Here is a 59398-nt window from a genome sequence, read left to right on the forward strand (position 1 = left end):
TGTTATAATGTTTGATGAAATCGTGTTTAACTACCGTATTTGCTTAAGAAGGGGCACAATACAGATAAAGCAGACAGATTGACTACATGTGGTACATGTATATACATATTAATATAGGGAAGTAACAATTTGATTTTTTTTTCACTTTCGCTGGGATCACTGAATGGGGCTTTGCAACGTGATATATTCAAAACTTGTATTCACCTACTGTTATAGCATTAATCCGATTATTACACAACCTCACCAGCGTATTCAAGATATCCAATGCAAATAATCACCTAGATTATGACGTATCATACCGTAAATATGGCGGAGTACTCAAATTCATTCAACAAAAGCATGATTACAAGCTATTGCAATCTACCGCGACAGTTCGTCTCACACACATAACAAATGCACAAATACGATCAAATAGGTTGACGACAACGTTTGATTGAATGCACTGCATTGTGCTATGATTACGGTGAAGGACACCGGTTCAATTCCTTTGTATGGAGCCAATCAATAATTTCACGCACATTCTCTATTATTGCCCAATTATTGCCCGGGATGATTGCACACTGTAAAAGAACTATTGTTATAATGTTTGATGAAATCGTGTTTAACTACCGTATTTGCTTAAGAAGGGGCACAATACAGATAAAGCAGACAGATTGACTACATGTGGTACATGTATATACATATTAATATAGGGAATGTGTGTGAGTCGAGTAATACCTAATTATAATAGGGGCGTATCCAAAAATGAACTAACGCCCCTTTCAAATGTCGAGCCAAAGTGCAGGCCCTATGTGTGGTTATTGAGTAACCCTATAAAACAACCCTTTCAAATGGGTCATTTCATTTGACCCCGAAATGAGGTCATTAAGTAACCCAATAAGGCAACCCTTTTGAAGGGGTCAGTTCATTTGACCCCGAAATGTGGTAATATTTTGACCCCAATGGGGTTACTATTTGACCCAAATACGTAGTCATTGCAATGACCCCGACCAATGGGGTCAAAATGACCCCGTTAGTGGTATGGTGTTTAGTTGATAACTATGCTGGGGTCAAAAATGACCCCGTTTGGGTCATTTTTTGACCCCGTAGTTTTAAGTGTGTAGGAGAAAAATTAACAAAATGCCGTTCACGCGATAAAGCGTTCAAAAAATCCAAAAGGAAAGTTTAATTTTAAGATGCGGTCCGCTTTTACAAAAAAAAAATGTGCATGAGGGCAATTTCTTTTTTAAATGGTTCAAGTTTTTGAAACTTCCCGCAGACCCACCAAGTTATAATTATGGTACCGGCCTGGGACTGGGAGGATCATACTTAATTCTTCAAGAAAGTGAGAATATTCGCGGGAATATTCGTTTATAACAAATTTTTATTCTGTGTGACTGCTGACTTTTTGATTTATAAGGGACATTTCGAGCCTCATCCCCTTACTTTTCTCAAAAATAAGCAGAGGCTCCGGAAGACTTTTGTACTCAAGTTCTTAAAATGTCTATTTGCTAAATATTAAAGTTAAATCTGGATCATGCGAATGATGAAAAAAGCTGAAGGACCACCCCCCCCCCCATTTTCAGGGTAGAAATAGCCCAAGAAATAGCGGGGAAATGTTCTAGCAGGTCAAATTGTTCATGTTGACTGTAACAGTCTGATAAAATAGCTCCCAAAGACAATTTTAAGGGGGGGGGGGCAGGGGGGTCGCACTCATATAGGTCCACATTTTGGAAAATCATGATGGCAGTGCTGTGATAGCTTGTGATGGCACCAAGGATTGGTTTTATGGGGACCGCGGGCCATATACATTTGGCATTTTTTGGCCTTGCTGGTTGAATTTTAAACAAATTTCGACTAAAGCCATGAAAATGGTTCTTTTTTAGACATTTGTAGAACCTTAAGCTGAAGAACAGAACATAGTTACTGTCCATTTTCCTATACAATACACAGTACTCTCACCATTGACGCGTGACCTCTACAACTTGAACAGCTTTGAACAATACATGTTATGTTATATGGGCATTGCCTAGTTTAAAGCCTTACCGTAATGTACGATTTCCGTGAATTTTGATTTTCTTATTCTTTATTCAAAATGTTGAAATAATATTAGTATTAACTGACTGTAAGGGAAGGGTTGCTGTCCATTTTAGGTTGAAATAACAAGGTTAAGTGAAAGAAACCCCAGTCCAGGGGCGTAGCAAGCGGGAGGACAGGGTGGACGAAGTCCATGGGCCCCGAGGGTTCAGGGGCCCCTAGCACAAAAGCGAAAATTAAATAAGGGCTGATATGGAGAGCAGGGCCGGATCATGATCCAGATGGGCCCGGGTCAGGGGCTATTTTAACGTGCCTCACTGTCACGTACGTGACGAGATAAAATATTTGTGCAGTGACAATTAACCATCCGTGTAGATATGCTTTAATAGTAGACAATGGTAGAGCCTTTCTTACGGTCACATTCAGGTAAAAATGTCAATTTTTTTATTTTTGAAACGCACTCTACTTCATCAACACTTTTATCTCATTGCACTAACGTGACGGTGAGGCACGTTAAAATAGCCCCTGGCCCGGGTCCAGGGCCCCAAAATTGCCCTAGCATCTTTTAACCCCAATAACAGCATGTTTTTTGGCCAAAATAGGGCAAAATTGTAAAAAAATTCGCGCTTCGCGCACATTCAAATAACTAAGTTCATGTTGATCTGGGGCTAAAATAGTCTGAAATTGAACGTTTTCGCGTGCTTTGCACACAAATGTCCTGGTAACATCGGAACAAAATTTGTTACACGTAAACCAAAACGTGAGTTCGGGGCTGGCCAAATTTTGGCCTGGCCCAGGGCCCCCATAAGGTAAATCCCGCCCTGGTTAAAAGGGCCCGTATAGCTCCTTGTCCATGGGCCCCTGATGCTCTTGCTACGCCCCTGAACCCCACTGGTTATTTTGGCCATTTAACACACATGGGAGGACATATATTATCATAATTTTTAAATTATGATATATGTCGAACTTTGCTCTGTTGACCTACAAAGACAACACATTTGGCTGATTCCGTTTAGGTGCAAGTTGGGACATGTGTAAACATTACAAATATGCAAAAAAATCAGGTTTGAAAAAAAAAAACCAATTTCATATTATAAGATCGTACATTATGGCTTTAACGTCACTGTGTGAAAAATAACCGGCCAATATTTAAAGTTCTCTCTGAAATTCTAGAAAATATAGGCCTAGTTTTGTAATAAACACCTCAAAAGAAATAAGTCCCCCTCTGAACATGTCGTCATAACATCGTAAGGTTTCATTTTGTACCAACAAAACTAACTTTGAAATAATTATATGACTGTTTACTAAGTGCTGTGTGAAAATGAGAGATTTCCATGACTTCAGGGCTGAATGAGCCTAAATTGAAGGCAAAAACTGCCCTTTTCAAAAGTCACAAAGTAGGCCTATGCTTGTCACAAAAGTTGATTCATGGCTTGTTACTAATGGAAAACCCCATGTGTTTGAGTGCAGTATAAAATCCTCACCAAGTGAACATTTACTGTAATGTGTATCGATTCTTGATCATTCAGCCATGCAAATCCCCTTGGTGCAGAGTTCAGCACAGTGAGTTGTAAGATGGTCAGTTCCATTCCTTGTCCCAATACGCCTTGCCGTTAACAAGCATAGGCCTACTTTGTGACTTTTGGAAAGGGCACTTTTTGTCTTCAATTTAGGCTCATTCAGCCCTGAAGTCATGGAAATCTCTCATTTTCACACAGCACTTTAGTAAACAATAAAACAGTCATATAATTATTTCAAAGTTAGTTTTGTTGGTACAAAACGAAACCTTACGATGTTATGACGACATGTTCAGAGGGGGACTTATTTCTTTTGAGGTGTTTATGTCCTAAACTGACCAATGACCAAATGTATTCTCACCCAATGACCCGTCCCGTTACCCCCACTTTTGAGTTTTGACCAGTCACTGAAGATCTCCACCAAAACACCCCTATCACTTTTACAGTTTTGATATTTTCTGGTATTCATGGTATTAGCGTATTATAGGGAATCATCTTGCTGAAACTTCACTGGTGGTGTGCAACGAGGAAGTAAATGTCACCGAACATGCGCACTGGTGTGATGAAGTCGTGAAAAACATTTTCTGGGGTTGCCGATATCCCAGAAATGAGCCGTGGTGTAAGCTTATCTATTGTAATTTGGAATTCCTGACATTCGTCTTGTTATTTAACCGGAACGTATTTAGAGGTATGATTTTATAGTCCATATAAAAGAGAAATGTTTAGAGCATAAATTTTAACAAATCTGAAATTCTGAATGGATTTGTTCCAGATACTGAGTCTGAGATAGTAAAATCAATTCAGTGACAGTGAATTTCGCTTGCACTGAACTGCCAGTCATTGCCAGTGGCATGACTGGCACTGCATGCAGTGTATCATGGTAATATTCTGTTAATATTCAGATTTCCTTTTATAAATTAAGCGTACTGCTAGCCGTCCAGCGCGTATGCTTTTAATTCCCGTCTGTGCGTCATTGCGTCCAGACGTGTACGGTATAATATTATTACAAATTTGGATGCCAGCCTAGTACAAGGAACTTATACGATGTCCTCATTCACAAACTGATACTATCTGTCCATCGTATAAGCCTCTTACCGTCACGATAATGTGGTGAAGGAATATTACACAGTCAAGAATAGGCTCCATCATCTTTTGGTTCTGAACCCTCACAGTCTCCCAAAACATCAAAACATCAAAATCATTGTACATTTACTTACTTAAGGGCAGTGTAATGGGAGCGAACATGGACCTTTTCGAGCATCATTATTTCTGAATTGTATGTCCAAAGTATATAAAACTATATATTTTTGGAAAGGAAATGAGTCAAGGAATCCCATGGTGACGTCAGATTTTTTTCAAAAATCTCGAGTTTTTGAAAAAATCACAAAAAATCACTCTTTTACCCCCATTTTTTTGTGACAACTTAAAAAAAAATCCGTTCGGAGTCAAAAAATGTCAGTTAGCTTTTTATGAAGAAGAGACATGAACTTAGGGAAGGTTTTTTTATTTTTTTGAAATTTGTCTCTTTTTTAAAAAAAATGAAAAAAACATGTGAAAAAGGCAATTTTGTCACTTTATTCAGCTAAAATTGCACATAATGGTGTATATTTTTGTTTAAAACAAATATTTTGAAAAAATTAGGAAACCTTCCTAGACTTTGATGTACTCTAAACGATAGTGCAAAAAGTTTACCTTTTGCTTGCATATTTTTCGAGTTATCTTGTCACAAAAATCGTGCAATATTGTCAAAAGTGAACTATGAGAAATCGACGTTTTAGTAAAAAAACGTCAAAATTATGCACAAAATTTCCTTATATTTTAAAACGGCAAGACTTTCACGCTTGTAAAAGCAGTATATGGTACATGGTCTAAATATGCATCTTTTTGCACCAATGAATTTATAATGTCTGCTTTTATTGCGCCAAAATTCAAAATAATTAAAAAATCTTGGCATTTTGACTGCAAATTTTTGTTTTGTTTATACCGCATTTGCCGGCGTTAACAACATACCGAATGCGACTTGACTGCGTTGGACCTACGCGCAAAGTTGCGCCGTGTCACACGACGCGAATCGCGCGCGTAATCACAATATTTCGCATTCGCAAGATTTCTGACTCATTATTTCCGCCAATTTACTAAGCTGTCTTGAGCCATGTGACTTTTTAGAGTTGAAAAGAGTGAAATAAATCAAGCAAAAATACGTGTAAATATTAACCAATTGTATTTAATCAGTTTCAAGTGAAATAATACATCTTAGTGTTGATAAATATCAAAAAATCTCAAATTCGGGCGTGGACGAATGTGTCTTCCATTACTCTGGCCTTAAGACTGTCCTTTTTCATATAGCGCAGACAAAGTAGGGCCAAGCTAAATGGAAATGGTCAAATTTTGGCAAAATATCTCTCTGTGTAATCCTATGTAAGTCCCATATCACATCGTTATCGGCGATCAAGGTTTTTTTTTTTTCTGAAGTTTGGTTGGTACCCACCAGCGTCATGCATGTGACGTGACACAGCGAAAATAAGCGACCGGGAATCAGGGATCGTTAAAACGTCAACAAATTTCAAAACACAGAAAGCAGTAAACTTATTGGCGAGCGGTCCGAATTTTGAGCCATAAGTTTACGTGGTGAACTAATGCCAGCCCAAGAAGTTTCAGATGGCCGGTCGTATTTTGCGTCCATGTCACATGAATGTGGACGCAGACAAAACTTCGAAATTTAATGATTAATTGATGATAAAAAATAAGAAATTTCCATTCTTTTATATTTTTAAAATATAATAAAAGCCCCAAAATTTAACCAACCTGCTAAGAATTGAAGTAAATTCTGCAATATGCAACATCAGGAAATCTTGCACTTTTTGCATGCTGTCCGTTGCTCGAGAAGTCTAGCCAAGAATTTGCTCATCGATAGCTTCACATTCTAGGCTAGAGACCATTGCATTCAAAATCTAGTCGGATTCGCTGAAGCATGACACCGTGTAAAGCAATGGAAGTTCAGAAGTAAACACAGCCGATCACGACAGGCGATTGCATAAAAAATGTTGCTAAAATTACACTTCAGCAAAGTTTTAGACTGCAAAAAGTTGCACCGCTGTCCGACCGAAAAATGATAGCAACGCACTCTAGCATCGAATGCGTAACTATATATCGTGTGTAAATTCAAAGCTAGAGTTCTTGAGTAAGCTTTCCGTAAAGATGGTTTGATGGGAAAATCCCACTTGATGAAATTCACTTTGTTTACTGGTGTCGGACTGACGACATGCGGTTAATGTTTATTTAATTCTCGCTATTCGCAATAAGGGCACCGCCAGCGGTTTGCGATGTAATCGTGATGTATCATGGGAAAATCGTGATGTATCCAGCGTTCGAAATAGGGCCGGTCAGCCGACCATTGGCCTGTAACTTTTTGGCCTGGCCGGTAACTTTTCTGACTGGCATCTAGTTGCTGGCCCGGCTGGCCGGTAACTTTTTAAGGTCAAACCCGGCTGGCCTGTAACTTTTTGAGGCATATTTCGGACACTGGATGTATCATGGGAAAAATTCGACATCAAGTCCGCGCAATCTGAATATTACCATGCTATTACATAGGAACACGTGACAATATTTTTTAGTTTGTCAATATAACGGTATTACACGCAAATCGATAGAGAAAAAATTAATTGTGCACATTTCAAATCACATTATTAAGTATTATTGAGTATCGATTCGCGTGTAACACCTTTATTTTGACAAACTAAAAATATTGTCACATGTTCCTATGTAATAGCATGGTAATATTCAGATTATGGACTTGGATGTCGACCTTTTCCCATGATACATCACGATTACATCGCAAACCGCTGGCGGCGCCTTATTGCGTAATAGCGAGAATTATTTATCACAACCTGACAATATTCAGTACGGTAATTTAATGTTTTAAGTTTATTTTCTCATAAATAATCTACGTTTCCTTTATTAATATTTATTCTTAAATGATGAATAAAAGCAATTTTAAAGACAAAATCAAAATGATAATTTTTTTTATTATTATTGTGGCAGCACGTGATTTAGAAGTTTTAGCATCAACAACACTTTAATTTAAGAAGTGCAGAACTACAAAAATGTGTTAAAAATTGGCAGAGTTTGTGCATGTTTTTGCATCTATTTTTGACCACGTTTTGAACCAAAACTGACACAGAAATGAGAAAATTTATCATAGCGACTGGAGATGGAATAATCATGGAAAATGCATTTTTATTTTATTTGAACAAACGACATTTGATGAGGTGTAGATCTCGGTGGCTGGGGTACGTGTAAAAAAGGGACGGATTTAAGCGGTGGCCCTGCGCCAGTCGATTTTGCCTCGGGCCAGTAAACTTCCAACAATGCTGGCCCGGCGGGCCACTTGATTTTTTTGAGCCTGATAACTCGTGAGACAAGATAATCAGTGATGGACATAATGGACACAGTTTCTGCTCCATTTTTCGTTTATTCTTATCCTTGCATTGCAAACAAATTTGAAATATATGACCGCTTTTTACGGCGATAGGAGGCCTATATGTACTACTTCAAAGCTCTTTCGTGCTCAATCTGATGATGGTATAGAGATATCACAAATACCGCATACTTGAACTGTTGTGAACAACTATATCAGGCATGAGAATTTTCAGTTTAAAAACTGAATTCAGTTTTTTTTATAGTCAAAATTTCCGCAACTTTATTTAATTTCAGCCTGTTTTTAGTACTTTTTGCCAAATTTCACGCGCATTTTCAGTTTTTTCAGTTTTTTTTAGGAAAGTGCAGTCTCATGCCTGCTATATACAGTAAGCCAAACAATTAAAGTACCAGTTATGTTCACCCCTTGCATATCCTAAACAAAGACAGATATGTCGTAATTGGAAGTAGCAGCCAATAGCTGCATCTTTTAGCTCGAATTTAAGACCTCATTTGTTGAAATTGTTCAAGAAATAAAGATATGACGATCCAAAAACCCAAGGAAGATGCCAATGTAAAAGTTGCAGTTTGCTACATGTACATTACGTTTCCTATTGATTTGCACACAATGCGTTCACGAACAAGAGAACCAGCGCCGTGCTTCCATTGATTAACACGTTAAAATTTGCGTCGTGCTTTCATTGATTAGAACACAAAAGTGCAACTTTTGATTTCGTTTCTTTATTAGGTTTTAGACCACCGTTTCTTTAATTCTCAACCAATTTCAGCAAATGAGGTGTTAAATCAGGTACAGGGTACAGGTATTGGCTGCTTGTTTTAATTTTGACACAGGGGTGAACACAACTGGTACCTTAATTTTTTGGCTTACTGTAGATAAAGCATGGAGGTATATAAATAAATTTTTATACCGCCATGGATAAAGGAAGGACTACTGACTGAATTTGTGTTAGTGACTACACTCTAGCTACATTGAGTACACTCAGTACAAAACCATTAAAATCATAAGATTTGCTCAACTTAAATTGGGACAGAATCTCAGAATAAATGTTATAACACACAAGTAACACATGTTAAGTTTGGTAATTGGTATTCTCTAACTTCAAAAGTCTCATTGCAACATGCTTATTTATTTTGCACTTTTTGCAGTAGAAAATACTGAAAAAAGCTGGGCCAGTAAATTTATTGCAGGGCCAGTAGATTTGCCATTTCACTGGCCCGGAGGGCCAGTAGAAAATTGAAAGCTAAGTCTGTCCCTGGTGTAGCAACAAGGGATTGCCAGCCGTTTTGATCATGGCATGCCACAGCGTTTCCCGGTATGATTGATCATGATTTTCAGATGGACGCACAAATATCCATCTGGACGCAAGTTTTTGCAACCTTGTCGTCAAACTTGCGTCCATATGGACGCTCATTTTTTAAGCCCTCTAAGTGACATTCCAACCATCGGATCCAGAATGTATATTTGGTTACGGTTAGGGTTAGGGAATTATTCTTGATCCGATAGTTGGAATACATCGCTTACCGTAATATCAGCAGGCCAGCCCAGTGAAAGATGAAAGAAAAAAGTGCCCCTCTGACCAAAGGGCAAAGGAAAAGAAAAAGGGCAATGGAGCCCCTTTTCCATCAAAATTCACCCCGATCATGGGCCAAAATAGTGTAAAATACAAACTTTTTGCACGCTGCACGCGCACATTGTCACAATAGAAGACATGTACAGTCTCTCTAAAAACAAAAATTGCATGTTGCAACTGCAATTTTTTTCAGCTGTGCCCCTGAAATTTTATTTTGCTCCCACCCCCTCGACCAAGAAAGCTGGCTACGCCCTTGCATTCCCCATGGTGGTTATCTTGGATTTTTACATTGTGTTTTCATGCTATGAATAAAACTAAAAGCTATGCAGAACAATTTTGAAAGTTTGGGGGCAGTGGTGGATGTAGAAAACATAAATAATGGCTGTGAAATCATGTTGCACTTGCGCGACATAGGGGGTGTCTGAGGGGGACGTACCCCCTGAGAAGTGAGAAACTTTTGCAAAATGAAGGCCCAATTGAAGCCATTTGGTGGACCATTTTGGTACTTGTACGTGATGTGCCCTGAGTAATTTAATTTGATGATTTATCTTTGTTTACAAAGTTACATGAGTGATGACATTTTAGGGGAATTCCCCTCTCAAATTGAGCAAAACAAGTTGAATCATATCTAATTTGGAATATTTGGAAACCCCTTCAGATTGTAAAGAGATGACATCATATATGGGATTCCCCTCAGGAAGTGATGTAATGGGATTTCCCTCAGGAAGTGATGTCATGTGAAAGGTTAATGTTATAATTAAGACTTTGGAATTCCCCAGATTGAGCATAATGTGAAGGCAGTAAATGGCCCAGAATAGAATGGGGTTTTTCCCAAGCTTGGTATATAATAAGAAAATGTAAACAATGATTCACAGTTGATAGTGTTGATCTGGGCTATGCTTACAGTCCAATTCCTTCAAAGAAAGGAAATTGCAAGCCAGAAATATTTTATGTAGTCAAAGTACTACTATTTACCAGTGTTGTCGGAGAAGATCTAGAATACGTCAAAGAACGTTATTCTTCCAAGAAAGGAAATATATTCTTCTGTCGACTTGCTGAAGGCTGGTATTTTGATTCAACGCAACTGTCAAAATAAGTGGGGACAACTGCATCGCAGTCCTGCTTCCTGAAGATATTGTGTGAAAGGAGGAAATAGCACCAAATTTGGAGAAAGCAGCGCAAGGAGTTAAATTTGGAGAACTGCGCAAGGAGTTTAGCATAGGAGAACTGCGCAAGGAGTTTAGCATAGGAGAACGGCGCAAGGAGTTTAGCATAGGAGGGGCAGCAAGGAGTTTAGTATAGGATAATTGCAAAGGAGTTGTAAACGTGTTTGGAGAACACCATTTTAGTGTAAGGATTTTATACGCAAGGAGTTATCAATGCAAGTGTACAAAGGACTTCGCTGATTGTCGCAGGACAAGTGAATAGGGATATATTACATCCGTCGTCCAGAACATTACAAGAACTTTATGATCACCAAGAAGAAGAATGCTGGCTAAGTACAAAATAGATAAAGAGTGATTATATTTGATTAATGTATATGTGCATTTGTAGTCATTATATTGTACCAAACGAAACTTGCTTTCAATTAAAGACTTAGATTTTGTTAGCTTAAACGAACAGTGTATTTGTGTTGTGCATTCGTGTGAGTTTGGGTAAAAGGTGATTTTGGCCTTGAGTCAAGTACGACTCGTAACAAAATTGGGGGCTCGTCGTCCGGGATATACACTGTAAAAAAGTTGACATTATTATACTGAGTCTTGAAAGTGAAAGTACAGTATGACAGAGTTCAAAGCAGAAGAGTTTCTTGAAACTATAGATTGGGAGAAGTTTGATAAGTTGAAGAAACCTGATTTAGTAGCATTTGCAAAATACTATGAATTGGATGTAAAGCAAGCCAACAGAAAACAAATAATCAAAAATGCCTTAATTGATGTTTTGGTTGATGAAGAGTATTTTGAGGAATCCATTTTGGACAGGAGAAAAGAGGTCAAAACTGAAATCGGGGATGCAGTTAAGTTGAAAGAACTAGAAGTTCAGGTGGAAATGGAAAAAATGAAAATGCAATTGCAGTTGGACATGCAAAAGCTAGATATGCAAAATAAAGAAAAACAAGAAAGATTAGACATGGAAAACAAGAAATTAGAAATGGAAGAAAAAGCACGCTTAAGAAAAGATGGCGCTTGAGCACCACAAATTAGAAACAGAAGAAAAGGAAAAGGTAGCAAAATTGGAACTTGAAAAACAAAAGTTGGAAATGGAAGAAAATTTGAAACAAAAAGAAATTGAAGAAAAGTACAAGTTTGAACAAGAGAAGTTGGCAAAGCTAGGTGACAAATACTCATCAAGTTTCTCCTCAAAGTCAGGGTTTGATGTTACAAAGTATGTCAAGCTGGTGCCTAAATTCAAAGAAAAAGATGTTGACGAGTATTTCCAACATTTTGAAAAGGTAGCTACAAATTTGAAATGGCCTCCAGAGCATTGGACCCTACTGTTACAAAGTAGTTTTGTGGGGAAGGCCAGGGAAACTTACTCAGCTCTACCAATAGAGAAGTGTAAGAATTATGAAGAAGTCAAACAGGCAGTCCTTAAGGCCTATGAACTGGTGCCTGAAGCATACAGACAAAAGTTCAGAGATTCAAGAAAGCAAGCAGATCAAACCCATGTAGAATTTGCTAGAGTAAAAGAACACATGTTTGACAGGTGGCTTGGTTCAAAAGAAGTCAAAGATGATTTCGCCAACTTAAGCAATTGGTTCTTATAGAAGAGTTCAAGAAATGTGTCCACGTTGACATTAAAACCCATTTGGATGAAAGTGCTAGCAAAATTAAAACGCTAAGTGACGCGGCGACGATGGCTGACGATTATGGCTTAACGCACAAGTTGAATGCGAGTAGATTTAGTCATAACAGAAGTTATTCAAACAGGTTCAGCCAAAACCAACCTAGAGCAAATCAGGGTGGTACACAAGAAGGAGATCTCAGTCTAATCACAGATCCTGGTCTAATTCACAGCATAGTGCTGGTGGTAGAGGGACCCCATGGAGTTCAGGTACCAGACCAACAGGTGGGACTGAATTTAAATCCCAATTAGTTTGCAATTTCTGTAAGAAACCAGGACATACAGTGACCATGTGTCGGAGCTTAAAAGCCAAACAAGATGCACAAAAACAGCAGCAAACTGCTAGTAATACTGTAGGATGTGCAGTGTCACTTGAGTCAAAGAAACAAGTCAGTCAAATCAAAAACAAGAATTCCCACAAAAGGGAGGTGAAACAGACAAGGTGTGTGAAGAATTTGAACCATTTGTGTTAGAGGGAGTAGTATCACTTGGTGATAATGGTAGTCCAAAGCCCATTAAGATTGTGCGAGATACGTGTTGTGCACGGTCTATGATTCTGGAAGGAACTTTGCCCTTTAATGAGGATAGTTCAGCTGGTAATGCTTTGATCCAGGGTATTGGGATGGAAATACTTAATGTACCTCTCCACAAAATTAACTTGACATCTGACTTGGTTTCTGGTCCTGTAACCATAGGAGTTAGACATGAATTGCCAGTCAAGGGAGTGTCCATGTTGCTAGGAAATGATTTGGCAGGGGGGAAGGTTTTTCCTGACCCAATAGTCACAGATAAGCCCTGTTTACAGGATGATCTATCTATCTATCTTGCGGACGCATCCGAGAAAGAGTTTACAATTCTTTTCCAGGAATCTCTATCAGCCATCAGATTTGGGAGGTCATTAATTTCTTGATTGACGTCCCTTGCCACACAGTCGATGTAGTTGAATGGTCTTCTTCCTCTACATGTTCGTGGAAGCCTCATACAGATGACATCTGAAATTATTTGGTCTTTTGCACGGTAGCAGTGGCCTGCAAATCTGGCTCGCCGTTGAGCAACGATGGAGGACACCTGTGGAACACCATCATAGATCTCTGCTTTGGTTTTATGTTCACGCCAGGATATATTTGAACCCTCATCAACAGCCGGGTGTAGGTACCATCAAGACGGTCCTGAAGATCTTTCTTCATTGTCCAGGTCTCACTTCCATATAAGAGGATACTCTCTATGCAGGCTCTAAAGAAGGCAAGCTTGGTATTTCTTGATATGTTGGACTGCCAGATGGTGTGCAGTTTGTTGCAAGCTTTCCATGCTTGAGCTTTGCGAGTCAGAAAGTCTTTCTTGCTGTCGGCAACAAATGAACCAAGATATTTAAAGTCCGACACCTCCTTGAGTTGTGTGCCATCCCGAGAAAGGATTGGAGTTGGGTTCTTATCTCCATTAATACACATATATTCTGTCTTCTTGGAATTGAGAAAGAGGCCAACTTTGGCGGAAGCATCTTCTAAAGATGACAGAAGATCTTGGGCATCTTGTGATAACGTAGCTGTTAAAGCGATGTCGTCTCGTAGTCAAGATCGGTTAAATACTTGTTCTTCTCTCTGCTCGTCTTATTGGGCATGATGTCAATCCCTTTGGACTTGTCAGTGTCTATCGACTGTCTGAGGAGATAGTCTACCACTATCACAAAAAGGTAAAGGGCCAAGGTGTCACCCTGCAGGATTCCAGCAGTAGAGAGAAACTCTTCAGTTGGTCCATCACCTGTTTGTACAAAACTTGAAGGATTATCATACATTATTGCAATAGCATTCACAATCTCCTGAGGGATCCCATAATTACGAAGAATATGCAGCATGGCCTTCCGGTTAACACTGTCGAAAGCTTTTGAGAAGTCAACAAACACAATATATGCCTGCTTCTTTGAGATTTTAAGCTCTTCTATTATCCTTCTAAGGGCTAGAATCTGTGGTGTGGTTGATCTACCCTTGCGAAAACCATTTTGGTTACGTCTGAGAATAGGATCTAGATGAGGAGAAATCCTGTTGAGCAGCATAGTGTTATACAGCTTGGCAGCAAGTGCTGACAGTGTGATACCTCTATAATTTGATGGTTGTGAAAGATCCCTTTCTTCGGGAGAGGTATAATTGTGGATCTTGACAAGGCTTTTGGCTTATTTCCTTCATGGTTTCATTACAGAAATCAAGCAGTTGCTGAGGGAAGAGTGGGTTTGTCCAAACAATGGCTAGTATGTTGTCAGGACCAGGTGTTTTTGACTTGTTGAGCTTGCTCAGACCTTTTGCAGTTCCTCCATAGTAAATGGACCAGTGTGTATTGGGAGATCGTCAGAGACATTGCTGTTAAAGAACGTATCTTCAAGGTTTACGTCTTGCTCTGGTTTCCCTAGTAAGTTGGAAAAGTGTAGAAACCAGTTGTCACGACGCTCTTCAGATGTATTGCCTTTCACTCTAACCACAGGAGCAGATTTGGTGTCAGTTATCTCCCGGAGGAGTTCCCAAGAAGCTGCATGTTTATATTCATGATGGAGGGTGTCAAGTTCCTCTGTCTTCTTTTGAATAGAGGACTCCAGAGTTTCTGTGTAGGCTTTATCAAGAGTAACTTTGGCCGATTCGAGGAGCTTTTGTGAGGCTCGGGTGGATCTAGCATTGTGTTTCATAGATGCACTCTTTAAGACATCTCTTGCCTCAGTGACTTTGTCTGATGCAGCAATGTTGTAGGACTGCTTTGATTTTTTAGGCAGCATCTCCAGTGCAACTTCCTCATTAGCCGCAACTAAGGTATCATAAGTGGTGCTAATATTGGGTTCTTGTAGCTCATCGTGTAGAGAACTGAAGCGGTTATAGACTGCTACCACAAACTGCTCACCCAGGATGGTGTCTCTGGTAACCTTCTTCCAGTCAATACGTTTCATTGGGTCTTTCATGGAAGTTCTGCATTTCCGGTAGCTGATTTGACATTTGCATGAAACAATCCTATGGTCCGAGTTCACACCCTCGAAGGAGCTGTATGCACGTGAATTCTTGATTGAGTTGATCCACTTCTTTCTTACCAGGACAAAGTCTAGTTGAACTAGTTGGCCATTAGGGACGCCTATGTGTCCATAATCTGTTGATGCGGTTTTGAAACCTTGTGTTTGTGGCTATGAGGTTATGTTCCTGCAGGAAGTCTTTCATGTGGTTGCCATTTCTATTGGTTTCTTTAGCAGGTGTGAAGAGAGCATCCAATGGCCCAAGCTGAGCATTAAAGTCTCCTCCAATTATAAGTAAGTTATGAGCTGGGATGGCATTAACTGTAGAAGAGAGTTCTTGGTAGAAGGAGATAACAGCTTCTTCAGGTTGTTCGTTATGTGGACTGTAGCAGCAGAGAACTGTGGATGTTGGATTGCCCAGCAGAGAAATTTCCATAATCCGTTCATTATGACTAATAATGGACATGCAGGAATTGATGGCTCTTGGTGAGATTAAGAAGCCTACTCCACCAGTGGCAGCATTCCTTTGGTTCTTCCATGCTGAAGAGGTGACTAATCTGTATCCATTCAGATCTTCCTGCAAGAGGGAGTCATTGTGACAAATCCGGTGTTCCTGCAGACATATGATGTCAATGCCATAATGTGCGGCTTCATGAGCAAGTTCTTCTTTTTGGCTAGTGAGTTGAGAGTTCTGATGTTGAAAGTGCTGATGGTAAATGGTTTTTTCCTTTGTACAAATTTGTCTTGACCATCCTTATCTGCATCAGGTTTGGTCCGTCCAGGGATGGTATCAACTGGCTTTGAGATCAAACCGTCATTGATGTTAGCATAGTCTAACGGTGACTTAGATGGTCCAGACTTCATAGCAGGGCTTTAACCCTGGTGCTTAAATGTAAACTCATATTTCTTGTCAATGGCTGAATAAGACAGAGGTCGCCACTCCTTCTGTCATAGAGGATATAAAGGAAAGGTTTCAGCATTTAGTCCAGTTGCCACCCATACTAAATCATATGGGGATACACCTGGTCGCCTGCCGAGGAGATCTGTGTGAGTGTACACCTCGGCGGCATCGGTGAAGTCTCGAATATTCCCAGACTCAGGTGTCTCTACCCTACAGAAGTACCTGAAACAGGTATTCTGTCCTACCATGCAAACGAAGCTGAAGACTAAAACTAAATACAGGATGATAGTAGTGAGGAAAAGGAGATATTTCCTGCATGTGCAGTGACACGGGCAATGAGTAAGAGGGCCTCTGTAGAAATAATTGAGGACAACCAAATTGATGACTTAGGCTACAGTTTGGAAGACACATTTGTGTCAAAGTTGAATGAGAAAGAAGATAAACTTCCTTCTCCAGGGATAAAAAGACCCTCAAAAAAATGACACAGCCTCTGAGCATGAACAAATTGGGGAAACATTGAGAGACCCATTAAGTCATGACAAGCTAATTCTGGAGCAACAAAATGACCCAGAACTCAAAGAGATCAATCAAAGGGCATTGACCCTAGAAGAAGCAGAACAAAATTCTGTCTGTTTTTACAAACAAGATGATGTGCTATTGAGAAAGTGGCGCCCGCCTGATGCACCTGCCGATGAAGAGTGGAAGGTAGTGCACCAAATTGTGGTACCAAAAGTCTACCACACTGAAGTTATTAACATAGCACATGATAGTCCCATGGCAGGGCATTTGGGTGTTAAGAAAACTCATGAAAGAATTCTGAGACATTTTGGTGGCCCACTCTCAGAAAAGATGTTTCTGAATATTGCAAAACATGTCACATATGCCAAGTAGTAGGGAAGCCAAATCAGAAAATACCTCCTGCTCCATTGAAGCCAATTCCAGCCTTTGATGAACCATTTAGTAGGGTTATTATTGATTGTGTAGGCCCCCTACCAAAGACTAAGTCAGGTAATCAGTACCTTCTGACAATTATGTGCGCGTCAACACGCTTTCCTGAAGCCATACCCTTGAGAAATATTAAAGCAGTGACTATAGTGAAAGCTTTAACTAAGTTCTTTACATTTGTGGGGCTCCCCAAGTCCATACAGTCAGACCAAGGATCAAACTTTACTTCTGGAGTATTTCAGCAGGTCATGTATCAATTAGGTATAGAACAGTATACCTCAAGTGCTTACCATCCAGAATCACAAGGTGCACTAGAAAGGTTCCACCAAACATTGAAAAACATGATCAGGACATATTGTTTGGAATTTCAGAGGGACTGGGATGAGGGAGTACACTTGTTGTTGTTTGCTGCAAGGAAGCTGTTCAGGAAACTTTAGGATTTAGTCCTTTTGAGTTAGTGTTTGGACACACAGTGCGCGGGCCCTTAAAGTTGTTGAAAGAAAAGTGGCTCAATGAGAAATCAGATATCAATTTATTGGATTATGTCTCCAATTTTAAGCATAGGCTTAACAGAGCAACTGATATCGCCAAAGAAAACTTGAAACAGGGTCAGGCCAAAATGAAACAATGGTATGATCAACATGCCAAAGAGAGAGTGTTCAAACTAGGTGACAAAGTTCTAGTACTGTTTCCAATTCCAGGACACCCATTACAAGCCAGATACCATGGCCCATGTGAGGTAGAGTCAAAAGTGGGTGAAGTAGATTATATTATCAAGACTCCTGGTAGACGCAAGAGCAGGCAGTTATGCCACATAAATATGCTCAAAGAGTATGTTGAAAGAAGTGACAGTGGCATTCCAAAACCTGTGTGTACAGTAAAACATACTGATAATGTAGACAAACATGCCGATGTATACAAAATCGCCAATGTAGACAAGAGTAAAGATGACAATTCTGATGTCACATTTGACCAGGATAAAGAGCTGGAGCACAAAGAGTATAATGTAAAATTGAACAATTCTGATGTGCTCACTAATTTGGACTCAAAGTTAGGTCATCTTTCTCAAGATCAACAAAGTCAAATTGCAAATTTGATTCACAAATTTGACAATATATTTCCTGATACGCCAAGCAGAACAAATGCTGCATTTCATGATGTAGATGTTGGTGATACAAAACCAATCAAGCAGCATCCTTACAGAGTCAATCCATTGAAAATGGAACATCTCAAAAATGAGATTAATTATATGCTAGACAATGATATCATAGAACCAAGTAGTAGTGAATGGAGTTCACCATGTATTCTTGTTCCCAAGCCTGATGGTTCATACCGATTGGTCGCAGACATGAGAGCTGCAAATGTTCATTCAAAGACAGACTCGTACCCAATTCCAAGAATTGATGATTGCATTGACAAAATTGGGAATGCAAAATTTGTTAGCAAATTTGATCTATTGAAAGGGTACTGGCAGGTTCCACTCACAGACCGTGCCAAAGAGATTTCTGCTTTTGGTACACCATTTGGTCTTTACCAATACAAAGTTATGCCATTCGGGTTGAAAAAGCGCCAGCGACATTTCAGAGAATGGTGAACCAAATTGTGGCAGGCATAGAGGGATGTGAAGCGTATGTAGATGATTTGATTGTTTACAGTCAAACTTGGGAACAACACATGGAACAACTCCATCAATTGTTTGAGAAGCTGTCAGAAGTACAATTGACAGTCAACCTGGTAAAAAGTGAGTTTTGCCATGCCACAGTCACATACTTGGGATATGTTGTAGGTCAAGGTCAGGTGAAACCTATCAAAGCCAAAGTTGAAGCAATTGAGCAATACCCCACACCTGTAAACAAGAAGGCACTCATGAGATTTCTAGGAATGGTTGGCTATTATAGAAAGTTCTGTCCAAACTTTTCAGAGATAGCAAGTCCTTTGACTGATTTGTTGAAGAAGGATGCAAAATTCATTTGGTCAGAACAGTGTGAAAATGCTTTTCACAAAGTCAAATCAATACTCATGAGTTCACCAGTACTTACTGCACCTGATTTTCAGAAGCAGTTCAAGTTGACTGTTGATGCCAGTGACATAGGCTGTGGAGGTGTTGTGATGCAAGAGGGTGAAGATCAAATTGACCACCCTATATGTTACTTTTCAAGGAAATTCAACAAGCACCAGAGAAATTACTCCACAATTGAGAAGGAGTGTCTAGCATTGCTATTAGCATTGCTACATTTTGATGTGTATTTGGGTACCACAGTATACCCTGTGCTTGTTTTCACAGATCACAATCCCTCACCTTCATCAACAGGATGAAGAACAAAACCAAAGACTGGTGAGGTGGAGTTTGACCTTGCAAGAGTACAATCTGGACATCAAACATATTAAGGGAAAAGACAATGTAATGGCTGATGCCTTGTCCAGAATTGCATAAAAACTGACAAACAAAAATTCCTTTTAAAAAGGAACTTGTGTGACAAGTAGTCACTGTGTATGTTGAGTTAAGCACTCAAAGTTAATAGTATGTTGAAGTTGATGTAAAAGAAGAAAACAATTAAGAAAGTTTTCATTACATTCAAACTTTCTTCTTTTAAGGGGAGGTGTGATGTGCCCTGAGTAATTTAATTTGATGATTTATCTTTGTTTACAAAGTTACATGAGTGATGACATTTTAGGGAATTCCCTCTCAAATTGAGCAAAACAAGTTGAATCATATCTAATTTGGAATATTTGGAAACCCCCTTCAGATTGTAAAGAGATGACATCATATATGGGATTCCCCTCAGGAAGTGATGTAATGGGATTTCCCTCAGGAAGTGATGTCATGTGAAAGGTTAATGTTATAATTAAGACTTTGGAATTCCCCAGATTGAGCATAATGTGAAGGCAGTAAATGGCCCAGAATAGAATGGGGTTTTTCCCAAGCTTGGTATATAATAAGAAAATGTAAACAATGATTCACAGTTGATAGTGTTGATCTGGGCTATGCTTACAGTCCAATTCCTTCAAAGAAAGGAAATTGCAAGCCAGAAATATTTTATGTAGTCAAAGTACTACTATTTACCAGTGTTGTCGGAGAAGATCTAGAATACGTCAAAGAACGTTATTCTTCCAAGAAAGGAAATATATTCTTCTGTCGACTTGCTGAAGGCTGGTATTTTGATTCAACGCAACTGTCAAAATAAGTGGGGACAGCTGCATCGCAGTCCTGCTTCCTGAAGATATTGTGTGAAAGGAGGAAATAGCACCAAATTTGGAGAAAGCAGCGCAAGGAGTTAAATTTGGAGAACTGCGCAAGGAGTTTAGCATAGGAGAACTGCGCAAGGAGTTTAGCATAGGAGAACGGCGCAAGGAGTTTAGCATAGGAGGACGGCGCAAGGAGTTTAGTATAGGATAATTGCGCAAGGAGTTGTAAACGTGTTTGGAGAACACCATTTTCGTGTAAGGATTTTATACGCAAGGAGTTATCAATAATAATAATAATAATAATAATGACGATTTAATATAGCGCCGGTATCCGCCTTTCGACGCTCAATGGCGCTTGACACAACAAGTTCAAAAGATCTGAGAAAATATATATCAACATGGTGACACAGTACATATGAAAAAGAGTCAAATACTAAAAGAGTCACTCTTTGAATGCCTCATTGTATAGATGGGTCTTAAGTCCAGATTTGAAAGTTGCGATATTGTCACATGTTCTTAGGGCTACAGGCAGTGTGTTCCATAGTTTAGGTGCACCAACTTCGAAGGATCTATCTCCCCAAAGGGTTCTTGTACGAAGCTCCAGCAGGCGTCCACTGTCCGTTGATCTCAACCCAGCTTTATCCGGAGTGAAAGCATCAACTAGATCACTCAAGTAGAGGGGTGCCTGACCATGCATGCATTTGAACAAGATCAAACAAACTTTGAAAGACACTCGTTGTTTAACAGGTAACCAATGTAAGTCCGCTAACACAGGTGTGATGTGGTCAGACTTTTTGGTGTAAGTTATGATGCGTGCAGCCATGTTTTGTATTCTCTGGAGCCTATTAAGTTGCTTATCTGGCAGACCATTTAGGAGAGCATTATTTCCATCAATTCTTGATGTCACAAAAGCATGAGTGAGAGTTTCTGCTGCATCTCTGGTCAAATATTTGCGTACACTTCCAATGTTGCGCAGTGATAAACAAGCAGCTTTGGACATGGACGTGATCTGATTCTCCATAGTCAATGAAGTGTCAAACATAACACCCAGATTTCTTATGTCAGTGGATGGTTCAATATAAGAAGAACCAACCCTAATGTGCGGAATGTTGACTTTCTCCAATTGCTGTCTTGAGCCAATGATTATAAATTCAGTTTTAGAGTCATTTAACTTCAAGCAGTTGCTTCCTTTCCACCCTTGAACATCGTCAATGCAGTTCTCAAGTTTGGCAAGGCCTGCATCAACAGCTTCTTGAGTAGGCTCAACAGATAGATATAATTGGCTATCATCAGCATAGAAATGATAGTCTACCTCATGCTTGCTTATAACATCACCTAAGGGCAGAGTGTAAATTGGAAATAATGCTGGTCCAACACATGAACCTTGCGGTAGGCCATAATCCAATGCAGCAGTGTCCAAGTCTGATCATTAATACAAACTAACTGGCTCCTGTTAGACAAGTAACTTTGAAACCAGTTAAGTGCGATGCTATCAATTCCAAGTCGCTCTTTCATGCGCAACAGAAGTATTCTGTGGTCCACAGTATCAAATGCTGCAGAAAGGTCAAGGAGCACAAGCAGCGTAATTTTGGTCTTGTCCATTGCACGTAGAAAATCATTTTGCACTCGTAACAAAGCAGTTTCCGTACTATGGAATGCGCGGTAGGCTGATTGATACTTTTCATTCAGATTATGAATTTGAAGAAATGATGATAGCCTAGCTAGTGCGACATCGTTCAATAGTCTTTCCAAGGAAAGTCAGATTAGATACAGGCCTGTAATTTTTGAAGACATTCTGGTCCAGGTTCTGTTTCTTGATCAGTGGGCGTACATGTGCGACTTTTAAAATGTCAGGAAAGGTTCCTTCTTTAAGAGAACAGTTTGTAATCTTGGTGATAAGTGGCACAATGGCAGCAGAAGCTTTCTTGAGGAGTGTGGTTGGAATGGGATCGAGTTCACACGAAGTAGAGGGAGATTTGAAAATAATCTGTGAAACCTCTTCCTCAGTTGCTGGCGCTTGAATGTTGTCAAGCTGTGAAAGACAGGTCGTACATCCTCACAGGACCAATCATCGGCAAGCTCAAACCCTTTACGAATGGTTCTTATTTTCTCTGTAAAATAGTCACAGAACTGATTAGCTAGACTCTTATCAGAAGTAGCATCAGGAAGCGGGGATACTTGACGGCGATGAAGTAGTTGATCGGCGATTTGGAAGAGACGTTTCTGATCCTTTGCATTTTCAATCAACAAATTGTTGTAGTAATGTTGCTTTGCTTTCCTTACAAGAGCATTAACATGTTGCTTTTGCCTTGTGTAAAGTTGGTGATCAATTTCAAGCGAGATTTCCTCCATTTGTTCTCAAGTTGACGCCGCTTTTTCTTTTCTTTGAGGATTTCAGAGTTATACCATGAAGTATTTGGACGAACTTTTACAGAGCGAGTTTTTGAAGGCGCGTGTTTATCAAGGATACCTTGTAGGGTGTCATTATATTTCTCAACTTGTTGGTTCACATCACAATCAGAAAGGGTGTTGATAATGTCAGAATCATCAATGTCCTTGCAAAAGGTGACAATGTCTATACTCTTCAAATTTCTAGCAGTGATAAGTTTTGTTGCGACTGGTGGCTTTTTTAGGAAAAGTTTGCACAAAATTGCAAAGTGGTCAGGTGTATCTCCGATGCCATCTACAACCTTCAGATCAGAGAAGATGACAGGATCTGATTGGCGGGTGATTAGTAGATCAAGTGTGTTGCCATCCCTATGAGTAGGAACATGAATGTGTTGCTCTAAATTACTTGCTTCCAGAAGGCTTGCAAATGATTTCGCTTCACAGTCAGTAGGCTTATTAACGTGGATATTAAAATCTCCGCAAAGATGACAGTGCTATTGCTGAGCAAATATCTATCAACAAGTGATGAAAATTCCTCAAGGAATATGCCAAATGCGCATCCAGTAGATTTAGGTTGAGGACGGTAGATTATAACTAGGCAAAGAGATGTAGAGCCGCTGGTAATTTCTACACAAAGTGATTCAAATGATGTGAAGTTCAATTCGCTGTTTAAGACACGTACATTCAATCCAGATTTATAAACTAAGGCTACACCTCCTCCACGTTTGGAACCAGGTCTTGGACAGTGGGTAAATTTGTAACCATCTGGAGTGATATTTCCAATAACTGATTGGTTCTCTGGTTTGATCCAGGATTCACAGAGTGCAATAATTTCAAGATTATTGTCAATAACAAAGTCTACAAATTCAGTAGTCTTATTTCTGACAGATCTAGTATTAAGAATGCTAAATTTAACAGTGTCCTTATTCTTGTTAAGTTTTTCAAAGTGAGATTGTTTCTTTCTTTTGCTGCGTCTTGTTTTCCTCTTTGGTTTTGCTAGATCATGAGAACTGCATGGGTTCTTATTCAGTTTGAGAGATTGTAGGGTATTACAAACTTCTTTCGAAAGTTGACAAATAACAGATCCAGAGCAAGTTGTATTTAAACTATGTAGAACTTGTGGTGCATACTTATATACAGGTTCCTGTGTAGATGCTGGTCCTGTGTAGTCCAGAAAGGAGCACATTTACATAACAAAAGAAACATGCTGGTAATTTATTGTCCTCATCAAGTGGTCAATTGTCCACTTCAAGTGCACCATTATCCAAATCAATCAATGAAGAATCAATGATGATAACATGAAGTTCAATATATATATTCAGCTTACAGTCATTGAAGATTCAAAATATTGAAACTATTTCCATAGAAAACTCAAAATCCAGATTGAGTAAAATGTTGTAGTTATGCTCAGAAAAATCTGTGAACATAACTCTATCTACCAGTATAAAAGTTGATGCAAAAATCTCACAGAAACAGTTGAAAATGTTGTGTCGAATGCAGAGCAGTGTGGAGCCACCCTAGGATGCTGCACAGCACTAACTCCAATGCAAGTGTACAAAGGACTTCGCTGATTGTCGCAGGACAAGTGAATAGGGATATATTACATCCGTCGTCCAGAACATTACAAGAACTTTATGATCACCAAGAAGAAGAATGCTGGCTAAGTACAAAATAGATAAAGAGTGATTATATTTGATTAATGTATATGTGCATTTGTAGTCATTATATTGTACCAAACGAAACTTGCTTTCAATTAAAGACTTAGATTTTGTTAGCTTAAACGAACAGTGTATTTGTGTTGTGCATTCGTGTGAGTTCGGGTAAAAGGTGATTTTGGCCTTGAGTCAAGTAACGACTCAGTAACAGTACTAAACACCTCAAAAGAAATAAGTCCCCCTCTGAACATGTCGTCATAACATCGAAGGTTTCGCTTTTGTACCAACAAAACTAACTTTGAAATAATTATATGACTGTTTACTAAGTGCTGTGTGAAAATGAGAGATTTCCATGACTTCAGGGCTGAATAAGCCTAAATTGAAGACAAAAAGTGCCCTTTCCAAAAGTCACAAAGTAGGCTTGTGGTTTGAAAAGGGCCATTGAACCTTCCTTCATGTCTAATTCAAATGATTTCAAGCTTAAACATACATGTACAATATGCTGGACACAGTATTAAATCATTAGGCGGAACTGAAACTGAAACTTTTACATACATGTACAAATTGAAAGTTGATACTTGGCCATACAATTATTATGGTATTTTTGCATCATTTAAGTTGGACAAGAATAAACATTGTGCATGTACTAAAGTTTAAAAACTCATAGTTTTAGCTCTGTAGATCAACAAGGAAATTGAAGGCTTGGAGCAATCCTGACTAGTGCCGTCGTCGACATGCCTTATGTCGACATAATGTCGACATCGGCACGTATCCCGACATGTCGACATTAAAAAAAAAATTATAAATTTTTTTTTTTTTTTTAATTTTCAAAAAATATTTTTGGCCAGAAAAGCAAGTTATAGGCCCAAAATTACTTGTTATTCAAGGTTGGAAACCAGAGAAATACTGCTACTAAAAAAAAATTCCAATTTTTTTTACAAAGTTGTATAAATTTGTATATATTTTGATTTTTTTTGCTTCTATTGAACAGTCAGGGACACATTGAATTAGTATGCATTGCTAGCTGTTCAATAGGAGCAAAAGTAATTAAAATATACAACTGTATCCAACTTTGTAAAAAAAATTGGCTTTTTTTTTTGTTTTGTTTTTTGAGTAGCAGTATTTCTCTGGTTTCCAACTTTGAATAACAAGTCATTTTGGGCCTATAACTTGCTTTTCTGGCCAAAAATATATTTTTTTTTTAGAATTTTTTTTTTTATGTCGAGGGTACACACTGTTGACGTCGGTATACGAATTATATCGACATGTCGACATTAAAGAACGGTGCCGACGACAGCACTAATACTGACTCATCTCAGATTTTTTGTTGTTGTATAAAACATACTTAAATTTGTAAAGGAATTCTCCTTCAGTAACACAAAGCCACATACTTTTCATCCTTTTTTCAAAATGCAGCAAAAAATTGTCCGTAAGGGGTAGGGTTGATCATCAGATTTTTGTTGTTTTTGTCTTGCCTGATAAGGCAGGTATCTAAATGTATACACTTTTCTGTATGTATGTGTGGCTGTATATTGTTACAAATTTGATTTTGGTTAAGTTTTGATTAAATGCTCTCAGGTGAGCAGTTCAAATGCTAATTACAGCCAAACTTGGGTCATAGCTGCACTTACATTATGTACTTATCACTACTTGTTTTTGTTTTTCAGATTTGTACCAAATCTGCGAGTCAATGCAGTTCTAATGTACAGGTGACACAAGACTTTTTCCTCCTGGCGGTTGAACACCAAAGGGTCATCAGTCTCTTGTCATGGCCGGAGCTGGGGCCCATCGGAATCCCCAGCAGCAGCAGCAGCTACCGCCGCCACCACCGCCACCGGCAGTAGGTATTAATAACGGAGGGGAACTCCTGTGGCAGGCAGCTGGGCCTCTAATCTCCAGACCAAGAGGAGAGATTGTCCCGTACAACTGGCAATCAACCAAAACCTCCGTCAAGGAACGCTTTGCTTTCATGTTCAATAACGAGATCCTGAGCGATGTCCACTTTCTCGTAGGCAAGGGTATGAACACACAGCGTATCCCTGCCCACAAATTTGTGCTGAGCGTAGGGAGCGCCGTCTTTGATGCTATGTTCAATGGTGGTATGGCCACAACCTCAAATGAAGTGGAACTACCTGATGTTGAACCTACAGCATTTCTTGCCCTGCTGAGATTTTTGTACTCTGACGAAGTCCAAATCGGTCCTGATATAGTCATGACAACATTGTACACAGCAAAGAAGTATGCAGTTCCTGCTTTGGAGTCTGCTTGTGTGGAGTTCTTGAAGAAGAACTTGTGTGCTGACAATGCGTTTATGCTCCTAACTCAAGCACGACTATTTGATGAGCCACAACTGGCTAATCTCTGCCTTGAAACAATAGATAAAAATACCACAGAAGCTTTACAGGCAGAAGGCTTCACAGATATAGATTTGGAAACACTTATAGTTGTTCTGGAACGAGACACACTAGGAATTCGTGAAAGCAAGCTTTTCAATGCTGTGACCAGATGGGCAGAGCAGGAAGCACGACGTCAGCAGCTTCCGCCGACATCGGAAAACAAGCGCAAAGCACTAGGTCGCTCGCTCAAACTGATCAGGTTTCCGCTGATGACTGTGGAAGAGTTTGCCAGCGGTGCCGCGCAATCGGGTATTTTGACCGACAGAGAAGTTGTGAGTTTGTTTTTGCACTTTACGGTTAATCCTAAGCCATCTACAGAGTTTCCGTCTAATCCAAGGTGTTGTTTAACAGGGAAAGAGCAGACCGTAAATAGATTTTTACAGGCGGAGAGCAGATGGGGTTACAGTGGAACTAGTGATAGAATAAGGTAAGATGCACAAAAATACTGTATAAGTGGTAATTTTTGCAAGGGTTTATTTTCGCGGATTTTGTGATTGGAGTGCCATCCGTGAAATTAACACCTCGCGGATACATGTATTGCAAGTATAGGGCAAGACTAGGCAATCGCAAAAATAACAATCGCAAAAATGTCTTACTCCAATTCGTGAAAATAATTGTACTTGAAAATTATCATTTATACAGTAGATCAAAAAGAACCCTGTATAATGATGCTGTTACTGTCAGCCTTGGATGAAAATGTGGGGGTATTTGGGTCCTTGTGACAGACATAGAGGGTAATTCGGAACTCCTGTACTGCCTTATTAATTAGTGCTATCAGCTTAGCTATGGGTGAAATTTGACTGTATTTGGGTCCTTGCCACAGAGTTATAGAGAAGGAGAATCCCTATAGACCATTTCTATAATTGGCACTTTCCTGCCTTTGATGGGGTGAACATCAATGTAAAATAACAAAATCGAGAACAAGAAGAGTATCACATAATTATAAAATAAGGGACAGAAAAAATAGACAAATTTTGTGACTCCAAACATTGTACACAGGACTGGTGCTTATTGCTGCTGTCACTGACAATATATCTTAATACTAATTATGGCGTGTCCGTCCTCTGTCCGCTGGCTTATCGGCGTCTGGCTGCGTGGCTTCGCTATCGCGTGCTGGTGCGTGATCGCGGCGCGCTGTGCGCTATCGCGTAGTGCTGCGGAGTACCGACGGGCGAAAAGCGAGCATCGGAAAGCATTACAGTGACTAACAGGTGCATCTCATCGGACCAATAGGCCTATTTTAAAGACATGATTAACATACCCGCTTATGCTCACATTTCTCCCGATTGAATTGACGGCCTACATCCAGACACTACTAAAATTTCGGGTATTTTTGGGTCCTCCGATGTGGTTGCAGGACAGGGTTTGGAAGAGGCTAACGATGGGTTTTCAGATTATAGGTTCAAGTAAGCGCCACAGCTACAAAACAGAGTTGATAGTTGTGTCTTAATCATTGAGAGACATATATCGATAGGTCAGGACACGATTATAGGTAACAGGCGTTGGGTAATTAGAGATAGGCCTATCACGAGAACCGCCCAACCCGTGAACCGCGAATTCTAGTATATTATGTTTGTATAATGTGTTCATAAACTTCATTTGTCACCAGATTCCTTGTGAACAGAAGAATCTTTGTAGTAGGATTTGGTTTATATGGGTCTATACATGGACCTGCAGATTATGCCGTCAATATACAGGTTAGTCACTCATTATACTACGAGATGTCCATACAACATGCGTATGGTGCTGGAATTAAATAGCAATTTTCTTTCTTTTACTTCATTTCTTAAGGGGGTACTACACCCCTGGCCAATTTTGTGCATATTTTTGCATTTTTCTCAAAAATTATAAGGTATGGGTGAGAAGTAAGATATGTATATTATATGGGGAAGAACTTCAACTACTGCACTGAAATTTCAGCAACTTAATGCAAGTAGTTATTGATTTATTGATCAAATACTGGTTTTCGCTCATTTTTGACGGTAACTCCACAACTGTTGTCTGTGCTGAAATAAAATTTCCAGTGCAGTACATGTAGTTGCAGTCCTTGCCCCTATAATATACATATCTTTCTTGTCACCAATGGGCTATAATTTTTGAGAAAAATGCAAAAATAGGCACAAAATTGGGCAGGGGTGTAGTACCCCCTTAAGCTCAAACTTAAAAGAGGACCTATTTGACGGTGAAAAGTAACATTCTGTGGAATTTTATTATTTTTATGGAAATGTTACAATGCCGCTTTACCTTTCCCAAAAACTTTGATTGAAAAATATAGTGGGAGATGGAGTGCAGAATGGGATTATGCTATGGTTTGCTCGAATTTAATTTAATTGTCATATAAAATGTTACATACATAATGTAAGAATTGTATAAATTATACTAATATATGAAGCTGATACGGAATATGATGTATTTGGTTCTTGCAGATAATTCATGCTGATTCAGAAGTAGTAATGGGTCAAAATGATACTGGATTCAGCTGCGATGGATCAGACTCAACGTGGAGAGTTATGTTCAAAGAACCTGTAGAAATACAACCTAATGTCAACTATGTGGCAAGTGCTACACTAAAGGCAAGTTATCTTTGTGTGTGGGGGTGTGTGCGGGGTGGGGGTGTTGGGCTGTGGGGTGTTCAGCTGCGATGGATCAGACTCAACGTGGAGAGTTATGTTCAAAGAACCTGTGGAAATGCACCCTAATGTCAACTATGTGGCAAGTGCTACACTCAAGGTAAGTTATCTTTGTGTGTGGGGGGGTGGGGGTGTTGGGCGGTGGGGTGTTCAGTTGTGATGGATCAGACTCAACGTGAAGAGTTATGTTCAAAGAACCTGTGGAAATGCACCCTAATGTCAACTATGTGGCAAGTGCTACACTCAAGGTAAGTTAACTTTTGTGTGTGGGGAGTGTGTGTGTGGGGGGGTGGGCTGTGGGGTGTTCAGCTGTGATGGATCAGACTCAACGTGGAGAGTATGTTTAAAGAACCTGTAGAAATACAACCTAATGTCAACTATGTGGCAAGTGCTACACTCAAGGCAAGTTATCTTTGTGTGTGGGGGTGTGTGCGGGGTGGGGGTGTTGGGCTGTGGGGTGTTCAGCTGCCATGGATCAGACTCAACGTGGAGAGTTATGTTTAAAGAACCTGTGGAAATGCACCCTAATGTCAACTATGTGGCAAGTGCTACACTCAAGGCAAGTTATCTTTGTGTGTGGGGGTGGGGGGGGTGGGTGTGTTGGGCTGTGGGGTGTTCAGCTGTGATGGATCAGACTCAACGTGGAGAGTTATGTTCAAAGAACCTGTGGAAATGCACCCTAATGTCAACTATGTGGCAAGTGCTACATTCAAGGTAAGTTATCTTTGTGTGTGTGTGTGGGGGGGGGGGGGTTGTGCGGTGGGGTGTTCAGCTGTGATGGATCAGACTCAACGTGGAGAGTCATGTTTAAAGAACCTGTAGAAATACAACCTAATGTCAACTATGTGGCAAGTGCTACACTCAAGGCAAGTTATCTTTTGGGGGGGGGGGGTGTGTGGGGTGGGGGTGTTGGGCTGTGGGGTGTTCAGTTGTGATGGATCAGACTCAATGTGGAGAGTTATGTTCAAAGAACCTGTGGAAATGCACCCTAATGTCAACTATGTGGCAAGTGCCACACTCAAGGTAAGTTAACTTTTGTGTGTGTGTGTGGGGGGTGTTGGGCTGTGGGGTGTTCAGTTGTGATGGATCAGACTCAATGTGGAGAGTTATATTCAAAGAACCTGTGGAAATGCACCCTAATGTCAACTATGTGGCAAGTGCCACACTCAAGGTAAGTTAACTTTTGTGTGGGGGGTGGGCTGTGGGGTGTTCAGCTGCGATGGATCAGACTCAACGCGGAGAGTTATGTTTAAAGAACGTGTAGAAATACAACCTAATGTCAACTATGTGGCAAGTGCTACACTCAAGGCAAGTTATCTTTGTGTATGTGTGTGGGGGGGGGGGTGTTGGGCTGTGGGGTGTTCAGCTGTGATGGATCAGACTCAACGTGGAGAGTCATGTTTAAAGAACCTGTGGAAATGCACCCTACTGTCAACTATGTGGCAAGTGTCACACTCATGGCAAGTCATCTGCATGTGTGTGTGCAATGGGGGTATGGGGGTGGGTGGGTATGGGATACATATAGGGGGTGGGCTGGGTGGAGTGGGTTTATGTGGGGTCAGGAGAAAGTCTGCTTTCATAGTTGCAAATCATGATTTTAAGAGATCTTCATCTTATTATGTCCATTTCTCATGTCACATGAAAATTTCTATGACATCAAAAATGAATCTTAAAATTATATTACATTTAAAGCTCTGTGTTGTGTCTTTTAAGGGTGCAACATACTATAACATACACACCCCGCACATGTACGAAAACTCCCCACACACATACAACTGAACAGTATTCAGCAGCCTTTAAAAGCATGCGGTCATCCTTTATTGAAAGAAAATAAAGAGTGAAGATAATAAGACTAAAAACATATCAATTGCGCTATGCAATCCTAACTGTGTGAAACAGTAACATAATGATACGATAATACGAGGGGGTATCCAAAAGTTTTTGACATCACTCAGAAGTGAAAGAGCTATACCGATGAAATTTTGTCAGTGTAATCACTGGTCCTTTTGTACATTGTGGTCCAAAAATGGTCTCATAAGTATGTTTACTTTCTTCACAGGTGGCGCTAGATGGGCAGTAGGCGCATAACCTTTTCATGATAAGATCCTCCACTTTCTTGAGTTTTTTCACTGTGTGGCCGCATCATCCATAAGTGATGGACGCCCACTTCTTGGCTCATCTGTGAGGGACATGTGGCCAGTTTGGAAATTCCTTTTTCAAAAAGCAATAGTGCCATATGATGGGCAATCATCACCGTAGATTGCTTTCATTTCATCATAGATTTTCTGAGCATTGTAGGCCTAACCCTTCAAATACAGGAACTTAACAACGCTGCATGCCTCAATTTTCACCATCTTGCAGGTTATGCGCCTACTGCCCATCTAGCGCCACCTGTAAAAAAAAGTAAACATACTTATGAGACCATTTTTGGACCATAATGTACATAAGGACCAGTGATTACACTGACAAAATTTCATCGGTATAGCTCTTTCACTTCTGAGTGATGTCAAAAACTTTTGGATACCCCCTCGTAGTGCTTCTGTAGGCATCTGCCAAGCAAATTTAACTACTCAAATTGCAACATCAACATAATCTACAACTTCAATCTATGGAACAACATCTTTAAGACTACACATTGTAATGAAAGAACAAACAAACAAATAAACAAAACACTTGTGATCTTATCATATTGCCTGTGGGTCTAGACTATGAAATGTAGATCTGTGTACCATCAGATTAGCATTCAATATTATGACAGTACTCATCAAATTACCAGCTGTGCCTGAGACTATTATCAACACCATCACCATCTGAGCTTTATAAATAATCAAGATCTGTTATTCAGTTAATTTTCATGGCTATGACGTCAAGAAAATTAAATATGCGTATAGCAGGACTCACAATTTTAGTTTACGAATAAATGCTGAATAAACAGGACCGTAGCCAAATACTGTTATTTGACCTAATTAGTGTCCATAGTGCCTTGTGTTCTATTAGGGTGAAGGGCACCTATTGAAAATGTGATGAGACTTTTTTTTTGGTCGTTCAATTTTTTTTCTCACTAGAATTGTGTAACACAAGATAATTAGTACATGTAGAGCAAATTAGAGTGAAATTCATGTCAAAGTCATTTCAACAACCAAGACTGCAAAATTCAATGTTACAAGTGTATAGAAAAGATTAGGATGATAATTTGTGACGTGTCATGTCAAAAGGAGACACTTTTGGGCAGGTTATGAAAATTGAGTTTTTTACATATATTAAATATAGAGATATTTTGCTCTACAACACCGTTTTCCCCAATGAAATCGAACATTCCTAATCGAAGAAATTGAGTTCAAAAGTTATGGTATTATAAAATTGGAAATTGAGATATCGGCCTTTAAAAATATTATTGACAATGTTGAGAGTAGGAATTAACTTGAAAAGTGTCTCAAAAACTACAAGATGCCAGTTATATTCCGGTCTGAAACTATCAGACAATATTCTTAGCATTAATAACATCACAAATTCGCAACAAACCCAAATTGTGAAAAAATCACCCACCGGCAGATTTTTGGCTATTTCTCCATTTATGATCCTGCCCAAAAGTGTCTCCTTTTGACATGACACGTCACATTTGGTTGACTACTGTACATAAATAAATAAATAAATAACATGTGATCAAAGGTGAAGATGAATTTCACACATATTAATATATTCCCATAAATAGCAAATGTTATCATATTCAGACAGACAGACAGATTATGAATATGTGTATTTACTTCACATGCTTGATATCTCTTTCAGGCCTCAAATTCATTTTATATTATTTTTTTTTTGGGGGGGGGGGCTACTTGTGAAGAAAATAATAATTTCCCTTTAACTTTTAACTTTTGGGGAGGGGGCTATCGGAATGATTCCCCATTTATTTTGAGCCACAAGCCTCAAAATAGTTTCTCCTTTCAGTGACTACTTTTGATTAAAAAATACCCCATAATTTAAGTTTTGAGGCGATTTTGTAAAAATCGCCCTTAGTCCAGTCAATTTTGAGCCCTACCCTGGCCTGGTCTGTTTGTTGATTTTTAAAATGGTATATGACATACTGTGTACATTATGTACCTTATTTGACTTATCCTCAAACCATGTCTACATACATGTATCAGATTGGTCCGAGTATAGTCCCACCCGCTTTTTTATGTGAAAATTTTTTCACAATTGGGGGTGGGATTATACTCAATTTCAAAAAAAAAAAAAAAAAAGTTCATTTTTTCCCGGTTTTGGAGTGTCGAAAAATGGGGGGTGGGATTATACTCGAACGTGGGACTATACTCGGATGAATACGGTAATATACATGTACATGTATGTAGGCTATATTATACATTGTAGACAAATTAACATTTAGTTTTTCATGTTTAAAAGCAAACTAAGAAGGCAAAGAAACCAGAATGTCTGCAAAGATTTTAAAATCCAATGCAAAACAAATGGTCACACATGGCTGCTCTGAGCTTTAGGGTGCTATTTTCTTAAATTTTGGCGAATCAATTCCAACAGATATTTTCTAAGGTAACAAATTGAATTTTGATTGTTTAGTTAAAGCTAATATAATCTACACATTTACATTTGACATTGTCAATTGTGCAATGTATTTGTAGATTGTTCATGCACACATAAATATTGGTGAAACAAGTTTGTTGATCATACAAATATGTTTTAGAATGTGAAATCTTCAGAATTAATATTTTATTACAAATATGTCACATTTCAATTTTGATCAAATATCTGTACTTAAAATTTTTAATATAAATTTGTAGTACCGTATTCATTCCAATAAGCGCCCAGGGCGCTTAACAAAGTCATTTTGGGTGGGCGCTTATGTTTTACCTGGTTTACCTAATTTTTTGTGAGGGAGGTGATTATTAGAGATGAATTTACATACGTTATAAAAGGGTCCTGAGACATTCTAGTAGCTTTTCTGATGTAGAAAATGTATTGCAAGTTTACACCGGATGTGTAGTCCTCCAGCTATTTCACTATATCAACATCTATCTGTCACTTCAACATTAATGGTTTTCTTTAGCAAATTGAATATACGCTGGGTGGGCGCTTATTGGGGCATGGGCGCTTATTGGAATGAATACGGTACAAGAATATATTGTAAAACCACTATAATTTCGTTAGGGATTTCATTGTAATGCTAATTTCGCTAGAAGCCTTAATTTGCTAAATTAAAATAATTGAATTGTATACATGAACTGCTGGATTAGCGAAATTAAATACCCACAAAAATGGTGGTCATTGGCAATTAGCGAAATTAAGTACGGTACTTATTATACAGTAATATTCCAAGGACCATTCAAACTGTATGCACGTACAAGGTTTTTCTATTTTTTGACTCACAGCATATCATATTTACACATAATATATTGGATTTCATAGCTGTACACTGATTTACTGGAATACACAGTAACTGGAATGTAGAATTATGTGCATGCTTAATGTGATGGTCCCAAGTGGCATGTGTGATGTCACAGGGTTGTCATGGCAACCTATATATATATAAAACCAAGCAGACAATGAGGTGTTTGATTTCATACCTCCAGATTCACATTAATCTACGATTGGTCTAGATAAAATAAATTTACATTATGTTTGTTTGCAAATTTACGGTCAATATAATCGTTCGACATGCAATGTGTGAGGTCAAAACAATGTTTAAAAAACATTTGTATTTTCCTTTACTTTTTGGTAGGGTGATAAGAGTATGGTGACCTCATGTGCTGTATTTATTTGAATATTTTTGAATATTAATTGGCTCATTTGCATATTTTGCCAGAAATTCCATAATTAATCCACTCTGCAGCCTACATGATTAACTTCTAACTGGATGGGATGATATTGGATATCTTGTGCTACATCTGTTTCCTGTTATTTGCACATTTATAAATATTAATGACTTCATTTGCATATTCTTTGTATTTTTAAATCTTCGTTATTACAAACTTTTTGTGTGGGGGCACCTTCAGTAATTTGCTCATCCGGAGGATTGTTAATTCAAATTTGGCACCTTTATTTAGTGTCATAGATGTGCTAACATAGCTTGCTACTACATGTAGTTAACCCAAAAGCTTAAAGACAAAATGAGACATCTATATAAATAAAAGGAAGTCGCTAAATCTTGTTCGCGAATAGACTCAGAGATGATTTCACTTTCAGCTCCGATTTATTCGTACATTGATCGGATACATATTGCCATTAAACCATCTGACGCTCATTTTTGCAAAACTATTCAATCACTATGGAAATAACAAAAAAATTGGTCGGTTGCTAGGCCCTTGAGGTCAATAACCTTACGGCTCAGGCCATGACCAAAAACGTGTCAAATGCACACGCGCGATTAGTGGCGAGTCACGCACCATGACACGTACTGCGTCTGGGTTTATAGGTCGCGCGCCGCAGATAGGTTGCGCGCCGCAGAGGATTGTCTGATGGTCTGAGGAGGGGGGTGGTGTCCACCAGACTTGTAGTACCGTGCCGCACTCGCACCGCACCGCACTCGAGTCCCAATTTCCGTACCCGCACCGCATTTCGCACCGTGGCTTCGGACCCGCACCCGCACCGCACTCATGCCGTAGTTTGACTTCGCACTGCCCGCACCGTACCCGTACTCATGGACTGGGACCCTGCACCTGCACGTGCACTCCATGGTTTGGGACCCGCACCTGCATTCGCACTCCATGGCCTGGGACCCGGACCCGTACGCGTACTCATGGTCAGGGACCCGTACCCGTACCCATGGGTACGGGTACCATACATGGTTACACAAAAATGCAGGAAAGTGAGAATAGAATACTCTCACTTCCCAAATGCATGTTAACTCCACTCATGAATCCCATTGTGAGTCCTCTGATCATAAATTCATAATTAAAACAAATAGGTTAGGCCCACTAGGCCTACATCATGGATGGGGTTGGATGGGGAGTAAATGGAAAGCTATAGCAAATGCCCTTAAATTTATTTTAGCCTGGTCCAGGGCCATGAAAAGGATAAATCCAGCCCTGGCTACACAAAATGAACATGAATGCTGCACATGTAGATCTAAATTTACAATGTAGCAGCCTGTGCACACTGCCACCCATACCCATGACATGTATTCTACATGTACATGTCTCATTCACACAATGACTGATCAATACAGAAAAAGACCCAGCAAAGATGTTTTCTTTTGTGGTGAATTTCAAGTTATCATGTTAAAATATCATTATTTTAGCTTCTACTAATCATTTTGATATTTTCCATTCAAATACTCTCCACTACTTGTATGCTGCACACATGTATAACTTATGATAATGTGACTGGTGTGACTTTTCTGCCAGCCACATATGAGCATACAGTGTACATACTTCTTGTGCCAGTCTTGGGCTAGTGCATCTGAGACAAATGAATAGAGAGGGCCTTACCATACAGGAATTTGGGATTTGATAAGAGATTTAAAGGAGTTTTAAAATATAAAATAAAACATGGATATAATTAATGGTAATAATTACAATGATTAAGCTAATGGAAAATCTGTTGGATGTATATTGTCTTGTGTATATGGCTTAAAATATGCTAAGGTGTCATATTATAGCCATATATTTTGACATCTTTTTTTAAAATAATAATTATAGAAATGGAATATTTGCTAGTTTAGTGGCAAGTTTAGGTAGTAAAGACATAGCATACACAATTTAAGTAAAATCCTTTCACTCTAAATAATAAAAAAAATAAAAAATAGCTGTAAAAATGCCTATTTTTACACTTTTATTTGTAACATGCCAAGAGACGCCTTTTTTCAACAGCTTTTTAATTTTTTTTATGGATCCTTATAGAAATTCATGTGACCTGTTTCCCAAAATGGTGCAGTAAACCAATCAAAAAAACAAAAAGAGGCATTATGAATTATAAGTTAACAGATCAAAAAAAGGATTTAAAAGTTTGCCTTGCGTATGTTACTATTGTCTGTCAAACTTTAGATTGATTTTGAAGTCCATCAGTTTTTTATAAACAAAGACTTGAAGCATAAACTAAAGGGTAAATCTATTGTAAATAACTTCATTTCTCCATATTATAATCAATTTGCAAGTGGCTGCCATCTTTTTTCAACATATAACAATTTTAAAATTTTTCTTGAAATGTCTGTCAAATAGTAACATACGCAAGACGGTGCTGTAATTCCTGCTAAACTAGGGTGATACAGCTAATTATGCTACATGACATAGCATTTAGCTCCACCTAGCTTTGTGGCACTATCACTTTGTGAGGAGAAGCTTTTTGATGACACAATCCATTGTTAAGTGTTGTCTGTCAAACATTTGTGCGCAAGTAACATACATAAGATTTGTATGTGTCTGTCAAAAGTAACATACGCAATACGCTTAAAAAAAAAAAATTAAAAATCACTTGATGTTCACATTATGATGATAGTTTAGAGTTTATAAAAGTGTTTTAAAACATGTGATTTATAAACTGCATGTGATCTTTATTCAATTTCCCATCTTGAACTACTGTTTTTGCCAAATTATTATTCTGTATGTTACATTTGACAGACATCTTGCGTATGTTATGGCTTGACAGACACACATATTTTATTTATAACAATTTATCCTCCTTATTGTAATATTTGGACACATTTTTTCCACAATCAGTTGCTGTAGGTCCTACACCTAAATAACCACAAAATACCTTATGTAATACTTTATAAATTTTTATTTGATTGCAGAAAATCATCAAAATTGTGTCTGTCAAATATAACGTTTAAGGGCTAGAAAATTAAATTTGTGAAGTAAATGGTCTATAACTTATCTTTCTTTTAGTGTATTATGAACGATATATGTGCATACTATAATTTAAACCTGGTTGGAGACCAAAAGAAAAGAGCTGGAAAAATAATTGTGTGTTACACTTTTATGACACCTTAGCTTATTTTGAGCCATATGTGCATGAATGTACTTGGAAAATGGACAATTAATTTAATTCCAATTGATGTTTAAGATAAATAATTTGAGTCCTATTTTTGACCGAGCTGAGCTAAGTTTTTAATGTTCAATTCTGAGCCGAGTCCGAGTCCAGCAAAAGTGGACTTGAGTCCGAGTCCAGACTTGAAATATTTAATCTCTTCTTGTACATGTTTAATTTATTTATTTATACTCATACCCATAATTGGACCCATACAAGTCCAAATTTCCATACTGCACTCCATGGCCCGCACCATACTCCATACTGGGACCCGCACCCTGCCCGCACTCGAGTCCCAATTTCCGCACCCGTACCCGTGCACTGCGTACCCGTGGCTTCGGACCCGCACCCTGCACCGTACTCATACCCTATTTTGACTTTGGACCCGGACCCGTACCCGCACTCATGGACTGGGACCCGTACCCTGCACTCCATGACCTGGGACCCGCACCTGCACCGCACTCCATGGCTTGGGACCTGCCCGCACCGCACTCATGGTCCGGGACCCGCACTGCACCCGCACTCATGACGGGTCCCAATACTACAAGTCTGGTGTCCACTCAGAATTGAACACTTGATCAAAATAGAGGCCCAGGCCTAATTGAAGCCATTTCGGGGACCATTTTAATGTTAAATTTGTTCACAATGCGCGCGAAGCGCCTAAAATATTTACAGATTTAGTGTAAATTTCTATTAAAAAAAGGGGGTCATTGGGTGTAAGCTGGTGAAAAAAGGGGTCATTGGGTGACAGATTTGCAAAATAAATTGAAAGGGATTGAGTGAGTATAACAACATCACAGATCTGGATATTCACTTAAATAAAAGTTTAGCTTCTTACATGACAGGAGCTAACATGATCATCAACATCTGAAGCTATCTGATTATTACTGGATGAATAATCTACACCAAGACAGCATGATTATCATCACCGTTTACTCCCTTTTACTATTCTCTCCCGTTTCCTCACCGCTCCCGTTTACTCAACTAGCGGGGACCCGCGCGAAGCGCGGGTCTCCCGCTAGTTTTACATAAATCTGTAATTTCTATACTGAAGTAGAAAAATTAACTATATGTATTTGAATGGGGCTTCAACTTTGTCAATACTGCTGTTTTCCTTGTTTTTTGCCAGATTTTTCATAGCAAAAATACCTCCACTCTTTATGCAATTTATAAAGAATTTGTATATTTTTTACACCTTCGCTGGGATCTCTGAATAGGCCTTTAATTATGAACCCTGTTTAATTTTAGTTTATAACATAAGTCATAAATTGAACTACACTGTATGGTGTACATGTACATAATCTGCCTTCATATTTGGTTGAATTCTGATTTTCACACACACAATTGTAATCTTGCACAAGCTGCACTAATTTGTTACAAGATCCCAAGATTTAATTCAGCCAGTCAGATTTGCTGATACCCACAATCACGATGTAGGCATCAGAATGAAATAGTGATTTTCTCTCATTTTACCTCGTTTGTCCAGCTCAAAATTCAAGGGCACATCTGATAGTGAAAACTATTATTAATGAAAAAAAAAAATCAGAAATTGAACAATATTGCTTTTTATGTTACAGAAAGGATTGCGTTTGTCAGGTTTTGTTTTCTTTATTTTATCACATCACAAGAGAAAGGGAGTAAGAGAGATAGATGAGGAGGGAGAGAGAGGAAAATGTGAAATCAGAATGCAGGAGCAGGCTATAATTAACCAGTTATACTTGCTAGTTCAGCTTATCCTTATTTCTGTTAATCTAATTAAATCGTCCTCTAACTCTTAATTCATCGTTGTAATTCAATGGGGATCTCTAAAGCAATGATGAATATCTAATTGAGTATGCTGTTACATTTGAATCCACACACCCCCTATGGAAGACTTGAGCTTGATATTTCACACTATATATTTCAAATTGGGTTACCTAAATGGGTGGCTCTATTTAAAGTCTGCACTCCCTTTGTGAAAAATTAAAGATCTTTTATATTAAAGGGGTGTGTATATGGCCCATTTCACGGTTAGGCGCCACTTTTTGATTTTCAACATATCTGGCCTGGTGTGTAAAAAATAATGGGGTTACAGAATTTACTGTTGGTGATTTTTCATTGTCTCTGTATGGCCTACCTCCATTAGCTTAATCGGCCCTTCTAGTTTTATCTTTCAGGGCTTTAGGGGTCAGAAGTGGTCAAAAACCACATTTCACTAGCAACCTGAAACAGACATTTATTTTCCAATGCTGCCACTTTTAACTATGTTGAGCCTACCAGCTGCTTTTGTTGTTTTTATGTAGTGAACAAGTTGCACTATACAGCCATACATGAACAAAGTATTAGTTGTCAGTTAAACTAGCATGAGAACCATTTAAATTTCTGAATTCGGATGTGACATTTTCCGCTCACATCTATGTACCTTATTCAATGTGGAATAGATCGACTAATACTTTACATGAATGGCAAACTAGTGTGTTTTAGTAAAGTTCAGAGTCTTGTTACTATTTGTTGAACAAATTACACTTGTTGCTCTTAATATGTAGATACAGCGATATTTTGAATTTTTGCCAACAAATTCGGTTCACAATTTTGTCACATCCGATTAATTTTCCAAATAGTATAATTTATTAACAAAATGTGGCAGAATTTTTTCTCCTTGATTTTTAAAAATCTCCTGCTATGAGCTATCTAATGACACCATTTAATGAAAACTCCTTCATCAACTTAGCTTGCAGATGTCATTTCAAAGTTTCCGTTCACATGTGTCACATCCATGGTACCTGTCACATCCAAAATAGTTTCTTCAAAGAACTAAGACAGGAATGGGACTAGGATGCCAGTTTGAAGTTATTTCATTACAGGTTTGTGGGGATCAAAAGGCACAACAAATCTTTAATTCAGTATGCCTTCTTTAATTGTGACAGGAGATTCAAAAAGCTTCAATTTCCGCTCACATGTCACATCCTCAAAATTAGTAGTTTTTAGGCCAAAATACTTAAACAACATGATATTTGACTTTCTAAAATAGGTTTATTATTTTGTACATGTCATATATGATTATTTCATAGCTTTGTCTTTGTCTTTTGAGGACAGTTTTGTATACAATTTACAGAAGCGGATGTGACATTTTCAATTGTGAACGGAATATTTCAGTAAATTATAAACATTTTGCTTGTCAAAAATATAAAGGGTCAGGAAAAACGTTTTAGCATTGCTCAATTCAATAGAATCTCACAAAATATATGTGTTAGAAGTGCCCAAAGCTTATATTTTTGACAAGCAAACTGTTTATAATAATGAAATATTCTGTTCACAATTGAAAATGTCACATCCACTTCTATAAATTGTAAACAATGTTTTAAAATGAACACTAACACAGGTTGATATGTTTCAATATATCCCATTTAATTCACTGAGTGTGTAAAACTCTTTGAATCATTATTTTCTGAAACATACTCTGCTTTACAGTGTGTGGTTTCCGTTCACATTGACATCAGTCACATCCAAAATTGCACAAACATCAGAATCTTGAATTTGACCTGTGTTTTCAAACTGGCTGATATTATTTGTGAACATTACCCATATTATGACCTTCAAAGCTGTGCAATATCAGAGTCATTCATTGATTATTAAAATTGTTGAGTAAACCTTTTCATGTCAATTTCCCTTTTTTACCACAAAAAGTACATTAAAGTGGCCATAAATTTGTCATTACACAACAAAATTTGCACAAATTTGGTCAGAAGGGAGCCTATGACATACTCGTTTATTTTAAATATCTATGATATATGTATTGGACAGTCAAAGTATAAATATACACTACTCAATATTGATCAAATTTGTTAAAAATTACATAACATGAGATAATAAATCATAATTTTCTTCAAGAAGTAGCGAGATTTAAGCTGGGAAATGATATTTTTATGAAAATCTGGTCTTATTTGGAAAAGAAAACCCCTATTAAATTAAATTTAATCCATTTTGAAAATTTCGAGTTTTTTTCACTAAAAGTGGCGCCTAACCGTGAAATGGGCCATATGTCAACAGGAATAGCCCGACACAATTGCATGTCAACATGAGATACAAATCAGCAGCTGTTTAATATTTAGTCTGAGAAGATGTACTAATCTGATCATACATTGTACATACATTTGTTGAACCATGGAAGTAGTAGCTACTTCCATGGTTGAACAAATAGGATGATTTTTGCTTGACATTTTTTAGATTTATTGGCCTAACATTAGGGGGCTGGCAGTTTCTTCGGAAGGAGGGTGGGTGGTTCCCAAATATACTGGAGGGGGGGGAATACATTTTTGGAAAGAAAAATAGGGGGGAGGGTCATCAAATATTTGATGACCAAAATGTAGGGAGTCACAAGATGACCACAGATAGTGTGATTATTTTATTCAAAAAGACTGTTTAGTGGGTATGGGGGGGCTCATAAAATTTTTGTTGCCAAAATATGGGGACGCAATTTTATTGACGCCAATTTTTTGTCAATTTGGGACCCCCCTTCCAAAGAAAATGCCAGCCCCCTTAGGCCAAAAAAAGTGTTTGTTTGCCCATAAGAGACAAAAATTTGGAGAGTTTGTAGGTCAATCCTTTTATTTTACAATGGCATTTCCACCCATTTTCACATATGGAAAGTGAAACCACATCTTACAGCATAAATAAAGCTATTGAGCACCTGGTGTAGAGTGTTGATTATATTTTTAGTTGATTGTATATTCAAAATATTTCTTAAAATTATTACTACACGCTAACACGCTAAAATTATGAACTTTTATGAGTTTCATAAAAAGAAATAATAATAATAATTTGATTTTTTTTGGATTGTATTGCCATTAAATGATATGCAACATGTGATATTAATTTGCTCCTAATGATTAATGATTAACCTTAAAACCTCATTTTGACAATTAATTCATCTCACTTTAAATGCTAATGCACAGTTTGCAATATTTTTGTTGCAATTTTAGGTGTTTTTTCCCAATGAACATGTAGCTGCAATACTGTAAAAGTCAATATTTTCGCGAGAAGATATTTTCGCGATTTTGAAGATTTTGTCAATTGCGCGAGAATTAAATTTCGCGGGTTTTGATGTTGATACAATAGACACCTAATGCAAAAGGTTATTTTCGCGAGTTTTTATTTTCGCGATTTTATGTCCACTCACGAAATTCGCGAAAAATAAAAACCTCGCGAAAATTTCTACTTTTACAGTATACAAATTTATTTATTGTTGATACTATTTAAAAAAGTCTTATTTCATATTTTTGATATACAGTGTTGTTAGGAACATACATTTGTGGTGGTTTAATTTTGCATAGCACAAAATTAACTTATAAACTTCCATTTAATGTAAAATTAATATGCAAATTTTCATTCATTTCGATTACTTTTTATATATTTTATAAATAAATAGTGTTCTAATCAAATAACGGGTTTTTTTAATTAATTTTTAAAAACTAGATCAAAATATCTAGGACCCATTTTTTCATTTTTTTGAATTTCGACCAACTTTGAGAAATTTGCACCAAAAATGGTCAAAAATGCTGATTTTTCAAAAAATCATAAAAAGCCCGATTTTGGCCCAAATTTCAAATATTTTTGGTGAAATTGGTCAAAATTCAAAAAAATGAAAAAACGGGTCCTAGATATTTTGATCTAGTTTTTAAAAATTAAAAAAATGGCATTTTGGCCCAAATTTGACCTCACAGATGAACTTATCAAGTCTTTGCCATTCTAAATATGTGTACTTTTATATACTTTAGACCAACAATTTAGAAGTTATGAGGAATGGCTAAAACTGGAAAAATATGGCCCCTGCCATCTCACTCACCATAACTAAACATTAGTCTTAAATTCTTCATTGTTTTCTTCCCACACACAGGGTCCTGACTCGCATTATGGCACAAGAGGTATCAGGAAAGTTGTCCACGAGTCTGCGTCCAGCGGAAAAGTTGTGTTTCAGTTTACGTACGCCTCCGGTAACAACAATGGCACCTCAGTAGAAGATGGGCAAATCCCAGAGGTTATATTCTACACGTAAAACATGTAATGTTAATTCTTGATATTTAACGGGGTTGTGCAGAGGTTTGGTCACCACAAATAAAGAGTTTTGTTGATATTTGTCTGGTTTAAAAAATATATTCACAAGCATGAAGCATGTAGGAATAGACCAGTGGCATACAAGAGGATGGGTGAGGGGGCAGTCCTCATTCCCCCTTATTCATGGAAGTCTCTAGTCTGTCTGGAAGCGAATGAACACAATATCAGTGGCGTAGCCAGGTTTTCGGAACCAGGGGGGGGGGCACAAATGTACCAACGGAAATATTTTTTGCCAACGGAAGTTGTGAATTATTGGCTCTATTTTTTTTTGCCCACTGCACTCAAGATTCTAAAAAATGGGAGTGGAGCGCCAGTTCCCACTGTCTACGCCACTGCACAGTATGACAAACGCCAGTGTTTCTTGCACTTGGCCATAACAACACGCCCACAGGGAGAGGTTATGGGATGCATCAGATGCGTGCGGAATTATGCACACTTCTAAAATGGCTCATTGTATGCATTCACTTGAATTTATGACCGTAGTTATCACCATTGGTCTTCGGTGATAAATAGTTTTAGTAGGCAAATTAAAAACCATACTTACAAAATTACACATAAAAATTTTGACCACTGGGATTAGAGATGGCGATACTTCAAAGCTGTTTTGTGATTAAAGTATGAATATTGATGGTCAAACTGGCATACTCATACTGTTCATTTTGTGGAACAGTGAGACAGAATCGATTGGATTGCCGAAAACCTCTGCAAGTCCCATCTACAAGGGTTAAACATGTGCAACACATAAATTGTGCATAGATGTACTCACAATGAGGTAAAATACCACCTATTAATTATGTATTAAATGTGTACATGTACACTATCCAGTGGATTTAATCCAATGTGAATAATATCATTATATTATTTTGGTTTTTTTGAGTGATCTAGCATTATAATTTGTGATGTGGATTCAGTTGTGTGCCATAAGTATGTATTACAAACATTTAGTAGACCAACATGTATGCACGTCACAAATAAGGTTATGGTATTGTACAACTACTGCATGGGTAGAGGGGAAATAGGGCAAACTATTTCTTACCGAAGTACTAGCTGCAGGATCATCACCCCACCAACCCACAGGATGAGGGGTGATAGGCTTGTAAAGTTGTTTTTTTAAAACTTCCGTGGTCCGGGTACGTGCTGGTGAATTGCGATCGCGTAGAAGTGACAAGGTCGCCTACTACACGCCGCGCTGAAGACCAATGGGTCAGCCGGGTTGTCAAGTGCATTGATCAGCCAATCAGCGTGATTGTTTATTGCTTTTGCGTTTACGCTCGTGTACGCGATATGCACATGCACAACCACGGAAGTTTAAAAAAAAACTTTAGTGATTACAGAGGAGAATGGTTGCCCTACCCGATATAAACCATGTTTTATTACACCGAACTTTGGCTATGGAGATGAAGATGTAGACTGTAGTAAAATAGAGAAAACTATCACACAGAAAAATAGGCGATGGACCAATAAGGTTGCATGATTTGCTCATGAATATGTACGAGGTGTAATAAGGGACCGTTCACAAACACTTGTAAGGGGCGGCCCGATGCAAAATAATTTCATCGCGAAAATTTTTCGGCCCCCCCCTTTACAGACCTCAAAAATTTCAGCCCCCCCCCCCTTTTTGACATTATGGGTCAACCCCATAGAAAAGCATATAACTTAATTTTTCCAGGAAAATTTGTGGTCATTTTTTCAGGCCCCCCCCCTTAGGAGGGTCAAAATTTTCAGGGCCCCCTTTTTGCATCAGGCCCCCTAACAAGTGTTTGTGAACGGTTCCTTAAGGGCAATACTTCATTTTTGTTCATTTCTCGCAAAGGCCACTCACAATTATTGACAAGGCTACTTGTCAGCCTGCACACCCTGTCCATTGGGCTGTTCCAGTTGCAATTCATCGTCCCCTTATGGAATACATGACCTTAATCTTCCACACAGGGAGTGTGAATTTCAAATGGGGTTTCCGGAATGAGTAAATCCATTTGAAATTCAAACCCTTTGAGTGCGAGACATGTCTTCCATGGATTTCAACTGAAATAGCCCATTTTTTGTGAAAAGAACCAAGCCAGGGTTATGACCGATTCCAATAGTTATTCAGGACCTCACTTCCAGAGTACATATTATATTGGTAGCACAAGTATGCAAGAACTTTGGTAAAAGGAACCTATTTAAACCAAATCTATTACTGTTGTCTTATCTGGAGCAGCTGGGAGTGACGTATCTGCATATTCTAATCGAGCAGAGGAACACATACATGTACAAGTGTATTTGTTGGCATGCCTGTGTCGCAACCATGTAAAGCACTGACATCATTCTTAACTCCTGATGAGACAAAGTTTAGGCATCAAACTATTAAGAAAAAAGAGAGTCAGATGTTAACTCACTTCCAAAATACTACCTTTTTGACAATGATTGATTTGCCTCATCCCCAATTTTCTTCATCAAAACTGAGATTTTGGTATCAGAAGAAAGCTCATATGTCTCTCATTACCCCAGTGAAATTTAACGCCTGAGATATTTTTCATTTAAATGGTGTGAACAAAAACATAGTGATTTGTGGCAACCACACCAGAAGTGTATGTATTATCCTATAAAGCATTGTTATACACGTTTTTGCTTCTCATATCAAAACCGCTGGAGAGATACAACTCAAAATTTGGAAACAATTGTTTTAATGATAGGCCTCCATCTAAGATGGAAAACAGAACATGAAAATTTGGACCATGCCTCTAACTAAATGGTTGATGCCTTGGTCCTTTAATTAAAACCTGTTTGTTGAAGAAGCAAGTGGTATTGTGATTGGAACAAGCATGATTATGATTTTTCATAATTTGTATCATGAATAAATGGAATATTAAGAAGTACCAAAAAGACTAGCAAAAACTGCTAGTAAAGTAGGTGATGGTGTTAAATGATTATTATAAATAACAATTATAATATGACAACATAATGGCAAACAACTAAGCATGCTAAGGTCAAAATACTTTCTATACTTAAGTTTCACCACAGATTTGGTAGTGACATACATGTAGGTGTGTATTTCATTAGTCGCAGTCATCATCATCATCATGCTTCAGCTGCAGAGCAGGCGTCCACAAGATTTCTCCATGCGCAGCTATCTTCGGTAAGGGCAGCAATATGTTCTGCTAGAATGCCTTTATCATACCTTAGCATGCATTGAATGTAAGTTACATAGGAGGTGTGTGGATGTCCCAGTCGTCTTATGTCACGAGGTGGTATGGAGAGAGCATTATCTTCTAGCAGGCTCCTCCGGGAGACAAAGGATGTGCCCCAGGAACATGTATGTGTGCGTAAAAGGTACAAAAAGGCAATGATGTCGCTACCTAACTCGAGATGAATCAAAAGTATAGTTACTATGTGATGTATAATATAGTCATGCCTTGTGTATGCTGTGTTGTAATTGTAAATGAATATACATGTATGCAATATGGATATAATTTATCTCAATATTATTAATTAATACACAGGGAACAAGTCTTGTTCAAAATTGTGAATTTTTTTTAATATGGCAGCCTCTTCCCATTCTGTTATGTACATACAAACATAGCAGAATTTGTCTACTTTCCAAATTGATCGACTTTCAAGATGTTAAAAATGTTTGCCAACAAATATGCAAGAAGTGCTAAAAATATTTATAAATTGAGACAAAGTTATCAGAAATATTATAGCTAAAATAATAGTTTCTCGATCATGAGAGCTCAATTGGCACGTAATGACAATTGCGCCGAGCGTACAACGCTTACCAAACACACTTCTAAAGGTTACCGTACCGTGCTATCGTGTTATTCCATTAAAATTGCGACATTACGCATTGCACGCAGTACATTCATTCTCTCGTGATCGAGAAACTATTATTTTAGCTATAGCAGCGAATTTTTATACAGAGTTGTAAATTCGAGATTGGAATGAGCTGACAAATCCCAGGTAATGATAAACCATCCTACATGCCTAATGTATTGGGTTATTCCGGTTGAAATCCAGCCCCCTATGGAAGGCATTACCTTAATCTTTCACACAAGGGGTGTGAATTTCATATGGAGTCACCCATTCAAGTAATCTGAAATTGATATTGTTGTGAAATATTAAGATCATGTTTTCCATAGGTGTATGGATTTTAACCGCAATAGCCCATTATAATACCTGTAGATCGTTGTAACATTACCTTTTCACCACCCTCAATCAGTGAAATGTAGTAGACACTTTTAACAGGTTACATACATGTAAGGAACAGTTGACAGTACGGTAATGTGGTATTCAGAATGTGAAAATGATAGCGATACCATATGCAAGGCCTCAAATTTCAATTTGTTGAGGCACCCATTTTCAAGGCCAATGAGCAAAGACAAAGAAAGGCAACAAGTGATCAAGAATGACAAAGATCTGGGGCACCAGGGCCAAAACTAAAAAGGGCAGGCAATGGCCTTGGTGGCCTCCCTGAAATTCCAGCCCTGACATATACACTATTTTGACTTGGTTTCTGTGTGCATTCAATTCCAAATTCTAAGAATAATGGTACATATTTCAGCATATTTACTCAGTGAAAATCTTCGCTGCATGTGCCTACAGGTATGTTGCTTCCAATCCCCAGATATATAACAAAAGGATCAGAAGCTGATATTCTTGGTTTGCATTCTTTATCTTTTGTTCTCATGTTGCTGATCAAACTGTTATGATTTGTTATGGGACTTTCGGACTTTAGTACTGATTAAAATGACACTTATCTGAATTTGCTTTTTGAAAAAATGCTAATAAACAAGTCTGATCCTTCATTGTTCAATTTATTTTTATCAGTGTGCATGCACAGAATTCTTTTCCTTCTTTGCAGGTACCATTATACAGGGTGTCCCTGAACGTACTGTATCGTCAGAAACTGAATTGCTTGGGTATGTTGGCGCATAAACCAAACATAACTAAATAACCGAAGTGGTTGAGGAATATATCAGCTATCACATACTTTTTGAATTTTGACAATTGACCGCTCTGTTTTTGAAATAAAAGAATTTTACGAAACTACCTCATTTTCACCCCGTTCCAAGCAGTCGAACATCTATCAAGGACAATAGATGCCTTATGTGCTGATGATGCGTAGTGATTTGCACTCCGAATACAGATCATCGATTTATATTTGAATCCATGGAAAGGTTTTAAAATGAGGGAGTTTCATGAACGATGTGGTCAATTGTCAAAATTCATTTATTGCTCAACCACATCGGTTATTTAGTTATGTTTAGTTGCGGCATTAAAATACCCAAACAATTAAGTTTCTGACAATACAGTTCTTTCAGAGACACCCTGTATTTGTACTAAAACATTTGCATAATATATTATTCACATAATGGACAGTGTGTTCTTCTTGCTGCTGACTGGACTATATTCTGTATAAATCGCTCCCTTCCTAAAATACCATAACTGACTTAATGCAAATGTATTGAAACGTTTGTTATGTAAATTGTGTATGAATATTGAAAACAAAAATGTGGTGGATATATTGTATATTTATCTAAATAAATAAATAATAGTAATATAATAGGTAATTATGTTTAAGCACACTGGGGACAATTTACCAGTGTTGCTAATTTACATACATTTATGTAGCTACAGTATGTATTTAATAATTTTATGTTTGTTTGATGATATGGATGAGTTTTGTAATCAATTTAACATTTTGATAAATGTGATCTGCTATCAAAAACAAAAATTAGCAGTAAGGCAACGAAAAAAGAAAACCCTGTTCTACGGGCCGACCGACTCAGATTTTGAACAAATTGGGGAAAAAAATTTCTTGTACAAATGAATGCCGATCCAAATTTCGGAAATTTCAGGAACAAATTTTTTTTGTATTTTCTCAAATTGCAAAATTATTCACAGATTTTGGTGATTTATTATGGGTCATTTCAAAAACAGAAAAAAGCTGACCGACCGACCCGACTTGAAAGATCCGTTCGCCCGTAGAACAGGGTTTCTTTTTTTCGTCGCCTAAGCCAGAAAGTCTAACTTTGTGAGATATTGCTTAGGGATGAAATCAAAACTCAACCGGCGGTTGACCGCCGGTTGCACCTGATTCCGAACAACAGAAACCAGACGGAACCGGCGGTCAAACGCCAGTCGAGTTTTGATTTCATCCCTTATTGAACATCTTCAAACTGTTAGCTTATGAGATGAGTTACATGAAATTGCTTGTTTTGGTAATTTTTAATGAAATTAATGCCACAATTATTTTTTTGGCATATATGCTATATGTGACATAATCTGGTCCATGGGGCCAAAGGCAGCAAATTTGAAATTGAGATAAAGGCAAAAATATGGATTAAAAACAATAAAATACATAAGAAAATAGACACCACGAAACTTCGTAACTTTAGAACCAAGTATGCTAGACCTTTGGTGTTTTCAGTATATGATAGCCTAATATTTGTATCTCAATTTTCAAAAATGCCACCTTTGGCCCCCATGAACCAGATTGTGTCACATATGTATTTATTTTTGCCTACAATGGCACCTTAGGGCTAATGTTTTGAGAAAACATAAGTGTTCAGAACTTGGCAAAAATGGTGATCCATGTGTTGTTTGTTACTAGTATTGAGTATGAAGACTTTTGACCAGGCCAACCATGACTTGGTGAAACTTGTTTACGAGCAAAGTTTTTAAGCACACAATGTCTTCTCTATAATTATGTGTGCGTCTGTGGTCAGTTATGTGGCTATTCCAGTTGAAATCCATTCACCCCTGTGGAAAACATGACCTTGCATCTCCCACACAGGGGGTGTAGATTTCAAATGGAGTCACCCATTCAGGCAACCCCAGTTGAAATAATTTGCACTCCCTGTGTGGAAGATTAATGTCATGTCTAACATTGGGGGTGTATGGATTTCAGCTGGAATAGCCTATTGGATGAGGAAAATGGAAGCAAATTTGCTGGCGTAGTGCATGTTAGAATATAAATGTTGCTAGGTCAACTGACTCACGCTTTCTTTGTTACGAACCACTGATCGAAATGATCATAACACAAAGCCTATGGTATATCATAATTCGGAACAGGTGTATGAACCCAGGCTTGAACCAGTAACCATTGCGGCAGCAAATAGACATTGGCATTTGATCATGTTGCCAATACACAAAAAGGTGTCAACTAGTGCACCTTTCTAATTTTATAGAGAGGTGTACCACAAGGATCTGTCAGTGGAGCCTTAATGGCTTTAAATGGTACCAAAATTCAGTGGGATGTGATAAAGAAGGCAGCCACAAACAATTTGAATGATTTTTCAAGTTTGTTTCAAAATGGTGAAAAGTAAGGTTATTTTATTATGTGCATGCCAATTTTGGCAGAAGTGGATCATTTTGTGCACCAATACAAATTTTGTGGAACTGTGCCAAAAAACCACATGTTTTTTCCCAAAAAAAAACAGATTTGATTTGTTTGGTCAAACATTTGTTATTGCCATGGGAGCGCAGACCATTTTTTTACTTGACACTGGTGAACACAGTATTAAGTGAGTTCTTGAGATGCGCCTAGTGTGTTATTTCTCTAGGCCTTACTAACAACAGTGTAACAATAATATATTTGAAACTAGCAGGATATCGTATGTAATTTGACACAAGTCATACATAGATGGAATTGAATGTATTTGAACTTGCAGAAATTTATTATTTTACTATTGTAGCAATCAATGTAATTGAACTTGTGAAACAAACTATTATGTAATTGCTGTGAATAAAATACCATGGTAATGGATAAAAGAATTTTGGAAGATTTCTGTGTTTATGAGTTGTAGTTTTGTTAATGCATGCTCTGATGGTACACCCATCCAGACTTACCGACCATTTTTATTTTGTCGGAATAGTTTCAAAACGAAGCAGGATTCTTAAAACCTGGGAGCATGAAGGGGGAGGCTCTTGTGAACTCCCATTGGGGCATTGCCTAAGGTGGGCCCCTGTACCCCACTCATAACATGCACATGTACTCCCAACATTGAGTATCCCATTTGCAGAGAATTCCAAGGTTGGCTGGTCTGCACCCATCAAATGTGGGATCATACTGCTATCTACTTTAGATAGCATTGCAATACTTCCGATCAAACTGCTATCTACTGTAGATAGTATTGCAATACTTCAGATCAAACTGCTATCTACTGTAGATAGCATTGCAATACTTCCGATCAAACTGCTATCTACTGTAGATAGCATTGCAATACTTCCGATCAAACTGCTATCTACTGTAGATAGCATTGCAATACTTCCGATCAAACTGCTATCTACTGTAGATAGCATTGTAATACTTCCGATCAAACTGCTATCTACTGTAGATAGCATTGCAATGCTTCGATCAAACTGCTATCTACTGTAGATAGCATTGCAATACTTCCGATCAAACTGCTATCTACTGTAGATAGCATTGCAATGCTTCCGATCAAACTGCTATCTACTGTAGATAGCATTGCAATGCTTCCGATCAAATTGCTATCTACTGTAGATAGCATTGTAATACTTCAGATCAAACTGCTATCTCCTGTAGATAGCATTGCAATACTTCTGATCAAACTGCTATCTACTGTAGATAGCATTGCAATACTTCGGATCAAACTGCTGTCTACTGTAGATAGCATAGCAATACTTCAGATCAAACTGCTGTCTACTGTTGATAACATTGCAATACTTCGGATCAAATTGCTATCTACTGTAAATAGCATTGTAATACTTCTGGTCAAACTGCTATCTACTGTAGATAGCATTGTAATACTTCTGATCAAACTGCTATCTACTGTAGATAGCATTGCAATACTTCTGATCACACTACTATCTACTGTAGATAGCATTGCAATACTTCTAATCAACTGCTACCTACTGCAGACAGCATTGCAATACTTCTGATCAAACTGCTATCTACTGTAGATAGCATTGCAATACTTCTGATCAAACTGCTATCTACTGTAGATAGCATTGCAATACTTCTGATCAAACTGCTATCTACAGTAGATAGCACTGTAATACTTCTGATCAAACTGCTATCTACTGTAGATAGCATTGCAATACTTCTGATCAAACTGCTATCTACTGTAGATAGCATTGCAATACTTCTGATCAAACTGCTATCTACAGTAGATAGCACTGTAATACTTCTAATCAAACTGCTACCTACTGCAGACAGCATTGCAATACTTCTGATCAAACTGCTATCTACTGTAGATAGCATTGCAATACTTCTGATCAAACTGCTATCTACTGTAGATAGCATTGTAATACTTCTGATCAAACTGCTATCTACTGTAGATAGCACTGTAATACTTCTGATCAAACTGCAATCTACTGTAGATAGCATTGTAATACTTCTGGTCAAACTGCTATCTACTGTAGATAGCATTGCAATACTTCTGATCAAACCGCTATCTACTGTAGATTGCATTGTAATACTTCTGATCAAACTGCTATCTACTGTAGATAGCATTGTAATACTTCTGATCAAACCGCTATCTACTGTAGATTGCATTGTAATACTTCTGATCAAACTGCTATCTACTGTAGATAGCATTGCAATACTTCTGATCAAACTGCTATCTACTGTAGATAGCATTGCAATACTTCTGATCAAACTGCTATCTACTGTAGATAGCATTGCAATACTTCTGATCAAACTGCTATCTACAGTAGATAGCACTGTAATACTTCTGATCAAACTGCTATCTACAGTAGATAGCATTGCAACACTTCCGATCAAACTGCTATCTACTGTAGATAGCATTGCAATACTTCTGATCAAACTGCTATCTACTGTAGATAGCATTGTAATACTTCTGATCAAACTGCTATCTACAGTAGATAGCATTGCAATACTTCTGATAAAACTGCTACCTACTGTAGATTGCATTGCAATACTTCTGATCTAACTGCTATCTACTGTACCACTGCAATACTTCTAATCAAACTGCTACCTACTGCAGACAGCATTGCAATACTTCTGATCAAACTGCTATCTACTGTAGATAGCATTGCAATACTTCTGATCAAACTGCTATCTACTGTAGATAGCATTGCAATACTTCTGATCAGACTGCTCTCTACTGTAGATAGCATTGTAATACTTCTGATCAAACTGCTATCTACTGTAGATAGCATTGTAATACTTCTGGTCAAACTGCTATCTACTGTAGATAGCACTGCAATACTTCTGATCAAACTGCTCTCTACTGTAGATAGCATTGTAATACTTCTGATCATACTATCTACTGTAGATAACATTGCAATACTTCGGATCAAATTGCTATCTACTGTAAATAGCATTGTAATACTTCGGATCAAACTGCTGTCTACTGTAGATAGCATTGCAACAATTCTGATCACACTGCTATCTACTGAAGATAGCATTGTAATACTTCCAATTATACTGCTATCTACTGTAGATAGCACTGCAATGCTTCTGATCAAACTGCTATCTACTGTAGATAGCACTGCAATACTTCTGGTCAAACTGCTATCTACTGTAGATAGCATTGCAATACTTCTGGTCAAACTGCTATCTACTGTAGATAGCATTGCAATACTTCTGATCAAACTGCTATCTACTGTAGATAGCATTGTAATACTTCTGATCAAACTGCTATCTACTGTAGATAGCATTGTAATACTTCTGGTCAAACTGCTATCTACTGTAGATAGCACTGCAATACTTCTGATCAAACTGCTCTCTACTGTAGATAGCATTGTAATACTTCTGATAGTAAATACTGATCAAATTGCTATCTACTGTAAATAGCATTGTAATACTTCGGATCAAACTGCTGTCTACTGTAGATAGCATTGCAACAATTCTGATCACACTGCTATCTACTGAAGATAGCATTGTAATACTTCCAATTATACTGCTATCTACTGTAGATAGCACTGCAATGCTTCTGATCAAACTGCTATATACTGTAGACTAGATAGCATTGCAGTATTTCTGATCACACTACTATCTACTGTAGATAGCACTGCAATACTTCTGATCAAATTGCTATCTACTGTAGATACCACTGCAATACTTCTGATCAAACTGCTATCTACTGTAGATAGCATTGTAATACTTCTGATCAAACTGCTGTCTACAGTAGATAGCATTGCAATACTTCTGATCAAACTGCTGTCTACAGTAGATAGCATTGCAATAATTCTGATCACACTACTATCTACAGTAGATAGCATTGCAATACTTCTGATCAAACTGCTGTCTACTGTAGATAGCATTGCAATAATTCTGATCACACTACTATCTACAGTAGATAGCATTGCAATACTTCTGATCACACTACTATCTACAGTAGATAGCATTGCAATACTTCAGATCAAACTGCTGTCTACTGTAGATAGCATTGCAATAATTTTGATCACACTACTATCTACTGTAGATACCACTGCAATACTTCTGATCTGATCAAACTGCTATCTACTGTACCACTGCAATACTTCTGACCAAACTGCTATCTACTGTAGATAGTATAACCGGGCTAAAATGAGGTGTGTTGATGATGGTCTGGGGAATTAACTCAGGTAGAGACTTGATGAATTTATGATGAAAATACGAAGTTGATGTTCCTTTTGCTTGATTGTGATATTTATTTAGTAATCCTTCTTCAACTTCCAAAACTGAAGTGACTCTCAAAACACATTTCTTAACCCACATCACTTACATCCAACTTAACCATCCAATCATCATGTAGGTAACCATAACTCATCTCTATTGTTTTACCATGATACATTAACCTTGCTTGTACTATTAATCTTAAGAAGATGATGGGCGGTAGCTTCCTTTATGAAATCATGCAAAACCACCTTATGAATGATATACAATTTTGTACTCGAAAAAGGATAAAAGTAACATCTGTTCCCTGGACGTCATCAGGGCGATGGCCTAGATTGTGGTTGTTCATAATCAGTTAAAGAATTCCAAATTAATAAAAGAATGTCATAATTATGCCAGGTAAGTCATGAGAACCAAAGTTGACTGACCATTGTGATTATTACTCATCAATCATCAAGGTTGCAAACATAGGAAAACATATACATTTCTACAACATGTTAATTAACTATACAAAATAACTAGTAGTCATTATCATAACCAATATATAAACAAAACAAAACAAAAGTAATAAACAACAGTTTCTTTGGCCTATGATATATGCCTCCGCTCCGGAAAAGAATGTCCATAGTACTGCTGACGTGGCGGACGTTGATATTGCTGGGGCTGATATTGCTGAGGCTGATATTGCTGGGGCTGATATTGCTGAGGCTGATATTGCCGAGGCTGATATTGCCGAGGCTGATATTGCCGAGGCTGATATTGCCGAGGCTGATATTGCCGAGGCTGATATTGCCGAGGCTGATATTGCCGAGGCTGATATTGCCGAGGCTGAGGCTGATATTGTTGAGGCTGATATTGCTGGGGCTGATATTGCCGAGGCTGATATTGCCGAGGCTGATATTGCCGAGGCTGATATTGCCGAGGCTGATATTGCCGAGGCTGATATTGCCGAGGCTGATATTGCCGAGGCTGATATTGCCGAGGCTGATATTGTTGAGGCTGATATTGCTGAGGCTGATATTGCTGGGCTGACACGGCTGAGGCTGATATTGCTGGGCTGATATTGCAGAGGCTGATATTGCTGAGGCTGATATTGTTGAGGCTGATATTGCTGAGGCTGATATTGCTGGGGCTGATACGGCTGAGGCTGATACTGCTGTTGCTGATATTGCTGGGGCTGATATTGCTGAGGCTGATATTGCTGAGGCTGATATTGCTGGGGCTGATACGGCTGAGGCTGATACTGCTGTTGCTGATATTGCTGGGGCTGATATTGACGAGGCTGATATTGCTGTTGCTGATATTGCTGAGGCTGATATTGCTGAGGCTGATATTGTTGAGGCTGATATTGCTGGGGCTGATATTGCTGAGACTGATATTGCTGGGGCTGAGGCTGATATTGCCGAGGCTGGTATGAGCGCTGTTGTGTCCGTAGCAGGCGATGTCACATTTATATTTAATGCTGCCAATTCTTCTTTCACTATACTTAGTTCTTCGGCAATTGCTGCCTTGACAGTGTTAGCAATGTCTTGTGGATCTGGTTGCGCTAACGATTGGGCAGTCCTTGCCGCATTTATTGTATCTATTAAGCCTGCCAGCTGGTCCTTGATAACACTTGCCCTAATCTTGGGCCGGAGTCCCCGAATAAAACTTTCCAACATTTGTTGGCCTTCAATGTCAAGCTCTCCACAACGCTTATCTATGTCCTCGGCGTATTGCTCAACTGACTCCTTTGGCCCTTGCCGCCGCTCCGCCAGTTGAGCTCGTAGCGCCCATGCCAGCCCATCATGTTGCATATATTTGTTGTTAAACGTAGCTTGTAAAAGCTGCAAATTGTTTCTTGTCCCATTTGGCAATTGCCTATACCAAGTATAGGGTGCATCACCTACGTACAACCCAACATTTGTCAGAGTTTGCTGCAGGTTCCAACCCTTGCTATTTGCGAAAATAGCATACTTCTCCTACCACACCACTGGTGCCACATCGTTATACCCTGTAAACTTGCCGAGGGGTATATATCCGCTGCTGCCATTGCTTTTGTTTGAGAATGCGTTAACATATAATAAAGTAAGAACGCCGGATTCTCCACCAAATATAACCGGGCTAAAATGAGGTGTGTTGATGATGGTCTGGGGAATTAACTCAGGTAGAGACTTGATGAATTTATGATGAAAATACGAAGTTGATGTTCCTTTTGCTTGATTGTGATATTTAAGAAATCATGTAAAACCACCTTATTGATATACAATTTTGTACTCGGAAAAGGCTAAAAGTAACATCTGTTCCCTGGACGTCATCAGGGCGATGGCCTAGATTGTGGTTGTTCATAATCACTTGAAGAATTCCCAATTACTAAAAGAATGTCATAATTATGTCAGGTAAGTCATGAGAACCAAAGTTGACTGACCATCGTGATTATTACTCACCAATCATCAACGTTGCAAACACAGGTAAACATATACATTTCTAAAACATGTTAATTAACTATACAAAATAATTAGTAGTCATTATCATAACCAATATATAAACAAAAAAAAACACAAAAGTAATAACCAACAGTTTCTTTGGCCTATGATATAAGCATTGTAATACTTCAAACTGCTTCCTACTGTAGATAGCATTGCAATACTTCTGATCACACTACTATCTACTGTAGATAGCATTGCAATACTTCTGATCACACTACTATCTACTGTAGATAGCATTGCAATACTTCTGATCACACTACTATCTACTGTAGATAGCATTGCAATACTTCTGATCACACTACTATCTACTGTAGATAGCATTGCAATACTTCTGATCAGATTGCTATCTACTGTAGATAGCATTGCAATATTTCGGCTCAAACTGCTATCTACTGTATATATGTAGATAGCATTGCAATAATTCTGATCACACTACTATCTACTGTAGACAGCATTGCAATACCTCTGATCAGATTGCTATCTACTGTAGTTAGCATTGCAATACTTCGGATCAAATTGCTACCTACTGTAGATAGCATTGCAACACGTCCGATCAAATTGCTATATACTGTAGATACTATAGCATTGCAATACTTGGATCAAACTGCTATCTACTGTAGATAGCATTGCAATACTTGGGATCAAATTGCTACCTACTGTAGATAGCATTGCAATACTTCGGATCAAATTGCTACCTACTGTAGATAGCATTTCAATACTTCGGATCAAACTGCTATCTACTGTAGATAGCATTGCAATAATTCTGATCACACTACTATCTACTGTAGACAGCATTGCAATACCTCTGATCAGATTGCTATCTACTGTAGAT

At 38.2% G+C, this 59398-nt stretch overlaps 3 protein-coding genes across 3 annotated transcripts; 1 reads left to right on the forward strand and 2 right to left on the reverse strand.

The window, feature by feature from the left end:
* The first annotated feature begins 4107 nt into the window (after positions 1-4107).
* Positions 4108-46062, forward strand: LOC140159393 (BTB/POZ domain-containing protein 2-like). Its single transcript, XM_072182854.1, has 5 exons — positions 4108-4221; positions 26108-27263; positions 28446-28533; positions 29263-29409; positions 44318-46062. Exons 2-5 carry the CDS (start codon positions 26209-26211, stop codon positions 44474-44476), a joined length of 1449 nt encoding a protein of 482 aa, XP_072038955.1. The 5' UTR covers positions 4108-4221; positions 26108-26208; the 3' UTR covers positions 44477-46062.
* Positions 15478-15801, reverse strand: LOC140159686 (craniofacial development protein 2-like). Its single transcript, XM_072183181.1, has one exon. The coding sequence runs from the start codon at positions 15799-15801 to the stop codon at positions 15478-15480; it is 324 nt and encodes a 107-aa protein (XP_072039282.1).
* LOC140159687 (uncharacterized) lies at positions 20840-22749 on the reverse strand. Its single transcript, XM_072183182.1, has 2 exons — positions 22458-22749; positions 20840-21732 (listed from the first exon to the last, which is right to left on the reverse strand). The coding sequence occupies exons 1-2, from the start codon at positions 22747-22749 to the stop codon at positions 20840-20842; spliced, it is 1185 nt and encodes a 394-aa protein (XP_072039283.1).
* Positions 46063-59398: the final 13336 nt, after the last annotated feature.

This window comes from Amphiura filiformis, chromosome 8 (assembly GCF_039555335.1).
Source record: "Amphiura filiformis chromosome 8, Afil_fr2py, whole genome shotgun sequence".
In the NCBI taxonomy this organism is placed as follows: domain Eukaryota; kingdom Metazoa; phylum Echinodermata; class Ophiuroidea; order Amphilepidida; family Amphiuridae; genus Amphiura; species Amphiura filiformis.

Excerpts from the sequence above, each read along its gene's own strand:
- LOC140159686 (XM_072183181.1), bottom strand. The coding sequence starts at position 15,801 with ATGGAAATTTCTCTGCTGGGCAATCCAACATCCACAGTTCTCTGCTGC.
- LOC140159687 (XM_072183182.1), bottom strand. The coding sequence starts at position 22,749 with ATGGAGGAAATCTCGCTTGAAATTGATCACCAACTTTACACAAGGCAA. Across the intron at positions 21,733-22,457 it reads GCTTGCCGATGATTGGTCCT|GTGATGTTATAAGCAAGCAT; the intron begins GTGAGGATGTAC and ends CTCTGCCCTTAG.
- LOC140159393 (XM_072182854.1), top strand. The coding sequence starts at position 26,209 with ATGGCCGGAGCTGGGGCCCATCGGAATCCCCAGCAGCAGCAGCAGCTA. Across the intron at positions 27,264-28,445 it reads GGAACTAGTGATAGAATAAG|ATTCCTTGTGAACAGAAGAA; the intron begins GTAAGATGCACA and ends ATTTGTCACCAG. Across the intron at positions 28,534-29,262 it reads ATTATGCCGTCAATATACAG|ATAATTCATGCTGATTCAGA; the intron begins GTTAGTCACTCA and ends TGGTTCTTGCAG.